This window comes from Balearica regulorum, chromosome 2 (genome assembly GCF_011004875.1).
Source record: "Balearica regulorum gibbericeps isolate bBalReg1 chromosome 2, bBalReg1.pri, whole genome shotgun sequence".
Taxonomy (NCBI): domain Eukaryota; kingdom Metazoa; phylum Chordata; class Aves; order Gruiformes; family Gruidae; genus Balearica; species Balearica regulorum.
The window spans coordinates 26,084,273-26,156,361 of NC_046185.1; the positions used below are offsets into that span (position 1 = coordinate 26,084,273).

Genomic DNA, 72,089 nt, shown 5'->3' on the forward strand with positions numbered 1-72,089 from the left:
AGGCTGGAGCACCTCTCCTATGAGGACAGGCTGAGAGAGTTGGGGTTGTTCAGCCTGGAGAAAAGGGGGCTCCGGGGAGATCTAATTGCGGCTTACCAGTACCTGAAGGGGCCTGCAGGAAAGATGGTGAGGGGGCTGTTTACAAGGGCATGGAGTGATAGGACAAGGGATTTAAGCTGAAGGAGGGGAGATTTAGATTAGATATTAGGAAGAAATTCTTTACTATGAGGGTGTTGAGGCACTGGCACAGGTTGCCCAGAGAGGTTGTGGATGTTCCCTCCCTGGAAGTGTTCAAGGCCAGGTTGGATGGGGCTTTGGGCAACCTGGTCTAGTGGAGGGTGTCCCTGCCCATGGCAGGGGGGTTGGAACTAGATGGTCTTTGAGGTCCCTTCCAACCCAAACCATTCTGTGATTCTATGATTCTATCACGCTACTCAAAATTCTGAAGGTAAACATATATACTGCTGGTGTGTTATAACCTACTGAATAGTTCTATAATACTCTATATTGCTTTATGTTTGTATACTCTGTGTATGCAATTTAATTCATAATGGGAGGCATCTCATCACTATTAAAAAACATCTATCACATTTGTTACCTAAACAATCTGAAAGCACACAAGAATTGAAATATACTAGACTCGGTCACAGCAAAAACTGGAAAGTCTGGGAAACTAGGTCTTACAAGCAAATTACAGAGCTACCATTGAGGGGAAAAAACCCCTACCCCCAAATCAACAGTAATTTTACCTAACACCTCTCAAAACACTGAGTATAATCAGAATATATATTTTATAAAGATACATACACACACACATAAAATACATATACACATTTCTATTTATTTACACCTATAAATATAAATTCTATTCTATATAATAGAATATTCTGTATTTCACAGCTGGTAACCATGGTCTCAGTTTTGGATAAAGACATGGAAGAGTACATGAATGCCAACGTGTATTTCACGGTGCCAGGAAGCTCCATTCCTCTTTCAGCTAAGCAGTCACAAAGTCTGGGTGCTCGAAGAATTCAAGGATAAACGTGAATACTCCAACATCAGCGCATTTCATTTTTGAAAAAGATTAAGCTTGCTTCCTGACTGGTCTCAAAGGAATCAGTCTGATGAATTGTTCAAACTCAGAACTCTTAAGAATTAAAGAAGTAAATATTTATTTTTTAGGTGCTGTATGATTGATTTCTGGAGAAGCACTTCATTGGATATTTCCATCATCTTCAGAATTTAACTAAAATAATCTCAAGGTTTTCATATAATTTCATGGTAAATTATTACAAAGTAGTCTGCATTCAAAGATTTCACTCGTACTTATAATATCTCACAAAATGATAGAAGGCTCCAATATACATAATCATCTGTATGATCTGTAAAAATTCAACACAGATGATACATTAGTTGATTAACAAAAAAATAAATCAGTAAGCATTTGATGTTGCATAGCGATTTATTTCCAGGTGACATGCTTGCTTGTGGTGGGTTGACCCTGGTTGGACACCAGATGCCCCCCAAAGCTGCTCTGTCACTGTCCATCCTCAGCGGGACAGGGGAGGGAAAATACAATGAGAGGCTCCCGGCTTGAGATAAGGGCAGGGAGAGATCACTCACCAATTACCATCACAAGCAAAACAGACTCGACTTGGGGAATATAATTTATTACCAATCAAACCAGAGTTGAGTGATGAGAAATAAACCCAAATCTTAAAACACATCCCCCCACCCCTCCCGGGCTCAACTTCACTCCCCATTTCTCTCCCTCCTCCCCCGCAGCGGCACAGGGGGACGGGGAATGGGGGTTACGGTCAGTTCATCACACGGTGTTTCTGCCGCTCCTTCATCCTCAGGGGGAGGGCTCCTCACACTCTGCCCCTGCTCCAGCGTGGGGTCCCTCCCATGGGAGACAGTCCTCCATGAACTTCTCCAGTGCGAGTCCTTCCCACGGGCTGCAGTTTTTCACGAACTGCTCCAGAGTGGGTCCCTTCCACAGGGTGCAGACCTTCAGGAGCAGACTGCTCCAGCGTGGGTCCCCCACGGGGTCACAAGTCCTGTCAGCAAACCTGCTCTGGCGTGGGCTCCTCTCTCCATGGGGCCACAGGTTCTGCCAGGAACCTGCTCAAGCGCAGGCTTCCCACGGGGTCACAGCCTCCTTCAGGTGCATCCATCTGCTCCAGCGTGGGGTCCTCCATGGGCCACAGGTGGTATCTACTCCACCATGGACCTCCATGGGCTGCAGGGGGACAGCCTGCCTCACCCATGGTCTCCTCCACAGGCTGCAGGGGAATCTCTGCTCCAGTGCCTGGAGCACCTCCTTCTTCACTGACCTTGGAGTCTGCAGAATTGTTCCTCACATCTTCTCACTCCTCTCTCCAGCTGCTGTGTTGCTGCAGGTTTTTTCCCCCCTTCTTAACTACGTTATCCTAGAGGTGCTACCACCATTGCTAATGGGCTTGGCCTTGGCCAGTGGCAGGTCCATCTCAGAGCTGGCTGGCATTGGCTCTGGTGGACATGGGGGAAGCTTCTAGCAGCCTCTCACAGAAGCCCTGTAGCCCTCCAGCTACCAAAACCTTGCCACGCAAACCCAAAACATTGCTGTAGGAGGATCTTTAGGGAGACAGTCAGTTCAATAATTCCATATGAAGCATCGGTTCGTATTTTGCCACTCATCCTCACACCAGTACGTCTCAACAGGCAGTCCCAGCCAGCACGACATATGGATCCAGTCTGAGCAGGTTGCTACTCCTCAAGAGCTGTAAGAGCATTTATGCTGCCTCATTAAGACAGATATTTGAGCTATGCTGTACAGTCTTCACTTGACTAAAATTGCATATGCAAATAATACAACAGAATACAAAAATCACTTTATTACTGCAACAGAGGAAGGAGGTTAATTCATTATGAACTACATGGTTTTTGTGAAAGGGTATCAGACTTCTCAAAAGAAAGCATAAAGTGGTTTGTGTTCCAAACAACCCATACTTTCTGGACTTGGCTTTTATTACAATTTTTTTTTCACAGAATAAGTTTGTCACAAGAGAAAAATATTTACTATGTATACATTATTCTGATAAAAAACTGTCCAAGACAACAAACAGGATAAAAGGAATTGGATTCCTTATACTTGTTATTAAATAACTGCACACAGATACGTCCATATGCCATATACACTACTGCTAAATGTCACTGTTAACAAGTAAAGCACCAACGATAATTCTTCTGCATTACTGAAGTAACAAAGTTTGAAACTTTGAAAGGCATTAAACATCCACCTCTTTTCCATCAAATAAATAGGTAACCTTAAACATCACGTGAAAGGCAGAATTACATACATTTAACTGCGCTGAAACAAAAAGCACTGCCAGATTAATTACACATTTAAACACCTAGCTGAGGTACCAAACAACTGAGAAGACCTTCAGGCATTGCTAGCCCTGCATTTGGCATAGTAAGAGTGCAGCAACATAACGGTGATATTTCCTTTTAGCTGCACTGCTGGAGTAGAAATGACACACACTGCATGTTTTAGAATTTTCACTTTTTTTACCCCTAAAGTTAAGTTTTTAAAAAGAGTACTAAAGGTATGATTACATAGATTTATGTTGAGGTATTATTTCACATTAAATATTGCTTGTGTTGGAACAAACTCAACTTTTCTTTCATCTCTACCACCACAGTACTCTAGAATCCATCTGCCCATCAATATATAGGGGATTTATAGATTCAACCACCATCAGCAATAATGGAAGCTACTCATCACATCTCCAAATCACAACAGTAAACCAGACATCTCTAAATGCAAATACAACACGCATGCCCATGCATTCACACAGCCTACGCTTTCTGCCGTTAGATTCTTGGTTACAGGATAGGTTATGTCATTAACAGCAGTCATTAAGAAGTGTTCCAATGACAGCTTACAATCCCTACAACCTGATCTCACAGCTCCTATTCATGTGAACTGCATGGGAAAGCTGATGAAGAGTCACAAGATTTGGACGTTTGCAGATGACGTAGTAAAAATAAGGTGGTAAGAACAAGATTTGGTCCCTAAGCTTCTGCCTTTCAGTAAATAGTAATGCCACCAGAGCAAATTGTTTGAAGGATTTTCAATGCTGGTTAAACCTTTTGGTCCTCTTTCTTCCATATTTCTGTATCTCCTCCTTACACCCCCCTGCCCCATGGAAATTGTATTTAAGATCATACTGTATTAAACTCTATTTGCATTTACTTTGGAAGAAATAAACCCAGTACTTTTTAAAATAATATGAATAGAAGCTTATGTTCTGAAATGCCTTTACTTAAGTAATCTCAAATATCTCCTGGCGAATCTAACAACTGAGTTCAAGTATGTGGTAATTCAGGAAGTGAATGAGCGTTTTTTTAGTATTAAGACAAAACTGTACATGTCAGTTTAGCTCTGGCTTGATTAAACTTTAATCCACAAGTCTAACACTAACAGGTGAGTGCCTGAAAATACTGTACTCAATTTATTCTTTCAAGGTAATTTTTTTTGCATTTACTAAAATCAAGCATATCAGAAATTGGAAATGTGAAGGAGGAAATAAGCCAGTAAAATAGCAACACAAATCACTACGCAAATTCTCATTCTTCCTGTTGAACAGCTTTTAGGTGGCTGGCATACATCCTAGCTGCACCACTTACTACACAAGCATTCTTGCAGGCAGGGGTGTTAAGACACAACGGAAGCTCTAGAAATCAGAGGTACAGGAATTTAAAAAAAAATCTTCACAAAAAGAAACACAAACTGAGTTTTTTGTTTGTTTAATAAAAGCTTGCAAGGCACATGTTTCAACTGAATTGCAACATCTACAGCAAAACAGATCGAAATTTGCAAACCGCTCCCCCAGCCCTTTCAGGGAGTTAAACCTGTGACCTGGCTGAAAACCAAGCTAGGGTTGTGTGTACAAGTCTGATGTAATTATGCCCTATTATTGTCCTTCTGAGGGATAGCATGAAACTTTGTTTCTTTTTCACAGAAGGTGGAAATTAGGATAGACAATAATATTTTTGCTAATCCATAGCTGGATAAGAAATTCAAGATTGTAAGATATGATTTGTAAGATATGATTCTTCCAGTCGCTCATTTTAAAAATTATGCCTTTTTACTGGTAAAACAGCAATGTTTCTCCCACACAAAAGGCTCCTCCTGTTACTTAAGGCTGCTGTGCCAATGGTGCTGCAATACAATTTTCTCTAATATAAAAAGCAAGGTAAAAATCTTAAATGATTCTCTGAAAGCAGAATCAATTGAAGTATCAAGAATACCTCTTAAAAACTATGACAAAACTAATAACAACTATGTCACAGTTCAAATAAAGTTCAACATGTTTGTTTAAACATGTATAAAGGCCAACGCGCTACAAGACAGTTTTCTTCAGATATACAGATGGCCTTGTTTGTGTTTTTCTTAACACGTGTGCTCTACATCTAAGTATTCAAACTATGTTCTATGTAGTAACACATACATACAGCATTGCAGTAAAACACAACAGGCAGTCAAGGATAGTTAAATATTGCACCTTGGCATGGCAGTCTAAGGCATGAAGCCGTAAGTTATGCGACTTCATCCACCCAAGTGCAGTTGTAACCCTGAAGTTTGCTACCTGGAATGCCTTATTGCTGTTATGAAATGGTATTCATGAAGGATTAACTTCAGGCGAGTAAATGACTGACACACAGACATGTAATTTCTTGACAGTGATTCAAACAAACTTTCTTTGTGTAAGGAACTCTAAACTTATTTCCAACTATTACATCTACATCCATACTAGCACATCCAGAGAAGGTTCCTGCAGGCCTGCCGTAGCTCAAGTTAATACACTAGCTTCTCTTGTTATATGGTAACTGAAAGGTCTGAAACAGTCCAGTGCAGTAAAATGTACGCACTTGTGCCTAAGCAAATAAATGCAGACTGTGTTTGGCCAGAGACACACATACACGCTACCCTCAACACAACGAAATATCCCCTGAAAGGATATTTACTTTTAACTTATAACTCAGTTACACGGATAAATGTGTCTCTCAATGATCACATCCATTACATTCAATGAATTTATCTGAACACTGGTTTCAAATAAAACGCATACTTTAACATCTTCTCAACACTCATAGGCCTAAAAATATAACCAAAAGTAAAAAAAAAGATTACAGACATGTTGACTTTTACAACATTAAAGCTTTTTTCTTTTAAATCACTCCAATAGCGAGTAAAAAAATCTCAGCACTACCTGTTAGTGTAAAGCTAGCAATTTTATCTGCACAGAGCAGACAGGAGTCACGCATATACACCAACATGCTGCAGTTCCTAATAATTTCAGAGTTAAAATCTCTGAATTTGCATGTTATCAGTAAGTGCGGTAAGGGTCATTTTGCCACTTTCGTTTGCAGAATGGTTTTCAGATTTTTCAGTTGAAGGTTCATCTTATTATGCCAGATCCTTCATTAAAGGCATCTGGGCTCCAAAGTATCATTCCCACAGACCTGATAGACTGGTCCAGGCATTACAAGAATCCGTAACTGCAGGTAACTCCTAACAGTTTAATAACCTCTTCCAAAACTTACACCCTGGCTTTTTGTCCAGCTACACCTATGTAAGCAAAGTTACTGTTACCTTTTATTGGATTTTCCATTCACAACACCAGGATTAGGCCCAGAGTTGGAATTAAAGCACCATTCATTCTCTTGAAAGTGCATCAGCCAGCAACAAACAGGATGAGAAGATAATTTGTTAAGAAAAATAGCTGTAGAGGCAAAGGAGGTCATATAGGGAAGACAAATTTTAGAGGGAAGCAAGATTGCAAAGTACTTTCCCAAATTTTCAAAGATGTCAGTGTAGTTGCATAATTGATATAAAAATAGCTATGAACAACTGTACCACTATTTATTAATGGTGGTGATGATAGTGTTTTGAATTACAGTTATGGCACTATCTGAATATAACTATCACATAATAACTCGAATGAAATAATTATCACCCATCCCTCCCCAAACACACACACACATACACCAACACGCACACAGAGGGGGTAAAACAGAAGAGCAGAAGTCTCAGTAGCAAACCTAGTTGTCCTGCTACACTTGCCTAAAAACAAGTATGGCATACTTTTGTATACTGGCCCATTCTGATCACTGCTAAGACACAAATATGTATACATACATACACATTTAAGCATGGAAAAATCCTGAAGACAAGTTCTTTCCAAACTGGAGATCTGACCTTTTTCAACTACTTACTGCTAGGTCTAAGTCCAAGCACTTCCACCAACGTGTCTCTAACAATGTAGAGATCAGTGCCTTAACCTATGGAAGTGTTTAAGTAAAATCTTCCTTATTTGATTTATACAAACACTATAGCTACACATAAGATGTATGAACGTGCATTTGATAAACATAGAAATGTTTACAGTGGAAGACAGGAAGAATTAAAACAACACAAAACCCCCCAAAACCCAAACACTTACTTGAAAAGATTCAGGACACCAATTGCTTTCTTGATAGACAATAAAAGCTGTATCACTTAAATGAGCTCTTTAAATAATTTTTCTGCATTTACTTAAGTCTACCCACATCAGCTCTCTAACACTAAAGTTAGAAATCTCATTTACATGAAGATTAAGATGATTTATAATGGGAAGAAAAATGGAAACACGTGGAAGACTGTCACACTTTGTAGAGACTGTAAAACTTTCCCATTTCCTTCAAGGATGGTGTCTGTGTCTCTTGATCTGTGGTTCAAAAGAATTCCAGTTTGGTAAAATAAAGTTGTCAACATACTGCATGTGCACACAGGTATTTGCAAAAATAACTTCCTTGATGAAAAGGAACATTTCCAAGTGAATTTCATTCACAATGAATCCTCAGGAAGAAGCTCGCATGCTTTTTCATGACTGGAAGGATATCACAGTGTTGATTTTATACACAAAGTAGGATCTATTCCAGTATACTCGAGTAAAGTAATTCACATATGGAGAATAGTTCATTTTGATTTCATGACAAAATCGTCCATATTTTGAGTAGGCATAACTGTCGCCCTCCTCACAAACCACCTGTCAGAAAAGAAGATGATCTAATTAAAATACTGAAGATAAGTGGTAACAGAACATAATTCTGTGCATTTAATTTACTTCTGTATTCTGTAAATTTCATTTATGATAGACATTTAATTTCCATACTGTACGATTCCAATAACCTGAAAACATATTTCCCTAGAATTTGTTTAACCACCTAAAATAGCTTTGGTGAATTAATAGCTTTGTCAGGATAGCAGACATTAAAACCAGTGTACTTTATTCATACAATAAAGAACGATGGCAGCAGAAATTATCCACATGCTCCATTTACCCAGTACTTCAAACCTGACCTGCACATAGCATACCACTTATGTAGGGAAGGAAATTCTCAACTAACTTTTCCAGGCCAAGTAAGCTTGACGTACCTAATAAAGACTGAAGACACACATGTATTGCCCTATGAATTCCAACCAATTGACTTGGAAGCAAATTGCTTGTGCATTTTAGCATCTACTATTTGATATCCTTGAAGAAATCCCTTTGCAGCTCCTGATGGCACAAATTTATATGGGTTTAAAAAAAGGTGGTAGGAGAAATTCATGGAGAAAAATCTATCAGTTGCTACCAAACACAATTGTATTTATTTCCCCTGAGCTCCAGTCCTTCAGTAACAGACTGCTGGAAAACATCTCTGTCTTGCCCTGTCAATAATCATATGCTCTCAGCCTGTGTCAGACACAAGATATCAGACTAGGACTATAGGACATAGTCCAAGCTAGAAAGTAATACTTCTTAAACACAGCAATTTGGAAAACACATCCATAGACCTGTCAACAGCATAAGAGCCTGTCCGCTGTCTCACTTTGCGAATATGTAAATGCTGCAGTCTCCAACTACATATGCACTAGCTTCCATTAGTTTGGAAAGTCTTGATAATTTTTCAATATGACTTAGCAATTTTTTGTTAGCAAGCAAGCAGAGTTTTGTTTCAATGTTTCCTGATACAACACACTCTATCAACTTTAAGGAACAAACTATACAGTCAGTTGTCTACATTTAAATGTACATACCAGTTGTTTTGTTACAGATTTAGATTACAGACATTCAGCAGAACAGATTTTAACTGAAACTCTCATAATGAACCTTCTTTTCCCCTTCTTAATCTCTTCACTCTAAATAGGATAACCCTTGCCACTCTGACAATCCTAATTACACAAAAATAATAAATGACTGGTTTTGTTTACTGACAGTGCTGTGTCTGGCACTTATCAGAGACAGGTTCCTTGCACTGGATACTGTCGTTCGATGTTTTTTCCCCCCCTTTGATTGAAGTTATCATCGCAAGCAACAGCCACTCTGAAAAGCACTGTGAAGTGTTCCTCAGGAAGAAATGCTGAATAACTGGGTGTTCGGAATTAAAGGAGAAAGAAACTCATTCTGATATATGAATCAAAGAAAAACTTAAAAATTTGACAGTAAAACAGTGCTGCTGAAGTTAGGATGAGATCAGGATTATGTGCGAGCATTCAGGAAGTGTGGAGATGAGAGATGCAGGAGTATGAGGGAATGGAATCCTGAAACTGTGCTTAATTGCTCCAGCTGACATCCTAAATGTGAAGAGGGAACAGGAACTTATGCAAAAACAGATCTGAGAAGAAACTGAGAGATCACATGTGCTGGTTATCAATGATGGCGGTTATTCATACATACACACTCTGTTATGGTATAGAATACTAGTTATAACATGGAATAATCATGGCATACCTGATTTTAGCAACAAGACAAAGACAAAGGATAGATTTCAGCAATGGTAAGGAGGTTAATAGAAAAACAGAGACAATATCCTCCATGGACAAACTGGCCAGGAAACCTACAAGTGAAACTAACACCAGTTGTAGATTCCTGGGGATATGAAAGAGTAATCCCCTAAAAACATATCACCCCTATAATTACTCCCCCAAATGAAAGCAACTACAGAAATTAAATGCTTGCATTACCAGTTCTTTGGAAATGTGTACCATCAAAAGTAGAGTTTATAAAATACCTAACACAATGAACAGCTTGGATTTTTCCCCAAGAATGGAATGTAAGACTATATACAAGAAACATATGCATCCTCCCCATTAAAAAAAAGCACATTCAAACCAAGACTTGTTATAGTTAATATACAACAGGCTGAAATGTCAAACAGATGCTTAAGTTCTTTTCTTAGTCAGGAAACCAACTAAATGAAGCTAACCTGTGATTGTGACTCCTCCTCCCCTGTTGACCTGAGAGAATAAGGAACCAAACCCTAAGTGAATTTACAGCCACTCCTGCCTTTAGAAAGTCAAAACTTTTGCTGGATTCCCAGGAAGCAGATGAACAAGTGGCAACGAGATCACTTTATAGACCCCATCCCATTCCCTGCTTTGCCAGCAAGAAGGAATCAGCTATCAGCATTCAGAACAGACACACCATGAAAACGATTGAAGTAGCTTTCACGGGTATCTTCATAAATCTACAGTTTATTCAACCAATCTTTCTAACAGTTGTGGCTTAAACTATCTATTGGGGTGCTAACCCATCTGCAAGGCTGAACCAAATAGACTTGTACCCTCATTAGTACCAAACAGGCTGTACTGAACTTAATGGCAGGCTGGTCCTCATCCTGGTCAGAGTTTTAGAAGAACTGAGTTTATCCATTTTAAAATTTCTTCTTTAAAACTAGTAAAGAATGCTCTCTGAGGCAGGGTTTTACTGCTTTTGTAATAACCTCTCCAGGTCTTACAGTCTTAAACGTTTACAGATAGTTAAATGATATTTAGTGATTGGCAGAAAAGCAGCACAGCTAGATACTAATGTATTAGGAGGGATTAGGGCAGTTAAACAATAGTATGGGGTAAGATTACAGGCGTGTAAGAAACAGACAGAACAAAACTTAATTGATCACTTTCAAAATTTATGAATCTTTGTCTACATGTCAATTACAATCAGAAAAATAAGATCAGCATTATCAGAAGATGTCTTTTTAAATGAATTATTTATACATTCAAACATTCATTTTTTTCTTAGTGGTACTTACATGACCATTAGCAATATCCAAGAGATCTTTAACTCTACATCCTCTTACAGGTCCCACTTCATTGCAAATTGAATCTTCAATAATCAGAAAATTGGCTTTGTAAGACGTGAGTATCTTATAAATATCCTCTGCTGATCTCTTTGAATAGATCTGATAAATCTATAAATTAAGAAAACACGTTCATGCAATGCAACAATTGGTGATAAATTAAATACTTGGGGGTTACGGTATTTGGAATGTCGGTCACATGTAGCGGGAGTTGCACCAAACAAATAATTTGCATTGCCAGGTGGCCTAGAGGGCCATGCAATGCAAATATGTGTGTCATGAGGAATGTTACAAGGTCATCTTCTTTGGAGCATTAACATTTACAGTACTCCCACAGATCTCAATCAGGCACTTGAGTCTTACAGGATGGAACAGTCTATAAATCACTGATAACACACATACATTTATGGAACTGGATACTCACATTTTCATTTCTTTTTAGAAGATCATCATCATTGTATAAAGGCAAGCTTGATACCATCCATCCAGTACAAAGCTTAATCACACCCATTAACTGTGGGCTGCCTGCAAACACAGCAGCCACAGGAGCCTGTCGTCTGCAAAAGCAACATCAACGTACACATCTGAGTACAGGATGCATTTCTCAAAATGTTTCTAATTTTAAACACTGTGTGAATCTTTTAAAGGTATGAATTGGAGTGCACAAAGATATCGTTGGGAGTCTAATTACAATTGGTGTTAACGCTGCAGTGGCAGTAGTTTCCTTGCCAGGAGAAGCTCAGACCTGCAGCAACATGGAGTTTGCAAGGAAGGTCTCCTGCTGGGGCAAGGGCTGATGGCCGTTCTCCTCCCCTCCTTGCAATCCATGGAGCATCATTCAGAGTGGTCCTGGAATGGATTGAACTATTGCTTTTCTGAATGGTTGCTGACTTGTGACAAAACAAGCTTGAGAGGGAGGGTAGGTAGAAGCAGAAACATGATGTTATCTTGTAAGGGAAAGATTTGTGATTATTTTAATTTGATCTCTAGGACCATGTATTTAATCATCTATGAGTAAATAGTGTCATCATACAGAATAAGGTCTACAGTAATTATGTTTCTGGGTTTGGTTTCATCTTTTGACTATTCGTATTCCTGCATTAGTGAAAGAAAACAGTCATTGTCACACTTTATTACAGACTTTGGGCAACTTTTCCTGCAGAGAAAATTCAAAATAAATACATTTTATCACAGAGAAAATTTTAAGAAAATGTACTATAGTAATGACATTCAATTAAAATTCCAATATGGATATCTAAGTATATCCTTAAGGAAAAAAGTTCCTTATTTTCATTAAAAATACGAAGAGCTGCTACGAATAAGGGTAGTCAAATTGCTCTTAGCTGAGTGAATCTCAATGCAATTCACCATGATTAATTATGTACTTGAAGTGTAATATATGCAGACTAATGTAAAAGCCATTAGGTACTCGGCATTATTCTACTTGCTGCCTTGAAGAGCTACAGCATTGACAAACAACATACACTACTATTAACAGAAAGAAGAAATTGGCTGGAACACCATAATAACCAGCCTTGTCTTTTCTGAAGATGAACAGGTTGACATTAAAGACTACATAAATACAGAAAATAACATTCTAAAAAAGTACAGTTAAAGGTAAGGAAGTTATGTGAACACATGGGGTCTAACTTTCAGAGAAGTGCATTTCCTAATGAGATAGTTCAAAGTTAGATTGAATGAGGCCAGAATCCAGTTCTGAAACTTTTGGTGAGAAGAAAAATATATTTGTGAAATAACTTGACTCAGTATTAGCTATGTATATGGCTCAGTAAGAACTATATAACATAGGTCAGCACTTGCTATGCCCTGCCTAGCCAGCCTGAAAAGAACCTTTCCAGCCTTCTGGTCAAAGGGGAAGTTTGAATCATACATGTTACACTGCATGTTTCTTGACTGAAGTCTCCAAATCCTCACATTCAGGCATTTCATTTTACTAGCTCATGCACACAGAAATGTCAGTGTTTCTGTCCCCCATGAGATTAGAATCAACATGAATCCTCTAATCTACTGAGAAGTTAGTGTGCAAAGAACCAAGTACTAAGATGTCCACCTTTATTTGGAAATTAGCTCTAGTAATGATCTTAAATATTATTTGCTTGTGTGTTTCAGGATCTTATCCTCTTGTAATCAATGATAAATTCTTGGTTCTTTCCATAGGAATAATACCAAACTTTAAATATACATTTCTTCTCCCATCTCCCCCTACATTATGAAATGACTTAGCAAGGGAAAACTCAGATTCACAGAGGTAGCTCCACAAAATGCTGAGATAAAAATGCCCTGACATACAGAAATAAAATAGAAATGCAGGACTTCATACGTACTTTATCCATGTCATGAGTTCTACTGTATCAGGATCATAGAATTCTTGTAGTTCGGAAAGCTCTGTCATTATCCTAGGGAAAAACTGATGGAAACATATTTTTGGTTACTTACAGTTTAAAAAAAAATCTGTAGAGCATCTCATTATATTAAGGCCTTAAATAACACAACAGGAATAGGTTTCAGCTGAGTTTTCCCTCTTGATTGGTATTTTTGTTTGAATATTTAATATTTTGCAAAACACACTGTTTATACTTACCTGACAGCAGGAGACCTTCTCCAAAATAAGTATGTTAAACACAAGTTGTCATCTCTTTCTATTTTATTAAATACTTATAATTAAAAAAATGAAGGAGAAAACCCCCAAAAACCTATGTGGCAACAACATTCATGAACTTTAACTGGCCTAAAATGCATCAAAATCATAGTTCAGGTTTTCATATGCAAAAGCATAGCAATAAGGGCACTGAACCAAGAAGCTGTCAAATCTCTCATGCTAAACCCACTTGAGCAGAGGAGGTTGGACTGTTGTGACTCGATTTAAAGGTGCTGTGCAAGTGGCAAAGGAGAGAAGAAATTTCCTGGAAGAGCATTATGCGGGTAATTTGCCCTGGACTTCACTCCAACTTTTACCTCAACCACTGCAGTGAAGAAAGTACACTATACTGCACGAAGTAGGATACCTCAGTTTATGCTCTTGAAAAACATTTTGGGAAAAGGAGGGATTCTCGGTAGTCAAACAGAATGCCAACTCCTTGAGACTAGCCCAGATCGCAAGCCTGCAACACAGCTTCCCTATCCTGTCAGGTTTGGGGGGTGAAGGAACAACAGGTCCTTTATTAAGATGGGCAAATTTAGAATCATAGAAACATTTAGGTTGGAAAAGACCCTTAAGAACACTGAGTTCAACCATTAACCTAACACTGCCAAGCCCACCACTAAACCATGTCCCCAAGCACATCTACATGGCTTTTAATTACCTCCAGGGATCATGACTCCACCACTTGCCTGGGCAGCCTGTTCCAATGATTGACAGCCCTTTTGGTGAAGACATTTTCCCTAATATCCAATCTAAACCTCCCCTGGTGCAACTTGAGGCTGTTTCCTCTTGTCCTATTGCTTGTTACTTGGGAGAAGAGACCAACACCCCCCTCATTACAACCTCCTTTCAGGTAGCTGTAGAGAGCAATCAGGTCTCCCCTCAGCCTCCTCTTCTCCAGGCTAAACAACCCCAGTTCCCTCAGCTGCTCCTCATAAGACTTGTGCTCTAGACCCTTCACCAGCTTCCTTGCCCTTCTTTGGACACACTCCAGCACCTCAATGTCTTTTTTGTACTGTGGGGCCAAAGACTGAACACAGCACTCAAGGCGCAGCCTTACCAGTGCCGAGTACAGGGGGACGATCACTTCCCTACTCCAGCTGGCCACAGTGTTTTTGATACAAGCCACGACACTGTTGGTCTTCTTGGCCACCTGGGCACACTGCTGGCTCATATCCATCCATTTTTAAAGTCCTAGAGACATTTTGAGCATTTATCTGAAGAAGGCATGACCAGAAGCTGGCCAGCCTTGAGGGGCTGGAGCATGCTCATGCTGTTGTAAATGCTAAGTGAAAGCTACTGGATGCCAGCTCTTTTTAAAAAGGACAAAGTTTACAGGATATGCCAGACTGAAGAAACAACTTACTTTGAGACAGCCATAGTGGATAGACAGCTGGAAATGGGAGCCAGCTTTTAACTGAGGAGTTTCCACCCCCATTACCTGGACAATTCAGCTGTCAAGCGATAGCAGTCTACAACCAGACATGTTAGGGTAGCACAAGAACAGCTGCCATATGTTCCTATCAGGGCTGAAGGCTGTGGCAGTGTTGTTACACATATGCCTGAACTGTCCCTGGAACAGAAGATGACAGAAAGAGGAACCGCTACTGCCACCCCAAGGAGAACCAGCTTCACTTATCCATCAGAGCCCTTAGAAAAATCTAGTTAGATGAGGGACTATGCCAGACTGAGTCAGAAAGCAGCCAAGCAGAAAGATGCTGAGCTGTACACTCAGCCATTTATAGCTGTGGTAACAGATTAAGAGCTTCACGGCATTTGCACTACCCCGTTACTATTAATCAAAGTTTCCAAACTCAGGGATGAGTTATGAACTTGGAGAGCAAACTGCTTCACCACTGCTCAAAAGCAAAAGCTGGATTTGCAATGGATGAAGCCCTCTAGAGTCCAAACCTCCACACTGCTTTTACTAAAAAAATAATCTGAAAAAGAATTATTTGGTCAACTAAACTAGTTTCCTCTATTGTAATAGATTTCATAACTCTTTTGAGCAACTGTAGCTTTTTTCCAGGAGAATATCTATTGCTCAGGCAGAAATGTGTAAAGAGTCAGATTGCACTGCAATCAAAATTTCTATTATAAGATAGATGTTACAAAATCTGTTAAAATATTGTTGGTCAAGACTGGCTTTTATATTTGAATGCTTTTTAAAAAAATAATTATTTGAATTCTTATAAAACTATTCAAACTATTTTGAAGCTATGCCAGTATAGTAGAGGCTTATACTTTATGGGATATTTCCCATATTTTTTGCACTTATGGAAGTTTATAAAATAATTTCTGAATACTCTTCCCCTCAGTCTGTCTGTGACTTGCAATAAAGAACTAAGTATTTATTTTAAACATGGAAACATCTGTAGCTTTTCTTCCCTGTGTTACTGTACATACATACCTCTGTGCTCTGCACGAATGATTTAACGCCATTGTAATTTGATGGGAGCTTTTCAAAGAGATTATTTGCTTATGGCCTCCCATAATTTTATTTCCATCTAACCTCCCTCCCTCTCACTAAAACTAAAATTGGGGGAACACAGTTTTCAATATCCCGAGTTTTTATTTGGCAGTATTTAATTTGCTGAGTCAGTTTATATATCCAAAGCATAATAGCCAAATATAATAAAGTCTTCATTTAAATTTAAACACTTCTTAATTACAATAAGCAGTCATTAACAAATTAAATTATCAAATACCTCATACTGAAAAAATGTAAACAGTTTTGCTTAAAAAAACCCATCAAAACAAATTTTCAGTGGATGACAGCTTTGTTTTCATCATATACATTTCATTTCACCAAGTATATTTTATTATATTTGCTCATCATTTTGACTCATATTGTGCCTACATACAAAACAAAAACCACAAAGGCGGTTTTCTTACCTCTTTCCACAAGCTGAATCCAATTATTGTGGGAACTGCCATACTCAGAATAAGAGCCTAGAAAATACATGTTAGAAGAAATGGATTATGGACCGTTCTCTGTTTTCCAACCTTGGACTATCTGTTGATTCTGCTCATATAGTAGACTACATTTATGCCTGAAACCTTAGAGTGACAGTTGGTGAAACTCTGGTTTTCTACAAGGCGAAAAATCCTCAGCAAACAAGAATTTGCCTAATTTAGGCAAAAAAGAATGGAAGAACTTACTAGATCCACAATAACTTTACCATCAATGTTAGGGATGGTTAGTTACTACTCAAATAACAATGAGGCAATGTGCACCTGATGTAGGGAACAGAAGAAAAGTAAACACCTCACATACAAATGCAGTAAGATAATCTGAGACAGGGAAAAAAGTATGAAACAAGCATTTCAAACCTCTGATCTTGTTGATGTTTTTGTTCAGATTAACAATATTGACATGCAAAACCCAGAAACCCATTCTTCAGTACACCATCATTCTAGCTGATAAGATTTTTGCTTTGTAAAAAGGAAAAAATAGCTTGTGTGACATCGGAAGCATTTGGTAAGGAATGCACACAAGGCATTCTCTTGATGATAAGCTATTAACACATCTACTATGTTAATAGTAAAAATGCAGGTCTATATAGCAGAAAGTATGAGGTGTATAAAGGAACGTGTTTACCATGTACATGTTGTTACTCCTTTATTGGAAGAACACTGTCAATGTTTCAGATGTAACGGTGTATGGCATTTTCACAAGTGATGTAGTGAATCTCTGTTTAAGTATAAAATATTTATTCCTGTAAGCCTCTCAAAATTAATGTAAGTAATGTCCTACCCTTATTTTATTAATAAAACAAATGCACAAAGCTGCTAAAAATTGCACAAAGCAACTCTTGGCACATTAAGAATAAAGCTAGTGTTGGAAGTGGGGGAGTTGTCTGCACTGTAGCACAAGCTCATCTTCAATCACAAGGCTTCTCTATAATGGCCACACATGAACAAATCTTATGCATAGTAATTCCACTTACCACTTGTTATGAAGCAGCTTTACTTGCAGCAACTAAATACACCTAACTACCACATTTTAGCCTCATTTCCTAGTGAAACAAGGCTTATATCAATGCTTTCCTTCATGCCTGTACTTTTTCTCCTGTAGTCCTCCTAAAAAGTGCATGACCTTCTTGGTGAGTCTCAACTAAATATGACAGAGAGCTTGAGGTCTCAAAGATTTTTTAAAAGAAATAAAACAGATGAGTGAAAGAGAGATGATGACAGTTCTGCTGCTATGAGGAAAGGCTGTAGTGTGAACACAACTTTATCACCAGGTACCAGAGCACATGTGAAAGTGTGATATTAAGAACGAAAGACACAGAAAAAGCAGATTGTATGAGATCCACTGCTCACCGAACTACATGGTGAGCTAAAACTACTTTTAATGGGTTCTTCCACAGGTCTTAGGTAATTATTTTTTGAAAAGTGATATGCTTGCTACTGTAATTCCCAAGACACTGGCAATAGCAACTCACCAGCAATATTGGGTGCACAGCTTTCAGTCGAAGCCACTTGAAAAGTGTCATCCAAAGTTCAGGAGAGCACACACCAAATGCAGCAAGCATGCAAACATAAGGTGTCCATAGATATTTCATTCTGAAAAAAAATTGCAATAAGTTAGCTGGAACTCTGCGCAGGCCTCTGCATTCAAGCTATTTATAAAACAGTCAGATTTTTTCGTATGTTAAACACAGTCTGGATGTTCAAGCAATCTGAGATAAATTTGATGGCACTGAAGGGTAAACCAAGGAAATCTCTAGCAGAAGAGCAGGCACCTGATTATCTGCTGCAAGATGTAGGAGCAAGATCCAAGGTCAAAGATGACAAAATCCTTCACAGAGTTCAGGGGAGGATGAAAGAAAAACAAAGAGACTAGTAAAGTCACTTGGCTGTTGCGGTTTTCCAGCCAAGCAAGGATAAAAAGCAGCTATTCAGCAAAGCTGTACAGACACTGTACTATAAGGGAGTTCCTGAAGAAAGGAAAGGAAAATATTTAATAAACAATTTACGATTTGCTGGTATTGTGTGCCTCTTAAGGATAGACTAGTCAAATTAAGACAACTACATGGTAACATAACAGTCTGCTTACTTTAAGAATTTGTCAATATTCAGATTTTTAGGATGATGAGCATAATACAAACACAAGTCTGCCGCCTTCAAGCTGATTTAGCTGAGAGGCAAGATGAGAACAATAACATCTTCCAAACATTAACTTCTGTAGCTTTAAGGACTAACACAATACCTTTGAAAATAGTTTTGTTACTGCTTTAACATGTCAACAAAGGTATACTTCATGCTAGCCTAGACACAAGAAGACAGGTAAATAGTCATCCACATCCCAATATTCCAGAACATACACTGTTCATCAAAACGCTACACAAGATCTTGCTAGAATACAATATTAAAAGAATTACAGCACAGTTCTACACTTAAATACCATAAAGAAAGTGATTAAAATTTGCTTCAATTATTGTCTCAGATTTTGACTGCATTAAAGCTTGGAAAACACATTAAAGAGACCAAGCACAATTCACTATATACCTTGTATCTAATTCATAGTCAAAATTATCTTTGCTCTTTCCCCTACTAACTAGGACTACTATATGCCAAATACATTTCTGAAAAGGGGTGAATTTCAAAGGGGTGAATGGTGTATCATGCCCAGTTAGGAATTCTGTTGCTTTCAAAAGAGATACATCAAAATCAGACTTACCCTTCCAAACACATCGCTAGACAACCAAGTAAAATTGTGTGAATTACATGATAAACTATTTCTGGCCTCTCTCCAATTCGACCATCCTCAAGTTTAATTGTCTCTTTCAGTGGTTCACCACTGCAGTTGGAGAAAATGAGATATCACTTAATTCAGACATTATCTCAGGCAAAGGTGCCAATAAAAATACTTTTATGACTGTTAAGTCATCAGTATATTGAGATCATTCTGTGTCATATTATACTATGTTGTTGTACTGCTTATTTGTTTTTTGTACTTCATCAATGCTCTATCAGTACCTGCTGTCTCTTGTTTTAGATTGTAACCTCTCTGGAGCGATGACTGTGAATTAATACAATGGGATCACTGCCTATGACCATAAATCCTATTTTAAGGTAGTTCAGCAACAAGGGATAGTCTAATTTAAGGGTGTGCACAGTCCGCAAACATTTAGATGAAGCATGCTGTACATGCATTCTAACTAAGTTTCTTCATATCATTAGCTTGGTGAAGAATTATGGAATCTGTAGGACGATACTTGTGTTTGGAATGTATATACCATTTTATGCAAAGTAAGATAACAAAACTAGTTTTTAGTCACATTATTATAAGTCCTAGTAATATATTATAAATAAAAATCATAACCAAAATTTTACAACAAATGTTTTTCTACAAATGAGATAGCAAGGCACATAATAGATAACATTGTATTCTACTATGATGTGATTTCAGGTTATAATTTTATAATAAGCTTCCTCATGACAAATGGAAAAATATTTGAAATTGTTAACTGCTTCAATATTAAAAAAATAAAAATTAAGAGTAAGAATATTTATTTTAAGTTTTTCTCTAAAAAGCTGTTGGACATACTGGAGTCACTGCTCATTACAAAGTAGTAAATTTCAACCACTAGCAAAAAATTGGAAGTTTGTTTCATTGTTTTGGATATACTATCACATATCCAACATGACAAACATTTTCATTTATAGCTGTATAATCTATCATAAGTCTCTGTCCTTGAAAAAAAAAAATCTATTGATTTTTGCTGCAGACAAGGGAGAAATTTTCCCTAATACCTGAGCAGTTACACCATTCATCTTCTTCCAGGAAGAGATAATTTCCTAGCCATTGCATTGCCAAGACAAGTTACGCTAGGATCTACAGTGTGCTATTCTTAGTCAGTAAACAGAGAGCTCCACTACCCCTTCTCTCAGGGGTACTGTGAATCACTGTGAAACTAAAAATAATCGAGTCAATTTTACTTCAGCTCTGTTCCGAGCAGCAAAGGCTGATGGAACTTATGACAGTAAACAAGAGTTTTATAAAAACCAAAAAAAACAGAAAAGCATTAGACATCTGAAATCCTCTCAACTCCACCCATCTCATCCTTCACAGTATATAAACCTGAAAAAAAAACCAACCAAAAAACCCAAACAAAGAAGCAAATTCTGTAGCAACAATCAGATAACTTTGCTGTTAGAAGGGGAAACCAGACAAAACATCTTTCTGCCTTGCAATGGGAAGAGACATAAACATATCACAAAACATTAGCCAGAGCTCTGCAGGAATTGCACCCATGAGGAACAAAAACAATGACAACTCTCTGTCTTGACTAGAGGGATGCTCAAGAAGCTTGTCACTAAAGGACTTTCTTTAGGACCCTCTGGTGGGCTTTTCCACTGGTGCTCACACTCTGCCAAGCTCAGTGGTGCAACAAGTATCGTGACCATTCACTTAGACATCCAATAACTTCTTATTTTTCAGCATAAATAAGTTACTTACCAAATTCTCCTAAAAATGACCTGAGTTACAGAAAAAAGGCAGATAATTAATACTAAAATATAGAAAGGCAACAGTGATGACTGTGTTAGTCGCAAAAAAAAGTCTTGGGAAGGTGCCTGCAGAGATTCTTGACAAAGGAGCCAATTCATTGTAAAATTCCTAGTAAGGCAAAAACATCCCATTAAAACCAATAACAATAACCCACAGATTAGAAAAGAAAACCAGCATACAACCAATCACAGTTTAACCTACACGTCATAGGACACTATTTGAAATTCATCTTTGAAAAGTTATCTTTTTATCATTTGAAACCACTTTGCAAGTACTCTTTAGAGTAACTGTCAAAAGCTTATCTTCCAAAAAAGAATCTGTGATCTGAAGAGACCGCATTACAATTCTTTTATATCACAAAAACGCAACCTCCCATATAACTCCATTACAGGGACCACAAAGTACTTTATTGTCACAGTGGATTAAGATTTTAGAGATATTGATGCAAGTAGGTACGCTTGTCCTCATTCCAGACAGGGAGATGAAGAAGGGAAAGTGGTCATCTGAGATCACAAACAAGCTCGAGGCACTGCCAAGAATAGAATCCTTAATGCTGAAATTCTAGTTCTGTAGCCGAACCCACTCAATCATTCTTCTCTCTCAATTAATGAGCAGAACGATTATATACTCTGCCAAGAAGTATTTTCAATGTGTATTCTCAACTGGAACTGGTGCAGCATGTGACGCCGTGAATGCAGTCTTGTTTTATTTTGTTTCACTTTCCTCCCTCTTTTCTTTTTCTTCCCCCCCCAAGGGAAGACTAGAGAACTGAACCACTTTCAATTAGACAGAATCAGTTTAAAGATTAACAGCTGGGCATGTCCAAACTGACCTTAAAAGACAGATCTTGAAGCTCTTGTGCTGCAAACCGTAATTCCAACCTACAGTTACACAATTTTCTAAGCGTACTTGCACCCAGTTTGTCTCAATCACTGGTTTCATTGCAGAGTTCAACAGCCTGGAAAGTAACATGTAGCAAGTCCCCAGGGGAAAAAAAATAAAATCCGTAATACCTGGTAGCTGAATAAACTGAAATCCTGACCAGGAGTCCTTTTCTTGCAAAACACTTAAGAACATGCATGTATGTGTGTTAAACAATGCATCTTAGTCAACATCACTACATCTTGTCTTCCAAAAATTCCCCGCAATTTGATTATGTGTGATGTCACTTTCCACTTCTTCCCTTGAAAGGCCATGAAGTAGTTTTGTAAGAGAGATGCAGTTCCCAGGAGAGAGTCTCAATTCTTGCACAGAACTGCAAGCATTGGCTTGGGTCCAGGAGGCGTCTCAGTCCTTATTAATACTCCATTTGAAGTTTTCCAGAAAATCTGTAGCCATGATGTCTTCTTGTAGACCAACATTCAACTTTTACAGATGTAAAGTTTTTCTTAGAATCAGAACAATTTCCTCTGACTTTTAAGTTGTCCCTTGTCCTAATTTCTTCCAAGACATACAGCATTTTTTGGGGGGGGTGTTATTCTTACAAAACTAAAAATAAAACCCCACACCCCAACCCTATTTTGAGATAGTATCGATAGTTCATGACTCTCTGAAGAGTCCTTTCTTTTCCAGGCTATAAAAAGTTACTACCACCACCTTTATCCTATTATCTTTGCTTTCAAGTCTTGTTAGAAACACTAGATAGGGTACAGAAAGTTTTTGCTCTTCAACATCAAAAGAAAACAAAAATCTAAGAAATGCTTTCATCCCAAGGCATGAAAAACATTGAGGTGTCTCAGAAACCTCAAAATCCTAAGTAAATTCTGTATATGTGTCTTTTTTCAATTCAATCTTAAAACCAGGTGACAAATAGAAATTGTTTCCCTAACTCCTCTATAAAATTCTCACAAGCCATTGAAATTTTCTATTTCTCAGAGCAGTTTCATAAATTCAGGTATTTTAGAAGCCATAAAGAGTTTAAAAACTTACTTAGTTGTGTTTAAGCCAAGTTTTACTTCAATGAACTTCAGCAAATGCTCATTTTCTTTATGAGGAACAAACATCTGAAAATTAATTTAGCAGAGAAAAATCTCACCAAGTGCTGGACACAACTTTCATGTAGTCACTTCATTCAGATTACAAAATGGCAGGGAATAATCAACTATTCAAGATTTATTTAAAACTAACAAATTGGATTAAGTGTGCCAATTAAGGTACCAGTATAGCATTGCAAATTTCCACTTACATTAATCTGTGTTTTGGGTTTCCTTGAGGATATCATTCCCTTAATTTCATTCATGTACCCCAACAGGAAGGCAAGTGAAAAGCTGTCAACAAGTTTTCAAAAGACTACCAAGCGGTATAAAAAGAATCATGAAAAACGGACGTAACTTACCCCCAAGCAAGCCAAAGAACATTGTGTTTGGCTCCACTAAACAATAGGACTGCAGCCTAGCAAAAGTTACGAGCATTTGTAATCACATAAATTGTTTGAGCAGCGAAAAGTTCTGTGTACTGTCTACATAATTTAACTCATATTTTTCAAGGTTAGGTTTTATTTTCCTGGAGATACAGCAAGGCTAGGCAATCTGAATGGCACAAGAAAACAATCAGTTCTGAGCATCCTCTCAAACTTTTTAGGGTTCACTAGGTTTGTTATTTTTAAGTAAACACTGTTAATTAACACAACCAGAGTGAGTTTGAGACATAGAGGAAAAGCACAATAAATTATGTAAAAGGCTAGAGCCAGCAAGAGGGAGTTGCTAATCAAAATACAAGACCAGGCTAAAATCCCATTGTGTAATCTCAGCTCCTAGCTGACTCCTACACTAAGTGAAAGTCTCTGTTCCCATGTTCTAGTTGAAATGCAATTAAAAACTAACATCTACCCTGAGACTACTCATACCTGTACCTGGCTACTAGGTCTTCTCTGTGCACAAGAATATTGTGTTAATATCCAGACCAGTTTGTAGAGGCCATCCAAGTCATAACAAACCCCACATTTATGAAATAGCTAGTGTGATTTAAAGAGTATTTCTATACGATGTTTTAACCTCAAGCCAAAAGACCAAAACTCCAACAAAAAACAGCTACTTGAGTTGTTAAGACTTTTTATATAGATAGAAAATGACTCAATTTTTAGTACTTGAACTTGCTATGAATTAAGCTATGAACTCTCAGATCAATAAGATAAGCAACACTTCAAAAGATTTTTCCAAGATACAGCTGCAACTTTCCATTTAGATTTTGACAATTAAGAGGAATCTTACCTTTAGTAAGAAGTTTAGTGTCACTGTTATTGTAAGTACCAAATAAATGTACATTATTTTCAGCAATCTTGACATAAATGTACCTTTTTTCATATTCATCTGCAAAAATATTTCAAGAATGCCATATCATTTGGAGTTCAGTTTAAATAATAAAAACTACGCTTGGAGATAGAGGAGAATGTAGTTACCTGAAGGCATTTAGAGAGCATTAAAGCTGCTACAAGACTCAGTAATGGTGACACTAGTAAGGCTGAATTTTCAAACTGCAAAAGGTACCCCAAGAAGAGAGAAAACAAGTAGATTTTGTATACTTCATGCACCTGTTGAAGAAATAAAATGAAACACAGTAAAATAAAATTACAGTGGATATAAGTCTTGCTTTTTAGAGCAGTAGATAGCTGACTCCATCCCTATGTTAATCAGGGGATTAATGGATCTCTATTCTCTGGCTCATGAATCTAGCAGGGTACTGTTTGGCTCTGAAAAGTATTTCACATTAAAATGATCCTGGTCAGCCTCAGTAACTAGTGCACAATTCCTTCAAAAAAATTCTGTAAAAATGCCCAAAGTAGTAACATTTTACAAGGTCTCCCCATTCTGTAACTCCTCACTGTGATGCAGCATGAAGCAGTAACCATAACGCAACAGTATGAAAATACACAATTTGTGTGAAAGAGCTGACTACCGAAAACATGCACTTTCCTTGGCCTCACAATAACTTCTTCATTTAATCTATCGCAGGAATACACGGACCGTTACTGATGCTTTCTGTTATTCACTAATTGATAAGCAGATCTTACAAACCCTGACACTTGATTGTTCAGACTTTTACCAAAACACCCATCGTCTCCCTTATATTTTAAGGACCTTGCTTTGCACTAAAACAGAACAAACATTTCCCACTGCTGAGGAACAGAAAAAAAAAAAATTGAAAGAAGAGGTGACGGATTAGTATGGCATGCAGTTTGCAATGAAGCTACACCTAATAAAACTAGAAGGCACACGTGTACAAAGTAGCATGTATACCATCGCAACAGGCAGAGTAAAAATACCTTATTGTTGCAACATTTCTAAGAAACATTTTCCAGAATAAATTCAAATACTTTCTTGTACTGAAAAATTAACTGGCCTTCAGCATCTGCCTAGCCTATTTACTGGCTGAATCAGTACAGGATGGGCCATTCAGGGTGAAAGCGAGCCCTGTAACTGTACAGAGCCAACAGAGCAGTTTTTTAGTCAGCCCCACCCTACTGTGAGTAGGGAAAGGACAAGAAGAGGCAGCTAGGCCAAAAAGGATGCATGACTGAGTATCAGTCATCACTCTTTCAGCTCTCCAAGGATGTTTCAGGTCTCAGAGGCTTCTGACTCTTTTGTCAGGAAAGCTGTCCCAAACAGTAGTCCAAAACAGAGTTTAAAGCCATTTTATTCTTGTGATGGACATGACATGCACTTCAGCTGGACCCAGGCTGCAAGACACTCGAGTCATCACTCAGTCTGTACCCCTTGGAGCTCCTGAGCAGTAAGTATGGCAGGCGCCTCTGAGGCCTCTGAGGCTCAACTATCGGTTGGTTGAAGAGTTTTAATACCTTCTCCGTCTGTGCCAAGGCAAAGCTGTCTAGCAGAAAAAGGGAAACAGCCTGGACAAACAGGAGATAATGACTGTATTCCCACATCATCATGAAGGTGTATGTTGAAGCACTCACCAAAAGGTAACAAAACTTCTAGACAAAAAAAGAAGAAAAAAAGTGCATTAATTTCATACCTATGCATCGCTGTCATTAAGTAACTGAGAGGTCATTAAAACAGAAACTATGGAAATTAATTATTATTTTAGGAAACAACTAAAATACTGACTTCAGACATATTTAACATGTTCTCAAATGGAAGAGAGTAATTACTGAAACATTCAAAAACATTTAAAGCCAATCAGAAGAAATATCATTGACAGAGACAAAGGGAAAGGAAGTTACCACCATCTTCTCCGAGCAACAGGAAGAGTAACAAAATAGTTAACACCGTGAGAAAAATTCTGCATCAGTTTCTTGTAAAAAGACAGCACACAGCTCATTACAACCCTGTTCTCTCTGAACCCTCACAGGGGCATAACAGGGCAGGGCACAAGTCACTCAGCAAAAACTGCACATGCCCAGGTGAAATCCAAGTGGTTGTTTTGAAAAGAACAAACAAAACATCTACTGTTTTCTGCCTAGAGGGGCAATAGTGACAGAGGTAACTACTCTAGAGCACAGTTCTACCAGCAACTCTTTATTAAGAAATTAATTTTGCTTTACCTCAGCAGAACAATTTAGGTTTTTTTTTAAATAGCCTGTGAGAGCTGCTACTTGACATGCAAAATATGGCAAAGCCCAATTTTCCCTTGATGGTATGGAGTAATCAATTCTTGTTGTATCTGTCCTAGAATAAAGTACAGACAAACAAAATTATTAAAAGATTTGTGGAACAAAAATATCAAGGAAAGCCTTAATGTCACTTCTAGTTATCAGCATGGCCTTGCAAGCAAACTATTCCTGTATTAGGTGTAAAGTAACACTGACACAGTTTCGCTGCTGATACAAGTCACAAATTTAGTATCAGCATAGAAGGTCCAATCTTTATTCATTTATTCAGCAGGTCTCCTTACTAGGTGGCATTTATAGGACTGAAGGCAAAAAGTATCTGCCTCCAACCTTTTCTGACCCAGCACAACACTGTGTGAGCTGGATACATCACACAGTGCTTCTGCCAACCTGCACTGTGACAACGGAGCCTTCTTTGGCTACGAGCAGTTCTCAACGGTCTTACGTCCATGGACAGGGGACTACTGCCATAACAGCAGATTTTCACATTACAACGAAAATCAGCTCACAGCTGCGAGAAAAGACTCCTTTCAGTCCTCATACAATATGTTTTAAATAAGTGATTTAGGCGGTCGAGCACAACATACTTAGAATCCAAAGCAGTGCTCCCTCATAGCAGCAGCACCAGCAGATACTCTGTCTACAGGGAAAATTCTGCCCAGCAAAACAAGAGATTAAAGATAGATGGGGAGCGTGGGCTGAAACAGCAGCAGGGTCTTCTCATGGAATGACTTGACAGTATCTGCACAATTAGAGCTGTAGGAGAAAGTTTTAAAAAGTGCTAAAATGACTTAGAAGCACAAGTCACACTTTCAAATGAGATCAAAGGCATCAGTTTCAGAGATACATAGTCGTCTTTGTGTCTACTATGCTTTTAAAAAGGAGCCTCAAACTCCTTTATCATTTAGATATTTGAAAGCGCCACTTTTCATTTTTACCTCTAAGGCCTCTTACAGAGGCATATTTGGAGTTTTTTTAACTACTGGACCTTTCAATTTGTTAACATTGTTTAATCTTCTTTGCTGTTGAAAAAAAAAAAAATACAGGTTTATTCATCATTTTTCCTACTTTTCACTGTTCACACCAGCTTGATGAACAGTATTTTTAGCTACTAATCACAGATTTGGTCATGATGACTTCACACTCCTAAAAGACGTTTCCCAACAGTTCAACTTTAAAGGTATATCTCTAGTATTTTGCTCCTCCATAGCTCTTTTCTTTCAAGTGCTCTCAAGTTCACAGAAAGCCCCAGAGCTACATGGTGACAAACCAGGAATCTGAGCAGAAGTTCTCATTGCCCAAATGGGCCTCCCTATTACTGTGTTATTTCATAAAGGGAAGGGACATTTTATTGCAAGTGAAATATTTTTAAATAAAAAAATCTTGAGATCAGGATCATCTAAGAAGATTCCACTTTGCACAAAAACTCCTTACAAGAAGCAGATTTTTAAAAAAATATCAAAGATTCTTTACAAGAAAAATGCACTTGGTCATTTCCTTCTAAGCAACAGAACAACCATCACAATATTTAGAGCTGGCCACAAAGCAATTCTGTTTTACAGCAACTTCAGAAGTTTGTTTTCATTCTTCACCAGCACAAACCCAAAACCTTCTGATGAATGTTTTTGCAAAATGGAATTGTGTGAGAATAGTCCTGTATTCACAAACATACATAAAATCAATTCAACTGGCAGCGTGGATGGTCTGGACAACAGGCCTTTCCATTAATAAAGCATCATGAGAATCAGTGTATCTCTGGGAGATGTTTTGTTTTCAGCATAAGAGCTCACTCTCACAATGAGAACACAAAGTTTAATAGAAAGTATTTCAATCTGCTCTAATATTTTAAAATGCCTTATTGACAAACTAGATTGTAGAAAGATGCTTTTCTTACCTGTTAATAATGAACCATGCTACAGTCAGCATTCCTGCCAGCCAAGTCCCACTCATAACCCAACTGGTTACAAACAATGCAGTCACATAAATTCCCTGCAGTCCAAAAACTATACCAATGTAGAAATACACTGGTTCAATAACTTCCTGAAATTACAAATAAAAACGAAGAGACATAGCGGCAACTGAGCTGAAGCTGGAAATGATTACTATTTACTATTTGCATACTGCTAACAGTGTGCTAGTGCTAGATGCTTTACAAACAGGTAAGAGACAGCCCCTATTCTAGAAAAGTATTGAGCATGCTTTTATTTTGGGCTCAGGGAGAACAAAGCAGTGTGAATCAAGAGCACACTTCAGGACTCAGCTTGCTAGTGCCATGATTTTTCTATTTACTTTAGCATGAACATTGTATGTGTCAGATTTAATAAATCTATACTGCAGCAAGATATAAAGTTCATAGGAGCACTGGAATGAGTTACGTAGGGGAGAAACTTGGAGAAGTAAAGGTGTGGCAAAAATGGTTCCAAACAAAGAGAAGCATATATAAAATAAATAATAACAAAAAAAAGAATGAGAAATGAGAGGACACAAGTATGCAGTGTAAGCAGAACAAAGCCTGAGTAGAGCAGAAAGAGACAAAAGGTTTATCTACAAAAGTGTTTTTCCCATTCATCTATACGGGAACGCGTAGAGACAGGTACCACTACAACAGACTTCCATACTCCAAAGGAGCTAACTTTCCTGGTTTTAATGGATAGCACAGATACTCTCCACATTTCTAAGCTGTTTGTAGAAGTAAAGAATAACAGAAAAGTTTAGTGCATATAAACCCCCAAAATCCTATGCCAGAGATCAATCAGAATTGAGGAGAACCTGGACCTGGTGAGAGGCTTAGCTCAATTCATTCAACCAAAAGTGCATGTATTTATTGTACACAGCATAGAAAGTGTCATACACACACACAACCATAACAAAACCACAGAAAGTAGGAGAAATGCACATACTTCGCTACCAGATGCTTGATACAAAACACTGGCAATCAACTCTGGGTACAAAGTCATTTGCTGGACTGCATTTATCGTCTTCAGTGATATTGTCTTGTTGTTGTGTGTCAACTCATAAACACCTATAGACAAAAAAAATATATTATTCTTGGAATCACTTACTATTGCTGTTCTTAAAAGAGGTGAAAGTGTAGGGAGATTTGATCATTAAAGCTACTGACTGACTGACCACTCCTAATTTTAAAGCAATGAGAAATTTCTGTGCCAGATGCCATTCGACTCTACTAATTTAGCAACAAAGTTATTCTCATTTTTTGATTTAGTCTTTAAATAGAAGGCCCCAAACTAACCAGCTGAAGCATAGTCTTCTCAGAAACATACTGATGCAGTCCTGAAACCAGCTACCTACAGATCACCTTCACAGGAGGTTCTTAAGAAGTGAGACAAAGATGTAACAGGGATGAGCAGGATGTATTAAACCTGTCTCCATGAAGAGGTCAGATATGATGGGCTCATCACCCTTTTCACCCTTGCATTTCTGAGACTTCTAAGAATCACTCACTTAACACAATACACCTTTGTATGGGATTGAGATAAAATTGAAGCTGGCATACTTGAAGGATACATCATTCTGAGATATAATTAAAGAAAAGACTTGTCGTTACTTAGGACAATAGAGGGAAGAGGAAAAATAATCCAAATTGGGGGGGGGGGAGGGGGGAAGAACAAAAGCCCCAACAATAATGCATCAGCCAAACAAGATAACTGTTTCGAGCTCTGAGCATATCTTGGTGTGTGGTCTGCAGCTGGTTCTCTGCAGGCCAAACCAGGTCTTGCAGGACTTATAACTGGGTTCAGCACAGCTATGATACACTTTTGAAAACTGGGTGCCCCCATAATACCTAGTAGACACAATGAGCCTGCCTGTTTTCAGAGGCAGCATGCCTGAATGAGGCAGTCCATCTATGCACAGCATGAGTAATCTCCCCAGAGATAGTGAGGAACTGACTGTACCGAAGACTTATTATATATGGCTGACGTGCTACACATCAGCTAGGAAACTGTTCAACCAATAAAACTACACCTAGAAAGCTTAACTGGCTTCGGACAAGGTTTCATGAGGGGACTGAACTAATTCAGTGGCTGACTGCTGCAAGACACAGCTGTTTGTTCCCTCTTCTCTCCTGGATTTCTCACATTTTCCCCATGCTAGCCCAGGTGCCCTTCTGAATTTACTAAACTGGCATGGAAGTGCTCCATCTCCTTTTCATTGCTTTAGTTTTCTGCTGGTTTAGGGACCTAGGCCAGTGAGGTCCAGAGCCAGTGCAGGATAAAGAGCAGGAGCACAAAGGGAGGAGAGACCGTTGCCACCCATTTTGTTCTCATTCCTGTTTGTTTCTGTCCCCATCACTCAGTGCTCATTAACATCTATTCATCATAACTGACAGGAGTAGAAACCTCTGGCAGGGACAGGATTGAGTAGATCAACTCTTGACAGAAACTGTTCCATCTTCTGTCAGAGGATGGAAACCAGTTATTTCCATCCCCCATTCCCAAATTAAACATCAATTATGCTTACATGGCAGAAAATCCACTATGTAGCATCGGCAAACCCAACCATAACTTCCATATGGGGTAATAAGAGAGTAATATTCATCCTATTCCAGAGTACTGATTAAAGGCAATCTGCTGGAATACAGGACAGTTAAATATTGTTTTTTAAAAGGCACTGAAAAGTTAGGACTGCACACAGTTTTTAATTAATCTGACTGATATACCTATATAAGAGTACAAAATCAGGCTCGCCAGTCTGCAGGAGTTTTCTACTGTCTCCAAAAGGAATAGGACTTTTCAAGGTTAATAAAACAAATGGGTCTTGTACCTCTTTCAAAGGAAGGAGCCTTTAGCAGTTCTTTATAGAATGAGTAATAAATGGCGCTGTCACCCTGAAATGTAATTTCTCGTTCAAGTTCCTAGGAAAAAAAAAAATAATATTCACCTCCTGCAATCTCTTCCCACAGAAGACTATATATTTCAGATAGACTGGTTTTGTAATACAGCACATGGTTATGACTCCATGGTACATCTTCAAAGCATTCCACAAACATTAATCTTCATAGCACCTCCATCAGGTATATAAAGCTCTCTATAACTTAGCAAACATGCTTGGAATCAGAGCAACTCAAATCCCCACCATAAGTCAGCACAAGATCCACAGGATCTTTTCATATTCACAAACCTGAATTTCATTCAACTTTCCATACTTCACTAAACAATACAGTACTTAAAAAACGCAACCCATACATTCCTGTTGTTTAGCTTATACAATCCCAATATGCATCAGGTTTTTTTCTCCAAATTTTAGAAAGGTATTTAAATGATAAAGGATGGCATGGAAAAACATACAAAAGCATGACAAGACAAGACTACTGTTAGTAGGAGAAATACTTAAAAAAAAAAAAGAAAGAAAACAACAAAAAAAGGACACTATATAAAAAAAAGAGGCCTGAGTAGAATGACATGGGATTCTGCAAGCAAGTAGTTCCAACCTGACATGGATCAGCTTTGATTTCAAGGACACAATTCAGCTTTTGTTTCAGTAGTTTAATTTGTTTCTTTACCTGCCTGCTGGAAAACCAGAATTTCCGTTCATGGTATGTTGAGAGGTACACAGCATACATCATTCCACTAGTGACTGCCGCAAGACAGCCAAAGAAAAGTTTTGCAAAACGCTGGATTAACATATCTGAAAAGGGACAGTGAAAAAGCTAAAATAGTCCAGAGGACTTAGAAACAAACAGTCTGCCCTAAATAAGACTCATTTCTGAACAGCAAGTAAACTTAATGGCATCAGAGCTATCACACCATTGTCAGCACAGATACATCGAGAACTGGTTTGTTATTCCTGTCCTCCAGAGTTTTCCTTCCCAGCTGTTACCATTGCTTCACAGGACTCTCAGATAAAATACTCACACACTACACTGAAAATTTATCTCCATTCTAGTACGCTTCTTTTTGAAATGAATTTCAAGAAGGAAAAGTGTCTTCCAGATAAGCAGAGTGAACTAGATTTTACCCAAAACACCACAAACTTCTTAAAGATATTAACAGAAAGAGGTGGCAATACCACATCTAACATCAATACTGAGACATTCTGTTCCCTGTTCTGTTTTCAAATATAAGAGGAAGGAACTAATCTGAATTTTACCAAACTCATTCAATGGGCATCTACTTCACCTGTAGCTCCAAGTTAGTATGCATGTTTAACATAGAAGTTTTTGGTGAGCGCTTGCCTAAACTTACACCTGGTTTTAGTTCTGTTTCTTGAAAAGCTGTAAGGACTTTTTGTCTGTTCTTGTTTCAGTACCATTACTTCATGCCTTTCAGCTTCTCAACCAAAGACCATTCCAGACATAATTACAATATTTATTTGTACTCAAGTAGTAATAAAAGTAAGATTCTTAACCCCTCTGTCTCTCCGCCTTCCTCTCCCGTCCAACCTGAAACAATCCAGGACTACCACTTTACATACACAAAATACATATAACACATAAAATGTCATTATCAAAGAATTCTAATGTGCATGCCTGGGTTTTTTTTGAAACATTCAAAAACCTAATTCAAAATAAGTCTGTTATAAATTACTGTGCTACAAATATCTTCCCATAAAATGTAAAAGAATAATGAAAAAAAATCAGAAGTTGGCTAAAAATTCTGTAGCTTACATTTTGGCGATCTTCCCAGCTTTGAGTTTTCTTTGTTTCTCTCCTCTGGAGCCATTTTGTCAGATTCTGTGCAGTTTTGCTTCTTTCTCTGTCGCAGGTCTGCTGCCCCTGAAGACATTTTTTTGAAGTTATTGCAACACAATACCTAAAATCGCACTCTGAGAAATCCACAGCAGCACGTAACAGCCAGTTATTGCTACTGATTCAACCCCACAGCAGATATACTTGACAAAAAGACTCAATTAAAGTCATATGCATAACTAAAATAACAATATAACAACACAGAAATCAATTCCTATGTTATTCCTTAGAAAATCCAACAGTTTTCTCCTGAGGCCATACTCTGGGATTACCCAGAACCCAAACTGGAAGCTAACGGATTTATTCCATAGTGAACATATTATATAAATGAAGGAAAGTGGTAGTTTGTATGTTGATACAGACACTGGGAGATATTGGTGGCAATTTAATTCTACTCTCATCCTAGTTTTATGCTGATATAGTACAGTAGTGTACTAGGCACGTTACTGTAATATAAAAATTGGGCTAATGCATTATTTTTAATTAAGCTGCCTGTTATGCATATGGTGAAAGCTTTTATATAGTAAATATAATATCACTTTTTTCTTCCTGCCAGATCTACTGGAACTAAGTAGATTTATGAATTCTTAGTCTAACATATAATTAAAAAGCCCAGTCCGCTAAGCCACGTAGATCACTTCAGGGCTTCTTTGGTTTCTGTTTTTTCTCTAACCAACAATGGCAGTTCTAAGCCCTGGTCCATTTATTTTACAGTCAGAAAAGCAACCAGATTAATTAACCAGAGTGCAAGTCTCCATACAAAAAGACTCACAGCAAAAAGTCTGTTATAATTACTGTATTAAAGATGACGTCCCACAACATTTATGTGATTTAGAAGTGTGATGAAAAGGTTTAACCATAACTGACACTCCAGAATTTTTAGCTCTCCAGTTTGACCTACTGTCCAACAACTGCTTGAAATTTTGTAGCCACTGATTTACTCTGGACTTAAAACAGCTCTTTCATAAAGCCATTCAACTTCAAACTTGATGTGTCAATCATCACATACCATAAAGTTTTCAATTACTCTGATTGTATATTACTTCAAGTCTAAATCAGATTACTTTTAACTCCGAACTATTAGATTTAAAAGTTAGAAACTAGAGATAGTAATATAAATAAACTGTTAAAGTGGTGTCTGCCTGTATCAGGACACCTATATTTGTGTTTTAACAGGATTTTCAAAGCAATTTATAAATTATTCTGAGCAAACCAAGATCTCAATGATAACATTTTTCATGGAATGAACAGAAAATGTCTACCTTCTTAAACAACATAAGAATTGGAAAGATATTAAACAAAACAAGGTTTAGGCTGTTCAGTATCACATTTATCATTCTGTCAATCCAAAACGAAATATACACCAGTATCACTTCATGTCATGTATGAAGTTAATCAGCAGCACAAACACTGAGTGCACTACAATTAAAAATCACTTGTACCACACAAAATAAAATGGAGGGAAAAAAACCCTAGATCACTAGAATGGGCAGATATGTGCTTGGAAAGCTTGCCCTTATCATTCTAGTTATGACCAAAGCAACAGCAGTGAGAACACTGGAGGAAAAGTAATTTCTTTTGCTTTTCTGCAGGTAAGTGAGCCATACAGTGTAACACACTTCGAAAGTCTCAAGTTAGCAGCAGTAATAGAAAACTCCCGAAGAAAGAACAACTTAAAATTCTAATTCTGAAACAGCTACATCTCAGTCAGCAAATGATCTTCACCTTGGTTTTGAAAACTGCTCAACATATTCCCCCTCTAAAAGCAGTAACAAAGATCCAAGTACGCTACTTTTGTTCCATTTGCAGCTGCCTCAAACAAGAAAAATGTTTCCACTTCTGTGAATCCTTTACATGGGGTGAAATGAAAGTCAAACAAGTTGACAACTATAAGTAATCTAGGATTTTGAACTGATGACACAGCCTCTAGTACCTCTCTATACAGCATGCAATTTTTCATCTGAGATTGCCTTCTAGTTCCCTGTAAGTTCGCAGTACATTTTGCTTTCCAACTCTTGTTCAGACAACATGCATTCCACTTATTTGTGTGTATCTATTGCAGAAAATCGTAACTCATTGCTCCTGCGTGCCACTATATTAATCCATTTTTCGCCTGCAAATTGAGCAGTGTCTGCAATTCTTGTCCTCTCACCTAAAGAAGGATAAGATAGAGCTGGGAAATGTTCAGAGAAGGGCCACGAGGATGACCAAAAGTGTGCAATGGCTCCCATACCAGGAACAAGGAACCAAGTTGAGGATGCCTCAGTCTAGAAAGGAGGATGACCAATAAAAACATGCCAGAGGTCTACAAGCTAGTGAAGTGCACAAACAGGCTGAATAGAAAGCAGTGATTCACCTTCTTTTCTAATACTGGAACAAGAAGTTATCAAACAAACCCAGTGAGTCAGGCTAAAAGGAACCAGTTCATCGCACATCATGTTCATGTAGACCACTCCTACCCAAAGAATGTTCTGTGAATGAAGAGTTTACATAGATTCAAGAGAAGATGGACATATTTATGGAGGACAAACAACCAAAGACTACTAAATACACAGAAATCATGTCCAGCTCATAAACTGAGCTGAGAACAGTTGGGAGGCTGGAGTATGGCACGGGACAGTATCGCATGTGCTTGTTTTACTCTTGCATTTCTCTGAGTGCCTACTTACAGTCATGTTTCTGCTGATTTCCCCAAGAAAACTAAATGCCATCTCCTAATGCCCACAAAGGAGGTTAGCACAAGAGACTTGGAGAAAAATCGTGGGGGGGGCTAGAAGTGAAACGAGAGAGGAGAGAGACTAAAACATACAAACAGGGAAACGAAAGGGATGCCAAAGAAAAAAAGCACACTCACGGAGGCATCCACGGAGCTGATGGATGCTGCCCCGGGGTGCTCTGCACAGAGGCAATGCCAGGCGAGGAAAGAGAAACAGACCCCAAGTTTCTGGGCTTCCAGCTACCCAGCTTCCTCCCGCTTGGTGCTGCAAACGATGGGCTGCCCTGGGCGGGGAACAGGAGGCCTCGTCAGCGGGGCCCGAGGGGTCCGCCGAGGAGGGATCGGCCTGGCCTGAGCCGGCACTGTCACCAGCCGCTGCAGCGGTGGGATCAGCACTGCCGGGGGAGGCCGACCCCGTGTCCTGCGGGCCAGTGTTCTACCTTCGTACGTGCGTTACTTTACCGGCGCGTACCTCACAGAAACCGCGAGCCCCAGCTGCGGCCACACTGCCGACCTGCGCCAGGAGAAGCGGCCGCGGCCCCGGCTCCGGCCCGGCCCGGCAGGCGCCGGCCGGGGCCACACCGACGGACCTCCCCGCCCCCTAGCTCCACGGCCTGAGGCGGCGGCGGCCCCACCGAAACGGCCGTTGGGCGCGCGCCCCCTCACACGGTACCACCGGGCACGGGACAGGGCGGCCCCGCCGACAGCGGCGGAAGGGGATAAGGGTGACACACACGCGCCGCCGCCCCCCTCACCTTCCTCCATCGCCAGCCTGCGGCCGCCGCCCGCCACCGGGGCCCCCCGCCGTTCTCTCCGGGGGGACGCCGCCCCGCCCGCGCTCCTGCCGCCGTCGCCCGCTTCTCGTCGGCCCCGGGGGCGGGAGCGCTCTCGCATAACACGGCGAGCGGAGCGCAGCGGCCCCTCTCTTCCTGCCGCCCCGCTGTTGCTCCCGCACGTCGGACGCCTTCTCCGGCGGAACTGTGGTGGCAGAGCGGGAGGGGGAGGCCGGAGCGCAGCCGCGGCGTACCGAGGCGCAGGCGGCCGCCTGGCCTGCGCTTCCGGGGGGGAGGGAGCGGGGCTCCCGCTGCAGCCGCACCGGCCCGCTCGGGAAGCGCGAAGCTCCGGCCTCCTGTCAGGGCACCCCGCCTCGCAGCCTCCAAACTAACATCACACGGACAGTGAAGTGCAGTTCCCTGCCGCTCCCACCCGCCAGCCCAGCTCCAGAGGGACCGTGGCCCTTCAGAAGGGCCTGCCCAGGCCGCATGCCCGAGTCAGAGCGTGTCCGGTGGGTGCCGCTGGCTCGGCACCCCGCCTGCCCTCCGCAAAGAGCCTCCCTCCCCAGGCGGGGAGGTCTCCCTCCTGGCCACCTTCTCAGGCTGTAGCATCGCAGCTTTGCCTTCCGTGCAGATTTTTAGGTGTCAAATTCAGCAGCACAGCATTATCTGGAGAGCCCGGGCTTGATAGTTATGCACAAAACTCTGGGCTACCTGCAAGGGCCTGGTGAGAGAAGTGGTTGGTTGAGCCTCAATGTGCACCTGTTCTGGGTTCCTTTTTGCATCACGATGAACTACCAGAGCGCGGTACCAGCACCCCATTGTCGCAGGACAAAAGTTGCCCCCACCCACAATGGAGTTACAGTCTGCTTTTAGGAAAATGGGCTGTATTTGTAAAGGGAGGCCAGTGAAAAAGTGTAAGGAAGAGATGAAGTGTCCTTAAGCAGAGGAATAGGTGGGCATCTTGGCATACCAGCCACCTAATGATGATGGTGGTTATTGTCAGCACCCTGGCAAAAGAAGGATTTGGAGGGATGGTGTAATTTTGTGAATGTGAACTGGGCATGCCTTCAGAGCATAAAGGATAGCATGGAAAAGTGTTTTCTGTAACTTAAGAGGTGGGGAAGCCAGTGTGTTCACTGATGGATGTGATTAGAGATAGTAGCTAGGTTAGGACCGGACTGGTGATGAAGGATCTTTAAAGTGAAGTTATGTACTTTATGCTTGAAATGACAACAGATAGAGGTCCAAGGAAGAGACAAAGAATGGGATGATATATCTACAACAACACTCACCTCCTGCATTGTTTATTGCAGGAGCCCTTACGGTCTCTCCCAGTCAAGACTTTCTCATTTTGGGGAGTCTGTGAAGCACAGTGTTTGGTTGCACCTATCCACAAGTAGTGATGCTGCAAGAAAGAGCAGATTTCACCCCAAAGAAGTAGCAGCTTGGATTTTTCGTAATGAAAGTCCTGAGTTCTGACCGTGACAATAAGCTGAGCTGATTATATACATGGAGCTGGATTTGTTGCAATACGACAATCCCCTGATCTTGCAGCTACGACAATATAAGCTACTTCTATGCTGTATTTGGGATGCCAGGACAGGGCCAAGGCTGGCATCCTCCCTGACCTCAGGAGGTCCCACTAAGAAGGAGTCTTGCTGATACTGATTGCATTTGCCACTGCAGAGACCCAAATGCTTGATTCTTGGGCTGGGATTGTCAAGGACAGAAGTTCTCGCCCTGCTGTGCCCCAAATCCACTTGCAGATCTCTGTGATGGGCTGAGAGCTCAGGGCAGAATGGGCTGCTTGGACCACAGAAGGAATTTGTGTTTTGGTGGTTGGCCACAGCCCTGGGGAGGGCTGGGGTGGACCTACAAGTCTTGCCCAAACCTGCTGTGCAAAGAGAAGATCGAGACAGCTGGTGCAGGACCCAGCCCAGGGGGAAGGGTGCTCCCAAGCAGCACATCTTCCAAGGCGCACCATGTTGTCTCTTTCCTAGTGCTCCAGCTCTAGGGGATGGACTGAGCACAGGCATGGTCTTGGATTGGCAGGCAGCCACTCAACAGACCACAGCTGTACTACAGGCTAGCCTTTCATGTGGGATTTACCTCCACTCATCATCATGGTCACGGTGAGTTGTTTAATAGGTGGTGTATATTGCCCTGTCCAGAGTTTATAGGACTGTTGACTTAGCAGATACGTTCTAGCAAAAGCTGGAGAGCTGGGGCAAGATCTGGTGCTTACCTAAATCAGTTTAGATTTTTCTCTGTCTTAATTCAGACTTGTGGTATCAAAGGTTGGGGATCTCTAATGTATCTAGAGATGCACCGAGGTTCGCTACCAAGGTGCAGACATCGTTCCCCATGTAAGTGCTCTGGACTAAATTCTGCTGCCCTTTGAGAGAGTCTTGCCTTGAACATGAACTGTCGGTTCAGAATTGTAATGTCTGGGAGCAGGATGGTATTGACCAAATATTGAAAGATTGCTGAAGACACCCGGACATTTGCTAACTAATGGTGTAGAAATAACCAGAGTGAAATAACGAGAGGTTGCCAGGATCTGTGCTGTCTGCATCTCATCATGTGTATGTGTCTGGAGGCAGTTCCCCAGGCACAGTCTGCCAAGGGCCAGGCTGCCCGGGCTCGATTTTGGGTCAGGAGGCTGTGACCCCAGCAGCTGGCCCTGTCCACTGCAGGAGTACGTTGCTGAGCAGAGCAGCTGGGCTTATTTAAACCTCTTGGAAGCAAACTGTTGGAGGAGCTATCGAAGAGGTTTGTGGGAATTGCCCCTTGGGGACTGCGTCTTCGCAGTGCAGTTGGGCCAGTGGCCGATCAACTGCTGGAAACTGATTTGGTTACTTGTCTAGCAGCTGCAAGGAAAAAACTAAACCAATTTCTGTGTCCTATTGGAGCGTAAAATGAGATTTATACGTTTCCTGGATTTTTTAATAAAATCTAAAATACGTCTGCAATTGTTGATTTATTGGATAGTTAAAAGAGTTGCTTATGGTTTTAATGATCCATAAATTATGCATTGCGGTTTTAATGTAATTGGTTTTGATCTGGTTTATTTTTTTCATAACTTGATTCTGTTGCAAGTTACTGGAATATGCACAAATAATCATTGCAATCAAACCATCAATAATCGTTTTAAATATCTGTACTTAGACCATCAGTACATGGACAGGAATAAACCAAATGACTGCACAGTTATGCTCTAGATTTCATTTTTCTTAATCCTTCTTTGTACCTGCTGTTTCATACTGTCCCCTGTTATGTTTCTTGTGCAACTCCAGTTTTTTACTAATGCTCCAGCAATGTGGATCATTCCACACCTTGAATTCAGTAGAACTATAAATGCACAGCAAGTTATTTACATGCATAACGGTACAGATGATAGCAAAAGAGTGAAAAATCCAATCATCTGCTCACTAGGTTTTCATTTTTTCTCCAAGGTCTTCTATGGAAAAATTGCACATTTGAAGGTGGGAGAACCAAAAATCATCTTTCATGCAAGCTTCTTTCTCCCAGAATGAATACGCTGAAATAATTTTCAGAATAATGTTGAAAATGTTATTCCTGGTGCACCTCAATCTTCCAAAATGCTTTCTGTAACTAATATTATATGAAAGTTATTTCATTTGGCAGCTTATTATGTGCCCTAAACATTGTGCTGTAATATATAACAATGAATAAATATGGGGATGTTTTGTTCTTTTTCCAAGCTTTCTCTGTACAAACATGCATCATGTATCTGCATGATGGCATTCGTTCTCTATGTACATATTATTTCTAAGCCCTACAGACATAACTTTCCTTTTTGTTTACAAGTCCACAATATTGATGCTTTCTGGTTTAACAATCTTTCTTTCTCTCTTTTAGAGACGTCAGGAGGCAAACAGACACAGATGTACTTTAGTATAAAGCATTAATACTGGGCATATTTGTCATTACTCAAAACTGAAGAATGTGTGCTTGTTTATTTTGTAAACAAATTCTATTTTTTCTATGTTGAAGACCCTGTGCCTAAAATTTTTTGTAAAGTTTAGTTTCAATAATCAGGTAATGACTGCAGATGTCTCACCTGCTCTCCTAATTTCAGCCTTTTGTGGGGTTAATCTTCTGTCTTCTAACTTGTGGTTCTGGATTATCAGTATCCCAAGGTTTTGCTTATTTTAATTATTTCAGGCCCTTCCGTCCCCAAAGCTGTATATGTTCTACTAGAGTGTAAAAAATACTGCCTATGTAAGTGTGTGCGAAGCCAAGGTTTTGCACTGCACTCTTCCAAATGATACGGGGAATGCAAGGAAATAAGTGGGGGGAATACTGGGGATAATGACAATAGGGAAGCACTACTTAAAACTGGACCTAAGAAGTCAGAAAATTAAACTACACAAACCATATAGAACCAGCTAGAACCTTTGGGATTTTTCTATCTGTTTAATTCTTTTCCTGCTTTATCTCAGCACAGCTTTGAGTGCTTTTGATCACTTCAGCTCTTGCCTGCCTTGCCCGGGATATAAGTGAGTCAGGTTCTATTGTCACCTGCTCCATTGTAAAACTCGGTTCATATCATTAAATCAACGGAGCAGATTTAGATTTGCACACTGAAACAGAGTTAGGGACATGGAAGCATGCTTTGGCTATGTTCTCTTTTTGCTTCTATGCTCTGGTGGTAAATCTATGTTTTGGTTTCTAATGGGGCCTTTGTAATTTTTTCTTATCCCTTTTAGCAGCTCCCCCCAAAATGGCAGACGCTACTGATGTGATTGCCACATCCACCTTTCTCTTCGCTTTTGTCTTCCACCTTGCCTCTTTTTTGACCCTGTCTTCAATGGTGCATTTTCCAATATTGTCCTTGAAGCAGCATGAGATCCTGCACGTTCGTGTTCTTTACTTCTTCCCGTCACTTCTGATGCTTCTCTGTAATCTAGAACTAACTCATAAGTCAGCCTGTGTTTGTGTGATGCTGTACAGCCTCTCATCCTGTCCACTTTCTCTTCTACTGCTTCTCTGTAATCTAGAACTAACTCATAAGTCAGCCTGTGTTTGCGTGATGCTGGACAGCCTCTCATCCTGTCCACTATCTCTTCTACTTCCCTCTAACAATCCCATCATCTTCTCCATCCCTTGTTTGTACCACCTTAAATAACTCCTCACCCTTCTTTGTGTTTTCACCCACCAAAAATGCATTGATCCTTATCATAGTTGCCTTTATCTGACCTGTAATTTTCTGTATTAGTTTCTTGCTTTCATCTTTCTTCATAAGACCAAGCAACGTCAGCTGGCTAATTGCTGTATTGTTCCTCCAGCCAAGTGCTTGTGGAGCACTGTATCAGTAATAAAGTCACGGTAAAAAGACTGCAGGAGAAAAAACCCTTGGTATTTCTTTGTTTGTTTGTTTATTTAAACACCCCCACACACCCTTAGTGATGTGACTTCCTTTCTGTACCATTTCCCTCTTGCTACTCTTGCTCCAGTTTTTGTTTGTGCTGTAGACAAAGTTCCCCAGGGCAGGAACCTGACCCTTGTATTTGTAAAACACGCAGCGTATTATGTGCCTGGCCAGAAATAGCTGTAAGGGAGTGTAACTGGCCGATAGCAGCCTTGCCCTCTGCTTGGCCTCTGCTCTGTGAGGAGGCCCAGTGCTCTGCCATTGCCTCTGTTCTTTCCTGCACTCCTTTTTTCTCCCTGAGCTGTCTCTTTGACTTTTATCCAAGGATAAAGCCCTTTGAGGTGGATGACTCACAGCTCGGCGGCACTTCCTTTGACTCATGCTTTGCCACCTAGGACATTGGTCAGCTCTTACTAAACCGCAGTTTATTTTTTTTATTGCTTATGACGACATTCCTAGCAGCTCTCATCTCTGTTTTCACCATCACTTCTGTTGAGTCAGACCTGTGCTTGTTTTCCTACGGTTGGTCAAAGCTGCATTTCCCCCTTTCTCCCTCCCCTTGGGTTTAATAGCCTTTGTTTTTTTAACCATCCCCTGCAGCTTTTGGAACCTGGAGGCTCTCTTGTCTCCAGAGCCCAGCTGTTGGGGCTGCATTTCTGAGGAAGAAGGTGCTGCTTCCCACCACAGCCTGCCCTGCCAAGAGGGAAAGGCAGCCTGGCCCCTTGCCTCCCCGTGCAGCATCATCGCCGTTAATCAGCTGCTTGGCTGTGAGCAGCGCAGCCTCCCCGGCTCCCAGCGGCATCCCCAGTGACACTTGTGCGATGACAGTGCAGTTGGTGGCATCGCAGAGGTGCTGATAATGAGGGCTTAGCAAACACTTCAGCTGGCGCAAAACAAGCGCTAGAATCCAGGTCACTTCCCAGGCAGTGTTGTCTCTGCAGGGCAGGGCTAGCATGACTGGAAGTCACTGAAGCCCCATCCCTGGCACTGACATCAGCAGGAATGACTGATCACATCCAGGAAATTGCTCTTGGAATATCACGCTTGTTTTTTCACCTAAGTATTTTTCAGAGAAGTGGTGCAGTGTAATCGTTAATGTATTTGTGCCTCAGTGTCCTATTAAATACTCTAGTCGGGCATATCTCTCCATCCCAACACAGCAACTCCCACCTTTAGCCCCATGTTCTTGTCCGGCCGCATTACTGCTGGCAGAAGGAATGGCAGTATCACTGCTTTTGATGGGTTTCCAACTTTAAGCAGGAGGGAGTTTGGCCTGATGCTTGAAGATTATAAATCAGGAATACAGCTCATGGCCCTAACATTAAGCAGACACTAGATCCCTCCTCAAGAGTTGCGTCTAGTGTTATTAAAACATCTTGGACTCAAGCATCTCTCTGCAGCTGGTGCTGTTTTTCAGTGGAGTGAGTAGAAACAGACTTCAACGAGAGCAAAACACACTCTGACCAGTCAGATTAGCTATTACCAAGCTACTGAACTGTTTGTTGTCTGCTAGGATTTCCTAGACAGCAGGAAAGGAAGTCAATGGCACTATATGCTGCTCTTAATGTAGGGTGCAGCTTCCATCTGGGATGCGGCTTCTCGACTCTCAGGCAGCTCTGAAAATCCCAGCTGCAATTTTCTGAGGAGCAAACGTAAGCCAGGCAGTTTTTTACAGAGAGGTGTGATTCCTCTAGAAAGGGCAGTGCTGTTCCCTGAGCTTTTCCTGACTCCCAGTCGGCATTGCCGGTCTTTGACTTCATTTCCAGAACTGGTGCTGTCTGAATGAAACTGCTGCATTTGAAATTATTACCTTTACTGGCACCTACATCAGTCTGTATAACCGCTTTTATAAGACAGGGGCATTATGAAAAAAAGCATGGAAAAAATAGACATAACGCATACGCAGGACACACATCATGGTATAATGATGCATAACTATACGGTTACATAAATGCTTTTCTTGGGGAATCACCCGTGACGGCAGCAAGCTTTGCCTATCGTGTTTGGGCTAGTTAAAGTACTGATTCATCATACTTTGAATAGTTTGTTTCCTGCTTGTTCTAGAGTAAATGGGTTACTGCCTACAATTTCAATAGTAATTACTGAAGATGAGAGATTGATCCAGTGATAAAACTGGGTCATCTGAAGAAGAATAATGATTTACCCCACATGTCAAAGCTCGCGACGTTACTAGAATATTGCTAGCTTGTTTGCAGACCGACTCTTCCTCTTCCTGCCAGGTGCATTTCCATCAACTGGGGTTACAAATCTAAGCATATGAGCCATGGGTTGGCTCTTTTGTTCCTCCTCCATCTGAAGTCTCCCCATCCTTCTATTCATGCCACTCGCCTTGGACTCATTTTTGCAGTTGCATATTTCTCCTTGAACAATCCCACCATCCGATACGCATCAAGTTGGTCAAACCTTGAGCACAGAAAGCAGCGCAGCTGCGTTGCAGCAACGCTTGCCGTGCTTGAATTTGTGCTCTGCTTCCAGTGAAAGTAGTTGTACCACTTCTTGTAACCCCTATAGCTTGCTTAGCTCATTCAGCTAGCTCTGGATGAAACCTTATTGCGTTGAATGAACATGCCTAGATGGAGAGGGGAGCAAAAGGGAGCAATGCCATGAGAGAGAGGAGCTGGCTAGGCAGGGCTCTCAGCTTATTCTGTTCAGATGGGAACTCTGGAGGAGATGCCCACATTGATTTTTTAAAGCACAGTGTGATCCCCAGAGAAAAGGCACTGTATTAGTGCAAGATATTTATTATTAGTGGTGTTATTACCGGTGTTACAGTGGCTGTTACTGTAATACCTTATTGCAATGCTTACACAAGAAGCAAATACACGTTGGCAGGTGGAGGGAAGGAAGGAAGGAAAGCTATGGATTTGCTTCAAGCAAAAGTGGCTAAACTTGACATTTCATCTGAATACAGTCATCTCAAAACAAAAGCAGATTCTTTGCTTCCTTGTAAATCTTTCTGGGTGTTTTTGAGTTGATGATGCAAGTGCTTTCTGCACAGGTAAAACAGACAGCCTGGATAGTAGGTGGATGAGAGATCTATCATTAATGAGCAATTTATGAAGAGATTAATTTATGGAGAGTTCAGATGAGCAAACATTCAACATGTTGGTGCATATTGCTAGTGAAAGTGCCAAATGTTTATATGGTTTCTGTGATGGGAGAATCTGGGGAAACCAGGCTTTGTGGCTGAGCTTAGTTGGCTGTGCTACTTTTTCCTGTGTACATCATGTTATAGTCATTTGTTAAATATCCTTCCCAGCTTTACATAACTCTGACCTTACAGGTGAAGAGTTTGGTCCTGCCCTAGGAATTGCAAAGTGAATGATGTTTGTTGACGGAGGCAGATAATGCCTTCCTTTTCAGTGAGTCAAGATGTCAACAGCAACGACTTGGACAGGAATTGACAGGAAATTTAGGCTTAGTCCTTGAACTCGTCATTTTTGGCAGAGATGTGAAGGAACAAAACACAAAGAGACAGAGGGGGAAATCTGGATTCCATCCTGGAGAGAAAGCTTACTTGAATTGCTTGGTCATGGACTAGTTCGTTTCATTCACAGAAAACACTATGGCTAGCCTCAAGAGAGAATACGGTATCCATCCCAGTGACATTAGGGACCCTGAGAAGCAGAAATCATGTAACCCTTCCCTGGAATATGCTTCATGAGGGTATAGTTAACCACTGTAAGGGCCCACTGTGGCTTCACTGAATTCAAATAGTCCCACAAACATCACTGAAACTTCTCTGGTGAGTTTTGTATACAGTATTTGACTATAAATTAAAACTGAGCGTAGATGGTGAGTGTTCAAAATGTTGGTTAATTTTTTCCCGAAACAATTTCTTAGGCTAGAGTTTAAATTTTCATTAGTTCAAAGCATTGACTTTTTTTGGTTCATGTCTTCCAGATGTGCAGAATTGCAAATCAATAGCCAGTCTCCTGCAATAAATTTTTGTTTTAGACACTTTATGGTCAGGGTAAAGACTACGTATGTAAATGGGGAGAAAACAGATAGACTGCTAGAAAACGAGCGTGCCTGCCTTTCTTTAGAAAGGTTAATGGAAGTATCAGCCTGCGGGTATTGCATTTGCTTGTGGAGTTTTCTTTCCTCCTCCTCCTCACCCCTGTTTTTGCAGTTGGCATTTGGAGAAATACCGAAATAAATCCAAGCTAATGCGTATGTCATGTAATTCCGCTGAACTGAATGGAGGGGCAGGAGGCTGATGGGACCAGTCCTGGGACATTCTGGCTGCCATTTGTGCCCACAATAGGGAGCAGTGGAGGGAGTTCAGGGTCTTAAGAGAGCAGAGTCTAAATTAAGGCAGGCTCTGGCATTTGCAGTGGCAGGGAAATGCAATTTGATAGAGACATCGCGGCTCTGAGGTGAGCGAATGCCACCTACACCGCTCCCAGGAGGCTCCTATTTCTCGGAAATGTTATGGCAACATGTTGCAACCTAGATATTAGCTGTACTTTTCAGTTTGCTTTGTCATTTTGATCAGTAGCTTTTCCTCTGTAACAAAAACATACTAATATGTGGTAATATAACCATATTAATACGAACGCGCATTTTCAATGACTCGAAAGAAGTGGGCAGCGTTCTGGTGTGCACCCTTGCCGTTTCCAGACTTGATTGCAGTGAGCAGTTCCTACCCTAAATGCTGAATTTCCGTCATTACAAAGAAAGGATTCTCGGTAAATACAAAATTGTTAAGTGCACCAATAACACATAGCATTTTTCCATTGGATTAAACATACAGAAATTGTTAGGACTCATCACTTGCTGGCTGGGTTCAAAGGTAAATAAGCCAAGAAAGAAAATTCAGATAGAAAAAAAAAATATCTTTTTTTCTACATCACTACCCAATGGACATTTTTTGCCCTGTGAAGTGTTCAGTGATGGGGTGGATATTTTCCCTCAATGGATCCTGCTGAACAGACGCACATTGGAAGGCTTATTTATAGCTTGCATGTACATAAGATGCTCCTCTGCTGTTTGCCAGCGCTCTGCTGCTCTCATTTGACCTCATCCCTAGAAGGCTGAAACTTTATTACTGTAATGAATCTTTGTTTCTCCTTCCTTGCACCTGGGGGATTTAAACGTGCTTGTGCCAAGACGCCGTCTCCTTGCTCGGCGGTATATAATCTAGGATACATGCAAGTTGATTTCACATGGGAATTAGAGAGGATGGAAGAGATTTGTCACAAGACATTTTCAACCCTTGTTACATCAGCCTTTGGGAACACAGTATATCAGCCAAGATAAAGACTTGCCCTGTGAAATAGGTCGTTAGCACTGATAAACAAGGCTTCAAGAAAGATGGAGTTGAGGGTCAGGGTAGTAGCCTGAAATACTGAAGTCATTTGGGACGTTGAATTCATGTATTTACCCACAAACAGGTTCAGGGTGGAGAAGGGCAGGGCAGCCTTTCTCACCTAGCAAGCACCATGCCCCATCTGATGCCAGCCTTGTGGGAGAACTTGGACCTTCTTTGAATCCTCATTAGTCCTCAATTTGCCACTTAATTTGCATTAAGTTGATCGGTGCAGAATTCAGCCAGTCTTGTGCTATTCTTGTGTTTTATTCCCAATAGCACTGGCCTCCACTTTCATAAGAATTTATTGATTTAATGCCTCTTGTCATATCTGATCCGATGCCACCTGGCAGTGATCACTAAAAGCATTTTCCATGGAAACTCTGCTCTCTGAAAGGCAGTGAAGCCCTTCACTTTTACACTGCTTTATATATGTGAGTTACTTGAAATGAGACACAAAGGAATATTTCCACCCTATTTTTAGAGCTTGGATAAAATGCTTTTCATTGGAAGCTCCCAGTGGAATCAGATTTCTTCTTTGATTGTTTTGGTTCCTCCTTTTCCTCCTGGGCACCTTGTAATCCTGGGAAAACCAGGAAAGGAGAGTTACTGGGAAGAACGGTGGGATTCCTCACCCCTATCTTGAGCCATCTGACTGCCTGGCATGCTGCTCCAGCTCATCATCCCAGCTCCAGCTGAGCTAATGGACAGAGCGAGACATCTCCTGGGGACCGTTCATCCCACCCTGAGAGAGCTGGCTAGGAGAGGTGTGAGGAATCACATCTGGCAAGTGCCCGTCAATGCGGTCTGGGCTATTGCCGAAGCTGGACGTGCACAACATGAATCGTGCCCGAGGAGCACAACGGCAGGGCATAGGAAGAGAGAAAAAGGCTTAACACCAAGAAGCACAGATCGAAGGTAACGGATACATAGGATGAACACAGGAGAAAAAGGAGATTTTACAATGTGGATTGTCTAGTATGGTGTTAATAAAAATTAAACCCCTTCTTTCTTTTTTTTTCCAGAAAACCTCTTTTTTTTTTTTTTTTTTTTTTTTTTTTTTGTATTTTCAACTAAAAACAAGGTGAATCACTTCACCTTTACCAACAAACCCCAGAAGGACCTCCCAGGAAAGCTAACAGTTCAATCTGTATGACTCCCTTTGCATCTCAAAAGTTTTTAGCAACCACAGGCCAATACTTCCACCTCCACCTGTAGCACCCTTCATGCATTATTAACTTTCGTCCTTTTCAAAACACATCACTGTGCACATTTACTGTATGTAAATATAGAGTTTGATTCTTATTTATTCCACATAGTACTGCAGAGTTAAAGAGCTTTTAAAGTGCATGTATATTAAACATAGTTTCTCAGAAAATTATTTAGATTATGTTTAAAAATCTGGACCAAACCTAGAGCTTTTTTGCAGTGTAGGTCATCTGTCACAATCATTATCTGCTATGTGACCTCGGAGTGGTTCTGCTTCTTGTGACTTCTAAAGCTTTATATTTATTTTATGTCTTGCTTTTAACTCACATTCCAGAAGTCACGTGCCTGGGGAAGAATCTCAGTTATCTTTCTGTTTTGCTTTGGGTTGTTTGTTTTTAAGAAAGCAAATCCCCAAGTTTCATGATTAGCTAGAAACTTGAAAAGACTCAAAACCATGAAGGCAAATGTATCCTACATACATCCCTGTGACCAGCAGGTCGAGGGAGGTGATTCTGCCCCTCTGCTCTGCTCTGGTGAGACCCCACCTCGAGTACTGCGTCCAGCTCTGGGGGCCCCAACATAAGAATGTGGAGCTGTTGGAGAGAGTCCAGAGGAGGGCCACAAAGATGATTAGAAGACAGCCTGAAGACAGGCTGAAAGTTGGGGTTGTTCAGCCTGGAGAAGAGAAGGCTCTGGGGAGACCTTACATCAGCCTTCCAGTACGTGAAGGGGCCTACAGGAAAGCTGGAGAGGGACTGTTTACGAGGGCATGGAGTGATAGGACAAGGGGGAGTGGGTTTAGGCTGAAGAAGGGCAGATTTAGACTAGGAATAAGGGAGAATTTTTTTATGATGAGGGTGGTGAAACACTGGCATAAATTGCCCAGAGAGGTGGTAGATGCCCCCTCTCTGGAAACAGTCAAGGTCAGGTTGGACGGGGCTCTGAGCAACCTGGTCTAGTTGAAGATGTCCCTGCTCATCATGGGGGTGTGGACTAGATGACCTTTAAAAGTCCCTTCCAACCCAAACTATTCCATGATTCTTGATTCTATGATATTACTCTCATGACTTCTAAGTTAGTCTCCTCATGAGAGGTTTGTTAGTGCATAGGAGGCTCCATGCTACTCTGTAATTTGTGAAACCCATACTGCCATATGAATAAGCAAAGAAACAACAATCACAGTCAGGATTTGGGGTAGAGGTGGTAGGTTGCTTTCTAGGCTGCGAGGTTGTTTTAACTGGGGAAAAGGGAAAGAAGGATGCAGAAATCAAGAAACAGAACTGATGAAGAGAATATGGGTTGGAACAAAGCCCCTTATTTTCCTTTTACAGTGTGCTTCAGCAGTTAGTAACCTTAACTCAGGGCCCACCTAGGCTTCGTGGAGGAGGGTGCTCAGGGCTTGTCAGTGGGTAATGTACTGACCAGTACAAGCACGGGGTTCTTCCATGTGTGTTCCTGGCTCACTCCAAAGAAAGGTACTGGTAAAGCAGAGAGCATGCCATTGCACACCAAAGGGATGTTTAAATCCTCTGATCACATCTGAAGCATCAATAGCTGCTTTGTTATGGGAAAGAAGGAAATGAAAACAATAACATTCAAGCTGGAAATTAAAAGCCCACTGCAGATGTAGATTTCATGAGCAAAGTTATTAAGAGCATTAGTATGCATATTAGAAGTAATTAAAAACAAGCAAACAGGAAGAAAGCTGGGCGAGAACATGCAGGTCAGAGGAGAATTCTCCACTCAATTACCCAAGTGTAAATGAATATCTTGTAAATAAATCCACCATCATTTCCATGGGTGAAGTTACAGTCATGCTGTTTATAAGTAGCTTAACCATAAGCGCTGGAAACCAAAACAACAGCATACCATTCACAATAACAAGAAGACAAAAACGAAATGGAAAACAAAACCAACTTGTCTTTCTGTTCTCAGCAGTGCCCTAGAAATGAGGTTATCCTCTCTGAGGATGCTGATAATTTGCGGAGGCCTTTGCAGTGCTGGGCCCTGTCTGATTTTTTCTCAGTAATGTCATAACTGGTTGGTTGCTTGAATGTATTTGTCTGAGAAGCCTTCTCTGATACTGTTGCTCATTTCTAAAATGTTGTTTACAGTTATAGTTGCTCATACTATTTCATTGATGAACTTCTTCCCTTTTGAGTATGCATAGCAATCCCTGTTTTCTCTACATACATTTGTTATTTGCGAGTATTCTCAAATAATTCAGAGAATAACTTCTCATTTCATGTGTTGCTTAGAAATTCTTTATTCCTTCTGTTTTATAGCTGTAAAATGCATCATTGTACTGGCTCCTGACCAGAAAATGAAAAGCTTTTGAAACAAGGTATAGTCAACAGCAATGCTCTTTTGATTAAAATAAGTAAAGGGTTCAGAAGTATTTTCAAGAAGTATTTTCAAAAAGTATTTTCAAGAAGTATTTTAATATCTGAAAGTTGTCTGACTAGTCAAATAAAAGATGACTCATAGATCCCACTAGGAAGAAAAATATCCATCCTGTTTGCCCAAATGCCAGCCAGTCTTTTAATCCTCTTCAGATTAGTTTATTCGTGTGAAATCAGTATTTCAAGGTGCTGTGGTACCTGCCAGAGCAAATAAGTTACTAACCGAGCTGGGCTCTATAGAGCTTCTGCATTCCATCAGGTTCCGCAAGGAGCCTTGACTGGTCTGCGCCGACTGGGGGAAGTCAGGCCAGGTGAAATGCCAAGCTCCTTAGCTCATCTGCTGCAGAGAACAGGTCTGCAGTGTGCCTGCTTGAGTCTTGTTACGGGAATAAATCCGACGTGCCTCTCTTACTAGGTCAGAGGGAGTCTGCAGTGTCTTGATACACAGCGTGCCACGATATCGTATGTATCACAGGAGCCGAAAGCACGATTAGGTTGCAAAGGCAAACACGGGAAAGTTAAGAAATGCTGGAATTACAGATGCTTACTCAACTGACATTTGTTTCCCGGTGGCAAATGATTTATGCTATGATCTCTAGCCCCATAATCGCCCACTGGTGTCTTCCCCTCTTCCAGTGCCCAGGATGAGCAGTTTGTTTACTCTGTATTCAGTGTGCCCAGCCCGTGTTTACTGTACACTCTTCAAACCCTGCTTTGAAAACAGAGCTATTTATTCTTACAGGGGTTTTTCATATGATTGTATCTCTGGTGTAGCTCAGAAAAATAGAAGATGTGCACGGAGTCCCTGGCATTTCCCATCTGCGGATGTTTAACCTGGCGACTGCAATAACGCTGCTGTGCTGCAGAGTGGAGGGGAAAGAGGGTTGGGGCTTCACCCACAGAGGGGAGTGGGGAAAGCAAAGCACGGGCAATGGCCTTGGGTGCTATCGCAGTGAAACCCACCTGACTCACCAGCAAAATTTGAAGCCTCCTGTCCAGGTACTCCGTCTCCATCTGCAATTTTTGCCCTGGTGTGATCCACCTCTCCCTCTACCTCCTTCCTGTAATTTATTCTGCCTATATCCTATAAATCAGGCCCTAAACTTCCCATATCCAAATGGGGTGAATTCTTCTTTGTGGCTGCATTGGCAGGTCACGTTAAGGACCTAAAATCACCATTTTCCCTTAGTTCTGGCATAACCTGTGCTGGACTGACAGCACTTCCCACCTGTAACTGCAGGTAAAGTCATGACCATCTTGGGCTGGAGCACCCTGGGAAGTTGGGTGTGACGTGCTAGCATCTTGACTGGGTACGTGCTGATTTATTTTTCTCCCAGATAACATAATTTACCAGATTTCCTTAATTTTCCTATGAAATTGCAAAAAGCAGATCACTGAGAAGAAATAACACTGCCATGACAGACTTCTGAGTATAGAGAAATTAGGCTTCCTCAAAGAAAATTTGCCAGTGTCGATTTTAACATAGTCAGAATGATGTCTTTTCCTCTAGCCTCACAGCTGGACACAGCTGCGCTGATCTGCCTGAAATCTTCCACAGTAATTCAACAAGAGACAGAGACTTGGAATGAAAAATTTCAGTTCAAGTTTGACAAAATCATAAGCAACAGAAAACAAGGCTCTTAATGGGACATGCTGGAGACCTTAATAACAGATGCTGTCAGCAGCTCTGCTTATAATAAGCTGTGGGAATTGATGGTGTTCATTTTTAAATCATTTTCACATTTAAATTTTGATGGGACTCATTGGCCAAACACTGTGTGCAGGGCAGATAAAGCAAATAGTGTTGCTAAGTCATCGGCAGTCCTGCAGGAGTATTTTGGCCAAAACTCCTTTTGCATTTAAGAGGATGGGGTTTGTCTCCATCACAGCTTTAGATTCAGGGCACGTAGGTCTGTTTTCCCATGCGACTGTTTTAGTGCCTCGCTCAGAACGGCCCTTGTTGCTGTCCCACATATGATGCACACCTGTGCTCCATATGTGCCCTTTCAGAGACCAGTCCCCACGTGTTATATAGGCTCACTCTATAGGCTTGGGCTTTCTCAGGACGCTAGTCAGTAAGGTGCTGGTTTGGATAGCCCAGTACCACAACTGGAGTGGCTAATGGGCATTTTCAGTTGCCTGGCTGGGCAAACACAGACTTCTCTTTGGTGGTTAGAAGAGGGTTATAAACTACTAGGAAGTGACCTCAGCTGACGAGTATATCATGTTCTTTCATTCTATTCACTTACAGCATTTACAACATCTCCCCATTATCGTTTAGACTTTTACAACTCTTAATGACCCTTTTATCAGAGCAGCAATAACCAATAAATCCCCTTTGGCATTTATTACCCTGTCTCTAATACATAAAAGCCCCAATTTATAACATCTCATGAATGCTGAAGATTATTTTTCAAACTGCTAGTACTGTAAAACTTCTTCAGATCTCGCTACAAAAATAAATTTGCTGTGATAAAGGCCCTGTTCCTGTGGTTTGCTCAGCATCAGCCCTAAATGAAATTCACCCACAACCTACAAATAAACTCTGTGGACTGGATGCTGTATGGCAGAGAGAAACCAGAAAGCCAAAATGCCTCCCCTGTGGGGAGATGTCCCATCCTGCGCCCGTCTCCCTCCACAACCAGTTTTGTCCTTAGCTGCCAGGAGGGGTTTCAGGCCCAGGCACATTCATCAGGAGCTCTGGGGACAGGGGACACAGCTTTCATTGCCAACGGCCATCACGGACAGGACAAGTGGGGCTCGTACACCTGATGCGGTCCACCCAGAAGTCAGGTAACTGATATCAGTTGGCTGGGCTTTGTCTGAAAATGGTGGAGAGAAACAGGCACCACCAGGAGGGGCTTCATCCCACCCTGTGCGAGGTGCCCAAGAGGGACATCTCTGAGGCACGTGGTCCCAGCCACACTCCTCCCTTCGACACAAGTGGAGCTACGGCCCTGGCTGACGACAGTCATCTAACTTCAAAACAGCTCAAATTAGATGTCACAAATCTCTAGGTCTTTGTTTGCAGTGATGACAAAATAACTTTGAAGATATCTTTCTGTTATTACAGGCAGAGACCAGACTCCAAAGGTACCTTGTTTACTTGTTGTTGTAATTTTTGCCCAACACCCAGTAATGCCCTGCACTCCCTGTAGGACATTTAATGAATTACCATTAGTACCCTTTGAAAGTGTGCCTTGTCTTGATTTATCTGCAGGTACAACACATACAGCCACGGGACCCTGCAGAAAGGAGCAGGATCTCTGCTCCCCCCCGGCTTTGCCAAAACCCTCCCTTGCACTTCCAAGCCCCAGCAATCAGAGCACAGCAAATTAGTCCTTAGGAATTGTTTCAAACTGAACTGTTAATGAAGGCAACCCAAGGATACTATGTGTTCCTGGCAGTGGTTTCAGTTTTGCTAACTCTATTTCTAGACACCAGACTTGGGCTGGATTCAAAGCCCAGCGCCGGGAAGACTTGACGTCAGCGGATTTTGGACAGGCCCGTAGGTATTTCTGTGTGGTGCATGCAACACTGTGTAAAGACGCCCAGGCTGGGTCTAAATGAGCTACTGCCAGGGCTGGAGGTTGGTATTGCTGTGCTGGTGAGACACTGTATTCCAGCTAATTAGCCATGATGAGAAACTGCCTATTTTGACCTGCGTAGAGAGCTCAGTTAAGGCAGTGGTTTTCCTCCTGATGTGAGCCAGCCCAAGCATCTCTGTGCCATGTGAAGACAATTTCAGTGTCGGTGCAGCCGGGTCAGTGCCGGAGAGAGCAGGTGTGCTCAGCTCATCTTGTTTCCCATCTTCTCAGCTGCTTGCTCTACCCGGGTCTATTGCCAGGTGCTCTCACCACCCACTCTGTCATTTTTCTCCTGGCTCCTGCTGACCCTCTTCTCTTCTGCAGAACTATAAACCAAACAGCTCCCTAAAGAACTTTTCATTAATATAATTTATTAGTTAAATCATTCCTCTGACCTATTTCCCGTTCAACTAGCATGTCTCCCCATCCACTCAATATAATTGGTACAGCACCTGAACTCCACTGCCAGGGTTTAAATGGCCTGACATATATCACTGAGTCACAGGATATTAAGAGAAAGGTGAGAGGATTATTGGCGCGCTGCCACTGGGATCAGATTGGATTTCTTGTCCAACCACTGAAACATGTGGTTGTATAAAGAGGGTTCAGGCAGGCTTGATTTAGTCCTTAGTCAAAGCTTGACTGCTTGAAAACAACATAGGGCCTTCACTAAGGACTGAGGGCTTGGCCATGTAAGGAAGCTCTCCTTGCACACATTGTCCTGTTGATTTTTGGAAGGGGACAGTCTGCGTGAGGCCCTGTGGGATGGGGCTGGTGAAGAGAGCTGTGTCAACCTGCTCTCTCTGGACCTGGAGTCACACTAACACTCTTCTACTGCCTGGCCGTGCCGGCCCGTTATAAGAGCTGGTACAGGCAGCCTGGCCTCGCCTGCCAGCCCGCACGTGGCCCCAGGTGCTCCCATCGCTCTGATTTCTTCTTTTGCATCAGGGTCTTCTCCCCACTGAGCCGCTTGTTTCTAAGTTTAAGGAAGTATTAAACACTGGGCTGTAGGTTTTCACTGACAATTAATTTTGTTGCACAGTCTTCTCCCCCTTTTGAATTATAAAACATCAAAGGGTGCAAAACACAGCCACTGTCTTTGCCAGGAGACATCCATCCTGCCTTTGTGTTCTTTTTTCCCGGGAAAAAAAGCCTGCCGATGTCGTCTGCCTTGTTCAGCATCTTTGCAATTGGCTCCCATCTTTTTTTGGCTCCTCCTTCCCTCGCCTCATCCCCCACCCCATACTGAGGGGTAACCAGGGAAACCGGGAACCATGGCAACCCAAAGCAGCATAATTTGTCTCTGAGGAAAAAAATATAAGCATGCAAAATCCCTTTAATGTTTATACCAAACGACTGGATCCAGATCTCTTTTCTCTCCTCTTTAGAGCAAGAAAACAATGGGAAAAAAAAAAAAAAAGCTTCCTCTTCGCTGGGGCTGCCGGTGCCGCGAGCGCCGGGCGATGCTCACCTCCTGCCACTTGCTTCGGCCGGCCAAAGCCCTCAGCTCCTTGTGCCCCCGCAAAGTCGATGTGGCAGCAGGGTCTCAGTTTCCATCAGCATGGTGGTCCTGTCCCACCAAGAGCAATCAATCAGACATGCTAGGACAGCTTCCCCCACAGCATCTTGCTCCCTGTTGTTATCATGGGGACTTGGTTGCCCCATCACTAAGTGCTCCTCATGTTTTAATACATTTCTCAACAGGACGTAGGGGAGTGCTTTTATTGCCAACTAGAGACAGAGAGCTCAGGCACAGAAGGTTTAGGGTCCAGTTTTCAAAGGATGAGCCAACTGGGTGCTTCTCTATGGCTCTGGACATCTTTTCCTTGTTGCAAAATGAGTCTGTGATGGAGAGGAGAAAAGTGGGTCTTCCCAGTCCCACCGTGTTGTTCACCCTCAGGTTCCAAACTTTCTAGATGAAGGACAAGGCTTTCTCTCTGCCAGGCAAGGCCAAGGACACAGAAGCCCAGAATAGAGAATATGTATTTTTATTACTATTTACTATAAACTAATGACAGTTTAGAGTGGTGCTACCATCACTGCTCCTCCAAAAAGTGGGAAGGGAGGGCAGCTGGGGAGGGAGGAACATGATGGCTCCCTTCTCTCTCTCCCCCACCACGACACTTTCCCTTTTCCCCCAAAATGAGCAATACCGCTGTGCTGCCGCTCGGTGCCCATCAGCAGGGTTGTGCACAGGGAGATGAGGCGAGGGCTCTGCCACCCTGCCCAGGGCAGCATTGCCCTGGGGCAAAGCTCTTGGGGCTCAGCCCCTACTCCTTGTCCTCTTGCCCTGCAGTCAGGCCAGTCTCCTTGGGAGATGATAGTGAGATCCCAGCCCCTCGGAAACCCCACAGCCACTCCTTCTCCAAAGGCATACCGCAAGTGCTGTTCTTGGTGGGGTACAGGAGGTTTTTGGTACCAGCTGTGGAAGCGTTGGGCAGCATTGCCCAGCACTGCTTGGAGGCCAAGTCAGCAAAGAAGTAACTGGCAGGTTTTGCTGCTCTAAAGAGCAAGAGACAAATTGCTTTACTTCTAGCTTATTTCCAAAATAGAACGCTGACTGTAAGTTGCCTTCTTTAGGAGAAGAACAATGACAGTAGTAATAAATTGTACACATTTATTTTTGCGTTTGCAGATGGGTGAGTGTCAAGCGATGGTTGGGAAGAAAACAAACAAAGCCTGGCAAGCAGCTATTTTTATAGGATAGTTTTGTGTTGAAATTTCTATAAGTTGGCAACAGAGTCGTCATGAGACCTTTTATCCAGATAAGACCATGCCAAAATCTTCAGGAAACATCTTGCACGTTTAATTTTTTATTTACAAAAAACGGGGGGAGGGAGGAGAACGAAGGCTCAGGAGAATGTTTGCAGACATACAGTGTCTGCTCTGTAGGGCACCAAATACTTTTTATTCTGTGGACGTAAATGGGATGTTTTCCAAACCTGCCACTTGCTAAGTTCAAATCTGGGGTAGCTCCAAGTCAGGTCTTGCAATGGATATGCTTGCAGGCTGCGGGGAGATGTCACTAGGCAGAATAAGCAAAGTTCATGAACCTCAAGGACCAGCCTGAGATATCTCACCTTTAAGGTCAATGAGCCTGTTGAGAGAAGACTCCAAGCACAGTCATTTTAAAAAGAAGTCAAAACTCTTGTCAGTCATGTCGTCCCTGCCTCCTGCCTCCCTGCCAGCACCCAAACAAGGTCTGTTCATGAGAAGCATTGAGCCAAGAGGACATCTGCTGCCTCTGTGACTGTAGCTCCAGGCCCAGTCCTCTGGGAAGTGACTTCTTTATCAAGGTTTGCTGTTTGTGTCTGATGTCTAGGAAATGTCTGGACTTTTTTAGACTTCGTGCTATGTCATGAAAATGTTGTTGTGTGTATGTGTGCATGTGTCCGTCCCTAAAATCTGAACTATGATGAAAATATTTTAGAATTAAATGTTGGCTCATAAAGAAAAAGTATTTTATGCTTTAAAAAAAAAATCTAGAGCCCTCAGCACTGCCCCATATAGTTTCTGGTTAATAATACATGTCAAAGTACTGTTTATTAGAGTTGTTCTGTTAAAATCTGTCATTTAGTCTGCCTGCAGAGGGGAGGAAAGGGTTACCTGCTCCGCAAGAACGGAAATCTAAGACTGGAGCTTTATAACTGGCTCTGTGATGTGAACATTAGATAGTAATGTCTCAAAACTAAACTATTTAAAGAGCTCCAGTTTCTATGTCAAATTGACTTTAGCATGTTTGTAACCAAAGGCACAGCTGCTTCCCAAAGAGCCTTTCTTAACATTTATAAGGATTAACTGGTTTTATGTTGAGATTATGGAGATCATCTTGATGCGTTTATTTGATTTTGATTTGTTGTCTTGTTTTCTTTGTCTTTAGCTTTAGGAGCATTTTACTCCCTTTGTTTAAACTCTTTTTTTTTTTTTTTTTTAGTAAACATGGGCCAGAGGTGAAGTCAGAAATGGATGTCAGTTGGCCATCTGAAAGCTTGACCACCTCCTCCAAATTTGCCCACAGTTCCCTCTCTAAAGATTCTTAGCAAATTCCACAATTTTCACGCACGTGTGCGGTTTCAAGTAGCTCACTGATGTTCCCAGTGGAATTTCTTGCAAGTTCGAGCACTGAAGGAAATTTTCAAAACAGTCTGTGAGTAGCGCACAGTAAGTCTTCTGAGTATTTCAGAGGTTGTTTGCAGAGGTCACGCCTGGGCCTAAGCAGCAGGTTGGTCTCTACTGAAGAGCTCGCAAAGGACCCCCTGCTCACCCAAAAGCATGTACCTTATTTACATTCAAGGCATGGCTGCACCATGAGGTTCAAATTAAAACCCTGAGGCATCAGTCACTAATTAGCTTCTGTGCTCATTGCATACTCATGAAGCCCACTCTAGGCAGATGAAAGACATATGCCAAGCACTTTGGAGAATGAGGGAGAGGGACAGAGAACAAAGAGAACAAAAGTTGGAGCAAGGCAGGAAAAAGGAACATCATTTATAGCCAGGTCCAGGATGGGGAGGGGTCAGGAGCCCTGAGGGTGGAAAAAAAGGCTGTCTGAAGTGATCAGCAACCACTAACAACCACCATAGCCCTGTCCAGAGTGAAGCGCCATAGAAAGCAGGTGAAGAAAAAGAGGAGGACAAGACAAAAAGCCTTAGGAGATGCCCCACCAAGGAGCCAAAGAGGGTCCCACTTGAGCTTGGTGCTAGGGAGTCTTGCAGTACGGCTCCCTTCTAGCCAACGAGGTTCACATGCAAGGCACTGGGGTAGCACTCATCCTGTCTCTTTCTTCTCAGGACAAGAGGATTCCTTTGACAACCTGACTTCCAACCTTCACAATGAATCTTCAGATGAAGCTTCATAGTTCTAGCAGCATGACACAAAGAGATGATTTAACTTTGTGACACAGGACTCAGTTGCTTCTGATGGACTCGTGTTTTAGCATAATATGTGTCCTCCTATGTACCTCTGCTTGCTTTCTCCAGGATGTCTGAACTTCTTCCTTTGAGGCTCCATTTCCCTTATAATCTCCTAATTCCATTATAAAATATATCTAATTGTTCCTTAGGCTGCTGATACTGCTTGCAACCCGGGATAATATATCTGCATTATGTATCTAGGTACAACCAGCTGGGATACACGTGTCCATCCATTAGCCGGTGTGTGTAATCATTGGCTGGGTGTTTCTGCCGCATGGAGAAGACACGGGTGTTTCCTATGCAGAAGGCTCAAGTGCATGCTCCCGATGAGGAGGAGGAATTCGTCTCCCAATGAGAACTCCTGGAGGTTTGGTGCTGGAGGTGGAAGGCGTGAGAAATGATAAGACATTGATTAGGTCTCTGAGTCAGCGGCAGACGCGCCCTCACCACACCACCAAATAGCCTATTCGCTCTCCCACTTGTTTGTTCCCTATCTTATCTCCTTGACTCATCCCAAACCCAGCTGATACCAGAGATAGGCAAACTACATACTACGGCCCCTTTGCCAGCCTGTGGTGCACCTTCTTCTGCTGTAACTCTCACATCGGGAATAACAACATGACAATGAACTTTTCTTTGCCAAATCGGAAGCAAAAAAAGCTGAAAACGTTGGGAGTATAATGAAGAGAGGGGATCCTGGAGAGGAAAAGTGAGATATGAGAGCTCCTGGGAGAGGAAGAGGGTTGTTTTAAAAGAGATGTTTCCCTTTCATACACTTCCGCTAAAAATGCGTCATGTTGGCACCAGTCCCGTGTTTCAGTGATGATGATGTGCTCACCATGAGTGAAGCAGCAACCTCTCTAGCAACAAGGTCATAATATGTGGTACAGTCTTTCAGCTCTCTCTGGATATGACAGGGTTCTGTCAATGCTTACTGTTTTGCTTTGCTTTAATGTCAGGTTGACATTTCACAGTGCCCCATTAGAGCAAAAGGACCAGCACGATGCCCACAGACACCCCAGTCTTGGAGGTCTGTGAGCATCACCACTGCAGCCAGTTCCTGCTCCTCACTGGTTCTGAGCTCAGCCATTTGGACCCAAAGCAGTCTCCTAAGGTCCTCTGCAGCAATTGCTTTTTAACTAATGTGCTGTAACGTTGGTGCAGCTGTAGTGGGCACCAAGACAAAAAAGAACTTGGGGAAGGGTGCAGAACACTTCCATCTTCTTCCCTGGGATTAGGTAGCCTCAAACAGTCATGGGCACCTTTGAAAAAATAATTAAAAAAAATCCCTCTTTCCCTGAATTATCAAGGGAAAACAAGAAAGACCCTGTGTGCTGCTGGTTGAGAGTAACATGGGGACCAGACCTTACCTCCCAGCACATGCTGCAGGAGGCCGGTGGGAATCCAGTCAGGTCCAGGGAGGCCGCAAAAGGACATTGTATGGGCTTTGGTGGGACTTGACAGCAGATGAGATGGGGATGGGGTTGATCTAGGTTTGATGGACATGGGGGAGCTGGACCCAGGACAGAAATGTCCTAGGGGAGATGGATAGTAGGAGAGTAGGAGCTGTGGATCTGGCATGCTGTGTGGGAAATTGGGATGTGTGGTGGGAAGGTGGGGGTAGGGGATTGAGATATTAGTGATGGGGTGAAAGGCAAAAACATACTAAAAGAAAGCGAGGTGAACAGTGTGGGTATACTTCCTCCTATGTGCACACACACTGGCTTGCAAAGAAATTGCCAGCACCCCTCCTTTTGCTCCAAGGGACCCTAAGCTTTGCTTTTCACCTTGGCCTGAGGACCCCTGGTGCGGTGGCACCTCTCATGAACCCACCAGCTCTCCTGGAAAGAGTGTCTATGCTGTGGTCACTTAGCTATAACAAAGCCAGGAGAGGACTGATGTGCTCCAGGATGTTGTCTCGGTGGGGAAGAGTCAGGCCATTCGTGGGCTGTGGGGTGCCTGGTGGGACCTGCCCCATGATCACTGCCCCTGCCCCACACTCACCTGCTGGTGTCACACACACCCAATCAGCAAAATGCCTACTGCTAATAGTGCCTAATCCCAAATAATGCCTTGCAGTCTCTACTTTCTAAGGTAAATCCAGCGTCTCAGCCTTGTACTGCCTTCAGCCCTCACTTGGGGTAGTGCCATGTACAACCACCAAGACTTCTTCTCTCCAATGGTCTCTTCTGCCTTCAGACAGGTACAAGGGGTGAGTCTATTCTCCAGGAGAGTGACAGGCTCTGCTGGAGTGGGCTGCAGAAGTGCATCATCCCATAAATGAGAGAGGATTACAACTCTGGCCTGGAGATGTGGATTATATCTACTGTTCAATGTCCAGGATAGCATTTACAGCTGCTTGTAAATTTAGCAGCTCCAGGTTTTAATTCGTGGTGCAGTGTTCCTGCCTGCTTTGTGAAGTCCCAGCAGCCTGTCTGAGAAAGGCATCTCGTGATCTCCAAAATGGCATCCCAGTGTTTACGAGGAGCTTTGCTGGTGACCGAGGTGTTCGTTCAGCAGCACTTGCTCCCAGAAGCGAGGAGGCGTGCCAGAGCAGACTTCCCTCCTCTAATTAGCAGCTCCCAGCATTTTATACTAGACATAGTGTGGATGTCAGTCTGTTCCTTCTGGTCTTCATTTTTCTTGCCTGGGGACAAATGCCCACAAGTCTCCTTTCATGTTTGAGTTTTGACAAGGACATCCTCAGCAGCGTCTGTTGGAAGCAGCTCCCCTTTCCTGCCGCTCCGGCGGTTGTGGTGCCAATACGAAGTGCACATGAAGGGCCCAGCCTGAGAGTATGTGCTGCTGCCATTGCACCTTTGGAAACTGAATTCATCGCAAAGCTGCGAGATTCATGGAGAAAGACACCCGCTTTCATTTTTGTCCCCCACTGCTGCTCTTGGAGTCAGAGACATTCATCTGAGTTGAATCAGCGGCGGGAGGCGTAGCTGGAGGGCTGCAGACTTTCCTGCTTACCCACAGGCTTTCATGTCACAGGCTCAGCCTGGGCTGGCAGAAGCTGGTGCTGGCTGGGCACAGGTGAAATTTCAGCTTTGCCTGCTGTTAAGGCACGTAAGCTCTGCTTTATGCTTTGTGGCTTCTAAAAACTAAAGGAAATCTCTTGTCGTTCAATGTCATTCCTGCTACAGTTAGTGGAAGATCCCTGATTAAAAACCACTGGAAGGATATCGTAGGTGTGTGATGCTGGACCTTTGACTTTACCATCCTGGATTTGCAAACTTTACCACCCTGGATTTGCAAACTTTACCTTTCCCTCCCCCCCCCCCCCCTTTCTTTATCTTTCCAGCCGTATTAGACGGTCCCCATTTTTCCACTCCCTCTACAGCTGAAGGGACCCAGGAATTCCTATGGAGAAATATTCATGACACTATTTAAATAGGCAGCTATATCTTGTTGATCACTTGCTTCACTATGTTGCAAATGTTGCATTTTGTATTGTGTATTGTGTAGTGTGTGTTGTAGATATGTGTTGCACAGAGTCTGGGATAGGCCCCTACTTGTCATAGATGGCAAGATATAATCACACTGGACCAGATTTACTTCTCCCAATTCCTCAGCAGGGCTGGATTTGTTTGTGAAAGCGGTAAATTTGCACATTATTCCCAATTACAGGGATATCTGACCTAGAGCCAGAAAAGAAGTTGTCATGACGATTGCTAAGATTTGATCTCAGTCTTTATTTATAATGAGGTTGAAAGAGAATCACTTAGATGGTTGTAGCCCAGCCTATTCCTTATCACCTGCTCGGCTGTATTGGTAAATTAACCAGATGGATCCAAACTATCCCACAGCCTAGCGTGAAGGAACATGCAAAACTCCAAATCCAGATTCCAATCTGTTTGCAAATGACAAGTTTATGTAGTAAAATGCCAAACGAAACCCTTGTATTCAAACAACCCTTCCACTTGGATGTTCAGAATCCTGGTCCAAACCAAAGCCAAGGGCTGGAGCGCTGAGTAGCCCTGCAGTATTTCCAGAAGTTGGTCAAGGAAACTTCCTCCAGAGCCTGAACCCGCTAGGTGCCAGAAGATGCCAGGAGCCACATCTGTTTGGTCAACTCTTGGTGTGAACCCTTGCTTTGTGGGATGAATTAGGCCCTTAATGGCTACAGAAAGGCTTTGGAAAGAAAAGTTTATATTTACACAGTACATTTCATCCCAAAGGACCTTAAATCACACTGCACAAACTTTACATAAACACAGAACTGAAATGCAGCCGTGTCAGGAATGGAGGGTGGCAGCCAGCTGGCATATGTTAGCAGGACAAAAATAAAAGAAGTGACTATTTTTGGCCAAGGACACCAGGGCAAACCCGTCTATTGCGAAAGTGCCTTCAAAACTTCAAAGCACAGTTTTACTCTAAATGGTGATTGTGGATAAATAGATCTTTTGTAGTCAATCGACTTGTTCCCAGGCACATCTGGGGAATTCACTCACTAAAATAAGGTTTTGTTACATTTTGTGCCTGCTAAGGCTGCAGAACTTCCTCACCCAAGATAGCACGTTTCTACTCCAACTCCAGCCCCATTCGCAGACTTGCAAGCCTTTCTTACGCAGCCCTCGCTGCAGAGGGTGGGAGACCCACAAAAAGCTGCTCTGGCTTTCACATCTGATCTTACCCTGAACTGGCAAATCCGGAAATGCACATTTTCAGTTGTCAGCTGAGTGAATCTGTGAGTTAATGAGAAAGACAAATTTCCACCATGCCCGTCGAGGTAACCTTTTGGAATACAACTGACCTTTAAATATCAGCGTGGAGTGGCCAGGATGTTTGAAGGTCTTGCCCCAAAGCCCCTCACAGAACAGGCTGTGCAGCATCTCTTGGGTCTCTTTGGGCTGCACAAACACTTCACAACACTGAAAGGCACAGTTCCTTACAGCAAGGTCGCCAATGAAATGCATAGTGTTTTTACAGATACATATTTACTTTGAGGCCAGGGGGTGTCTATACTTACAGAACACATCGCATCTCAGAGGACCCTGAATAACCCTTCAGGATAAGTTGCCCTGTGGCAGGCCCTGTGGGCCTCCTCCCATATCTCCATGTTGTGTTGCAGCTGGTCCTCAGCAGCTGGATCCTTGCATGTGAACCATCCCCTGCTCCGGCATCCACCCTCCCAAGCCATTGCATCCCACTGTCACACCATTTAAATGCTACTAGAGCACTCCTTGGCATGATTTTGCCTGCAGACAACGGTCCAGTCCAGTTTGGGGGATATGAATAATACAGGGACCATTCCCCAAGAGGCAGGATGGATGAGCAGAACTTAGCCATGTCACTTGCTCTTAGGGCCAAGGAAGAAGCCCCCGGCCATTTGATTTATTAACATACCTGTGGCCTTTGAGAACAGAGCACCCCTTCAGCAGCATACTGCACATTGGATGGACAAGGAAGGAAGAACTCAGCCAGGAGCCAGATGTCTTTCAAGGAGCTTTCAAAGCTGGGACACAACTCTGCTGGACCTCAATTTGACGTAATTTGGGGCTGCAGCCATCCTCCTTGTCTCCCACCCCTGGCACTAGCACTGGTACCAGTGCAACCACGCAGTGACTGGGTAAGGGAGCTGGTTTGTCTGAAGACTCATTTTTTCCCCGTGGTGTAGCATTCAGGCAGCTCAGCTCCCTGCGTTGCCTCCCTGCCAGCCCTGGGTGTGCAAGGCCAGCACAGCTATGGCTGGAGAGGAGGATGAACCCCATGGCAGCCCCATTTTAGATTGGTTTATGCCACTGTAGAACAACCCCGCGTTACAATCTCCCTCTCTACCAAGATGGAATGCAAGAGGGAGCCTGCCTGCCTCAGAGCCAGCTCCCCATCCTCTTCTCTGCCTCCGTCTCCCACCACCCTGTCGCCGTGCTCAATCCTCATACAGCCCTTTTGCCTGCCAGCCAGCCCACCTCTGCCAGTGCAAAACCGTCTGAAACTCAGATGAGCATTTCCTATTGCTAACAATTTTGAAGTGGCGTTTGTCTCTCAGAAGAACTGTAGGACATCCGAGTAGAACATACGCTGCAGAGTGCTAATAGTAAGGCTTTGATATAGTTAGTTCCACTAGTCCTCAAATTCATTGCAAAGCAGCATTAAGGGCCGTTGGGACTCAGAGCAGGGAGAGGGGAGGTAAGATGGTATTTCAGATGCCCAAAGTGGGGAGCTCCTGGCTGCCTCCCCTGGGATCCCAAATTTGCAGCTATCTCCTACCAGCAGAGCAGAACTACAGCCAAGCTCTTCTCTAACATATTCTAACAGAAATATGGATCTCAGTGGGTTCCCCCCAACCTTTGTAGAAACCTGCTTTTCTTGTCCTCTCGTGATTTGTTCGTCCTGCAGCGCAGTCTGTACTGCAGCCCATGCAGCTGGACTACAGCCAGCACGTCCCCTGTGGCAGAGACGGCTGCCTTTTCCCTATGATGGCTGTGGATCCTGCTCTGAGGTCCAAAATCAGGTAGGAGGAGAAGTGGGAAGGGTTCACCATTTCATGAGTCTCCTAAAAGTGGGGCAAGGCTCCAAGGTGGCACCTGAGTGTGGGGCAGCGAGTCCTTTCCCTTAACTCCGCTGCTGTGGGGAAGGGACAAAGTCTGCCTGTGACTTCTCTGACTCTACGAGATCCATGCCTGAAGCATCCTGAGAGGACCTGAGAATGAAGAAGGGGAAAAACAAAGAAGGAAATGTTTGGTGACCTCATTTGAGCTCTGAGAAATGCGGAAATGTGCAGGACAGGAGCGTGATGCTCTGGGAGGAGCAGAGGCCGGGGAATGCAAGACAGATCTCTTCCTGATCAAAGAACTAGTGCAAAAATGGTTCGTGGAGGTGGATCCACCTTTGATGTTGTGAGCAGATTACAAAGCCATGCCATAACAGTTCCCAAGATTCCTAGATAGGGAAAGCTGGTCACACACACTAGAAGACTCTCCACAATGTGCCAAGAGCTCCCAGCTCTGTATACCAAAATCTCCCTTGTCCTTTTAATTTCTCCCCCTTGCCTCTGCTCTGTTTGCACAGCATTAAAGCGTTGCACTTTCCAGGGGAAAAAAAGTTTTGTCTAATATTTGTCTTCATTTTAAAGCTGAATTTTTTTTTTTTTTTTAACGCACCAGCATTATCCAACATGTAGTCCAATATATAAAATCGATCATGACCTAGAAAAGACCTACAAAGCTTGAGGAATGATGCTGCAGGCAGGGAGGGAAGCCCCACAGGCCAGCACTTAGGCACTCAAACTGGTTATGCACAAGTTCCACAATTTTATACATTCATGAGCGTACTCACGCACTCAGGAAAAAAAATCTCACGGAGCAATAATACAGAGTCTCCCCCTCTCCTCCACCCCCTGCCTCCCAACATAGGGCCCTGCAGGGAAATGCAGACTCGCATCCATGACGGTATGAAAAATTAATAAAGGAGTACATTAACAAACGCTGACATATCTCCCACGGTTAATTGACATCCACCATTCTATTTAAAATTAATAAAGGCCTGCCGAGCATGCAGGACTCACACCTCATAGCAAAGGAAATGTCCCACACAGCTCAGCAGGTTGTGTCACTGTATCAGTGATGCTGTGTACCACAAATCATGACAAATATTCCTAGTGTTATGTCAGGCCTGTATCCAAGGTGTTGCTCTCAGCATCAGCGTGGGAGGGCTGTCTGACGCATGCTCTGGAAATTGCCACTCTAATGGGTGCACGACACAGGCTGCTAAGACAGCCTAGAAGCATCTGAGCCTCTGCTCTCCAGCTGAGGTGCGTCCCTCTTTCTTTCTGGTGCAGTGAGGGGGCAGCTGTAGCTGTGGACCGATGGTGCTTAGCTCATGAAGCCTGTCTGATGTCTCTGTACAGCTTGTGATGATGGGGAGCTGTGCTGCACTGCTGTCCTGCTGTCCTGTCACTGTGCTGCACTGCTGTCCTGCCGCTGCTCCTGCAGTCATTAAATGGACTCTTCTATGATCCAGGTGTCCCACCAACATCTTACTCAGCCATACAGAGAGAGTGCAGACAGGACCTTCCAGAAACTAAAGGAGAAACCCTGGCACTGCTAATGACACTCTTAAGTGGGATGGCAGTCCTCTTTGTTTTTCAGCAGTGGAGGCAGGTGAACTGCATACACTGTAAAGACCAAGACCTCTGTAAGCTTTTCACAAGGCCTGAAGTAGAACAGACAGCCCCTAAATGAACTTTTACTGGAAAGCGGCAGGGCTTGAGGTACCACCAGTGGTGTAGCCCAAGATGGGACTGGCCCAGGTGAGCAGGAGTCATCCTGCAATTGTGCGGTCTGTCTCACGGAGGCCAGGGCTGCACTCAGTTATGGATACCTGGTTGTATTTATTAACTCCGAGCCTTGGCTCATGGATAACAACAGCAACGGCTGGACTGCCAGCCAAGCCAGTGACATAAGGGACCCTCATAGGCAAGACTAACAACACCCTGGGACCTGGGGCTTTCCACATGCTGCCCTGACAACACCTTTCTGAAAGGTGATGGCTGTCTGCTTTTGAGTAAGCAGTCTGATGTGGTGACTCTCAGGTGAACCGCATGAGGAAAAGTGCCTAGGTCCTGTGGGCTAGTGGTAGCCCTCAGCACGCTGCTCTCCCACCAGGAATGGAAAGTGCATGATGAGGAGGGAAGGCATTTGAAAGGCAGTTTTTCCAGGAGAGCACCTTGCTCAGCCATATTGAGCTCCTTCTGCTCCTCTTCTGCATCCTTGTTCTTCTGGCACTGCTGCCGGCGAGGAAGAGGAAGCCAGAAAAATGGCAGCCAAAATTGTGTGGGAGAGTTGTGCCTGGTTAGAAAACTTGCAGCTGTCCAGCACTGACACGCCAAATGTGCCCACACTGATTGCCACCTACGTCCAGTTACCGGCCCAGTTACCTTGGGGAGAGCTGGTTTGTTCATCGTGATTTGCTGGGTACTTCAACAATGACACTACCAAAAAGGTGAATCGCAGGGCTCTGACAATGTGAACGTCTGGGTGGAAATCAATGACTTCTGGCTACGCTGTCACCTGCCCCACTGGGTGCCACGGGAGCCATCCTGCAGCCTAGCATCTCCACCAGGTACTGTGAGGTCCCAGCTCACCATATGGGCTGAAGTTTCCTCCCTTCCTTTCTCCAAGAGGAAACGACGACTCAGGAAGTAAAAGCTGTGTGTTCATTTGGAGGCTGCTCCTACATACGAGTTTATATGAAACAATTACATTGTGACACCACACTTCAAAATAAACTCCTTCGTGTAGCCAGCTCTGAAAAGAGAACAGAGCTTCTCCCCGCATCTTGGCTGAGATTTGGACCTGCGCTTCTGAGGGAGCTACCAACTTTTTTCATTTAGGCCATGGAGCTACCTCCTTGAAAAAGGTACCAAGCCCCACTTTGATTTTCAGTTTCTAGTCTCTACACAGGGGCTGATTCAAATCGTGGCTTTGATTCATGTTCCCAGAGCTGGCTTAAGATGTAGTTTCATGGGCTTCCTGCTATTTGTTATCATCTGCTTGCTGGAGATTCATACCTCCCTGGCAGAGCTGGTGGACCTGGATGTGTGTGTGTGTGCATCTCTGGGCTTTGATGTTCACATCTTCCCAAGACAGTATTGAAACACTCGTGATCAGGAATAATGGTGAGAGCTGAGGAATTAACATATGCCTTGAAATGCTCTCATTTTGTTCTCCAGGATAACACCCTCAGTATTCTGATTTAGCAGAGTTTACACATACCCCTATCCAGTTGTTTACATCATACTTGGTAATTACCTTCACAGAGCTGTTTGGTTGTTTCTGGGGATGATGTAATCTTTGCTTGTATTGCTTTGCCCACACAGTTTGCTGTATTAAAGGGCTTTGGAATACTTCCTCCGGTGATTTTATTTCACTGGCTCTTTAGAAAAAGCCATAGCTATTTTCTCATCTAGCAGTGCCCAGAACTTTTGTCTCAGGGAAGAATATGGGAACAGCCAACTTCCTGCCATTAGAGAAGCCTCTCATTGTACAAATGGAGTTGAGACAGATTAATTCATCTACACTTGCTGCAAAATAGGTTGTATCTTCAGGTGTGCTAATGCACTACTTTTAGTCTGAAAAAGCAAGGGGACAAAGGTTTAAACAAAGCTTTAGGCCCCCCTTCAGCTATCTTATTTCTCAGAGGTTGAGGGGGGGCTTCTGTTGTAGCCCTTGTGTAATGTTGCATCAGTTTAATCAAAGATGCCATGTTAGCCTGGGATGGATAAACTGGTGTGTCTCGAAGCATGGGTGCATCCCATCACACTCCTCCAGGGTGGGTGTATGGGTGCAAGGAGGGTCACCTAAGGTCCCCTTGTGCACGATCTGAGTGGTAGAAGGGGACCTAGGCAGGGATAGGACAGGTTCGGTTCAAATCTGATGCCTGGCCAGGGAATGGGAGGAAGATGCAAGCATTTAACTATGGTCTCTCTCTGCCAGAAAGGTTCTTAGCTGGAGGCAGTGTCATGAAGTGAGTGAGTCACTGGAAAGGGTCTGAGTTGACATTTTTCCCCAGTTCTGTCACTGTTTGCTAGGTGACCTTCAGCAAATCAACCACCTACTCAATGCTATTGATACAGTGTCTATGCAATGGGTGTAAAACTATCTTACCTCCAAAACCACTTTGAGATCCACTGGTAGGACGTGATATCTAAGGCCTCTCTTTGCTCCTTCTGCTTGAATACTGATTTCTTTCTTATCAGCAGATAAAAAAATCACAGGATGAGATGGAGTGCCCCTTCTCCTCCAGCTATCCCACAGCCGTCTGCCTTGGGCATGCTGCTGGGGTGTGGGAGAGGAGGGTTTGAACTCCCTGGGGCTGTGGAAGCAGCACTGCTGACTGACAAAGGCTGACAGCCCTCCCTGCTACATTCGAGGAATCCCCACCCCAGGTGTTTACTCAGCGCTTCTGTTGGTCATCATCCTCCTGCAGTGAGCTGGCAGAACCTCCCCGTGCCCCAGCTCCTCTGGGGAGAAAGTCCCGTGTCCTTCCACAAGTGGCTGATGGACTGTGTGGGAAACTGCCCAGCTTTTGCACAAAAGCAGCCAAGATGAGCACCCACAGTGAGGGCCACCAGTTCCAGTGTGAGGGACAGACCTCTGGCAGAGGGATGGGAACAGAGAGATAGGAAACTGTGAAACCACACCTTGAACTGGCTCTGGGAACGCAAATCAAAGCCATGATATGTTAAAGTGGTGCAGCTTCTGTGTTCAGATGAGCCCTCTAATCTTTGAGTTGCCAAAGGCCTTGAGGGACCATTATGTTAGGTAAAGGTTACCAAAGGGCAGGTTGCTCCAGCCTCTTCTTGCCCTCGACACGTGGGGAGAGACTGGGCAGGGATGGCAGGGATGTCTCTGGCTCCCTTGTATGAGGAACATCTTCAGACGAACCGTGGATGCAGCTTTCTGACCCTTTTCTTCCATCAAAATGGCACAGAGGAGCTCTGTGGGGACCAAAAGCTCACCTGGGCTTTTTTTTTAACTTTTAGAAGGATTAACACAGATTTATGTTTGAGAAATCAGGCTAATTCCAGTCTAAAGTGCAGGACAATTCCCGCCGGTTCCCAGAAGGGTAACATCATAACCCATTATTAGCTGTGCCAGTTACAGTTATTTCCTTCTCACATTTCCTTTCAGGTGTCAGACTAGAATGCGATTGCTTTTCTTCCTGAGAGCTTATTTTTAAAACTGAAGAATTGAATGTTATTAATATAGTAGGTGTTGTACTGTGCAGCCCATTCTATAATGGGGTGTTTATAGTGCCGATGCTCTTACCCAGTCCATTCGTAATCAGAAGTAATAGTACCACTTCACCACTCGCTCTGCTTGAGGATGCTGCAATAAATCCTGATGAGGCATAACTTGGCTGCAGCTGGCAGGTGATGTAGAAGCTTTGTGCATTTTTACTTCTTTAATGTTTATAGCTCTTTTACATTATATGAATATTGCCAGTCCTGAGGATTCAGCAGTCATGAATCAAGCCTCAACAAATAAAGAGATTTTTACAAAATGTGTACATTCGAAGCGTGTTTTATGGGCCTTCAAATGCTTCAGCCTCTGTGTCATGCTGTCAGGCTTCCCTCATTTTCCAGCTACAAGCTTACTTTAAGAAAGGAAAAAGAAAGCTGAGATTCACATATGATCATCTGA

The 72,089-nt window shown here is 42.3% G+C and overlaps 1 protein-coding gene across 5 annotated transcripts; it reads right to left on the reverse strand.

Annotated features, from left to right (window-relative positions):
- Positions 1 to 2,861: 2,861 nt before the first annotated feature.
- Positions 2,862 to 37,333, reverse strand: DPY19L4 (dpy-19 like 4). Of its 5 annotated transcripts, none has more exons than XM_075743693.1 (19): positions 37,079 to 37,333; positions 33,527 to 33,625; positions 32,423 to 32,547; positions 31,684 to 31,774; positions 29,802 to 29,923; positions 28,796 to 28,941; positions 26,836 to 26,959; positions 26,131 to 26,265; positions 24,733 to 24,864; positions 24,545 to 24,643; positions 23,265 to 23,338; positions 21,285 to 21,443; positions 19,503 to 19,622; positions 18,265 to 18,385; positions 16,712 to 16,768; positions 13,500 to 13,582; positions 11,579 to 11,711; positions 11,107 to 11,265; positions 2,862 to 8,078 (listed from the first exon to the last, which is right to left on the reverse strand). In XM_075743693.1, the coding sequence occupies exons 1-19, from the start codon at positions 37,215 to 37,217 to the stop codon at positions 7,914 to 7,916; spliced, it is 2,283 nt and encodes a 760-aa protein (XP_075599808.1). In that variant the 5' UTR covers positions 37,218 to 37,333; the 3' UTR covers positions 2,862 to 7,913. The 5 variants fall into 5 exon arrangements, with proteins under 5 accessions (XP_075599808.1, XP_075599807.1, XP_075599810.1 ...); XM_075743692.1 differs by having other exon boundaries at positions 33,527 to 33,634; positions 37,079 to 37,332; XM_075743695.1 differs by lacking the exon at positions 37,079 to 37,333 and adding an exon at positions 35,760 to 35,888 and having other exon boundaries at positions 33,527 to 33,634.
- Between the last annotated feature and the right edge of the window lie 34,756 nt (positions 37,334 to 72,089).

What these genes read in the sequence shown, in the direction of transcription:
- DPY19L4 (XM_075743692.1), bottom strand. Translation starts at nt 37,217, where the DNA reads ATGCGAGAGCGCTCCCGCCCCCGGGGCCGACGAGAAGCGGGCGACGGC. An exon ending in CAGGCTGGCGATGGAGGAAG is followed by an intron (nt 33,635 to 37,078) that starts GTGAGGGGGGCG and finishes AAATGTCTTCAG; the next exon opens with GGGCAGCAGACCTGCGACAG. An exon ending in GCTGGGAAGATCGCCAAAAT is followed by an intron (nt 32,548 to 33,526) that starts GTAAGCTACAGA and finishes GTCCCTTTTCAG; the next exon opens with ATATGTTAATCCAGCGTTTT.